Raw genomic sequence first — 72,089 nt, 5'->3', positions numbered from 1 at the left:
CCATCGAGTACTACGTCTAGTGGTATCCTTTTCACCTGCAAGTAAGAGGTCTTATGTTCGATTCTCACCAAAAGAAAATTTGAACCACATTATTGTTAGCTCATTGTGAGGCTAAACCCACCCCCTCCACCTTAGTGTAGATAATATCATTTGTTCAAAATATATATATATGAAAACTTCCACTTTCTTGTTCTTGTCTAAAAGGCTAAGATGCTCTCTATAAATAAAAATTGTACTGGAAAATCTTTTCTTTTTCAGAATTTATAAATGTGAAAGACAAAAAAAATTGAAAAAGAGAGAACATATTGTTATTTGTAAAACCTAGACAAACTACGCTACTCACGTCTACTTTCCTCACCGCCACTCCAACTAAACAAGCCCAATCCATACAATTTTTTTGTTCTCTCTGCAGATTGCGCCTAATTAAGTTGGATTTTCTTCTAAAATTTATGTTTTCCTTCATTACTGCAATTCAATTTCTTCAATTTGTATAACATCTGCGCCCTTCCCATCTTTGAACGACGACTCGAAAAACCAACCTAGAAATCAATTGACGACTCGAAAAACAAAAGACCAAACCCAAGCAAGAAGGACAAAAGGGAGATGGAGAGATAGAGGACACTGTTTCAAGAGGAAGAGTTTACGGAAAGTACGGCGAAGGGAAAAAGGAAGATAATCCAGAGTTTACGGAAAGTACGACGAAGGGAAAAAGGAAGATAATTCTAGCTAATACCGTGTTGTAGCTCCATATTAGATAGCAACTTTTAGCGATGCAGTTAGTCGAAACGAGTCCGACTTAGTCTCATTAATAGCAGTCCAGTTTAGTTCAGTGAAACCTAAGAGCATCCCTAAAGGAGATGTTAAAATTGCCACATAGGCATACAACAATAAAAAATGACAGCAAACTCTCTCCAAACGAGCCTTCAGTTTCTTAGGTGGTGCTAAGTCATTTGAAGACAAAGTCTTTCGCTGTCAAATTTGACAGCAGATGTCAAATTTATTAAATGATATTTTAATAATTAATATAATATATAATAAATGTTGTTATATTTTTGAAATATTTGATTGGTTGCTTTAATCATTGGACTCTACAAAAAGATAAAAAATTTATTAAATGACATTATTATTTGACATATCGGGTGGAGCAAAATATTATACAAAATGTCAAATTGCCATATAATTTATCAATTATCATTTTGATATTTAAAATTTGACATCTCCTTTAAAGATGTCAAGGATGACAAACAAATGAGACCTAAAAGTTTGGTGTTCCCGTGTCAGGCACGAGCCATTTAGCCTAAAAAACGACATTAGTCATTAAAAGTTTGGGGTCACCGTGTCAGGCACGAGCCAATTCCCCCCAAAAACGACATTATTCATTAGGGTTGGCATAAAGCCAAACACTCTCCAACATCCAACAAACTTCCACTCTGCAAACTTCGCGGTTTCAATGGCTGCCCTAACCCGCCTATCAAAACCCTCCTTCTCCTCCGTCTACCGCATAAGCCGGTGCCTGTACTCAGGCGCTGCCCCTGAGAGCCACCTCTCATGGCGCCTCGCCTTACAGCCGGCGCTTGGGGCCCACGCCCAATCTCGCCGTCAAGGATCCCAAGGACCGCAGCGTGCAGTGGGTCTTCCTGGGCTCGCCGGGCGTCGGAAAAGGCACGTACGCCAGCCGGCTCTCGAATCTCCTCGGCGTTCCTCACATCGCCACCGGAGATCTCGTCCGCGAAGAGCTCGCTTCCTCCGGCCCTCTCTCTCAAGAGGTTTTTGAATCTTCTGATTGCTTTTTTTTCTTTTTCTTTCTGTCAGATCTGCATTTTATTGGGTTTTGATTGTCTGCGATTGTTTTATGGTGTTGTAGTTATCAGAGATCGTGAACCAGGGGAAGTTGGTGTCTGATGAGATCATAATAAACTTGTTGTCGAAGAGATTGGAGGCTGGGGGAGCTAAAGGGGAACTGGGTTTTATTCTCGATGGTTTTCCTCGAACGATTAGACAAGCTGTAAGTGTTTTCGCTGGAATAATGTGATTCAAAGTAGTATGAAAGATCTTTGATTTAGAAATGTATGTGGGTTCTTTGTGATTTAAACGAATTTGATTGATGTAAATGAGTAATTGACTGATTGAAAGCTGATATCTTGGAATTATGAATGCTACGTTGTATTGAATTGGTGAAAATGTGCTTGAGGATTGATTGACTGTAACTATGTTATGTGTATTAGGAAATATTGGAAGGGGTGACGGAGGTTGACTTGGTGCTCAATCTGAAGCTCCGGGAAGATGTGCTGCTCGAGAAATGCCTTGGGAGGAGAACTTGTAGTCAGTGCGGTGGAAATTTTAATGTGGCATCCATTAATGTCACGGGCGCAAATGGTCATCCTGCAATTAGCATGGCTCCACTTCTTCCCCCTGCACATTGTATGTCAAAGCTTGTTACTCGAGAAGATGACACTGAAGAAGTGATTAAACATCGGATTCACTGTGTACAATGAGAAGGTATTGCTTTATTTTCCTATCATGTGATCAGGGGCATATTTGAATAACATGTTTAAATACAAAAGGTCGATGAGGGCAGAAGAGAGAAAATAGTTCTTTTCCATGTTATCTTCAATTATTCAACTTTGATAAATTTTATTCTCAATGTTCTCGCAGAGTCGGCCTGTAGAGGAGTTTTACCGTAGTAGGGGGAAACTGTTGGAGTTTGATTTGCCAGGAGGGATACAAGAGTCTTGGCCCAAGTTGCTTGAAGTTCTTAATCTCGATGATTACAAGGAGAAGCAGTCTGCTGCTGCATAATTTATTATATTGCACCTTGAAAAGGTGAACACGCCATTATCTTGACACGTAAGGTGCGAGCTAGGGTTTTGGATAATTTCAATTTTTTGGAAGGTTGTTTTTTCATGGAGAGAATTCAGTTATATTGCATCGGGAGCGAGTCTTTCCGTTACTATTGTTTAGTTGAGCGGATGATTTATTTACCTACAATTTTGGCAGCAATAAGCCCCGGTAAAGGAGGCTGAGCATACTGTATTCTTGTAACGTATAATTGATTAATATATAGCAAATTGCATCCTGTAGGGCTCAATAATTGGTTTTGATTCTCAACTGAAAACTGTTCCTATGATTTTTCGTTTTGTCCTCTGCGATGCGACTTGATATTTCGTTCTTATCTTCTTCTTTTTTTCCTTTGAAAAGTGACACACACAGTACTGTAGTATAGTATCAGATGAACGACTCATGCTAAGATATCCGATGTTATGATACATGCTCATTTTGTCCTCTGCGACTTGATATTTCGTTCAACATTGTTTGTTTCCATATTTTTCTTGCCCTGGCCGAGTTGATTGGCACTAGTTCTGCCAATCATCAAGTAATCAGTTGCAGACATTGAATCTCGGCACAATACCAGCTCTTGACTGCATAAGTTTAAGCGGTTTCAAGATAGAATGTGCCGTACATTTGAAGTGAAAAATCTTTTCACACTTGCTTTACAATTAGATCGTAGTTATAATCCCAGTGCTTAGACTTTATGGGGTTCTTATGCATTATGAATGATTGTGTTTCTGAACTATTAGTGGGTTATACTTTGTCTCTTTCAATTACAGCTGAAACTTTGAAGAGGAAGATCAGATTGTAGAGAAGATCCATGTTCGATTCTTGGTGGTTTTTTTGGTTACTGGCTAGCGGATGCGTTGATAGTTACGCTGCATGCACTTTGTTGTTGTTGAACGTTGCGAATCTGCCCGTGACAAAGATTGTACATGTCCTTGGAGTCACATCTTTAAACTTTGTACTAGATTAGGATATTAGGTTGTCTTTGTTCCTCTCATTCCAAATGTTTTCCAGGCTCGCTCTCTCGTATTCCAGTTTCTCTTTTCCTGGTTTCGTGCATGACGACGCCGTATGATATTAAAGCTTCAACAACGTTCTGGGTTTCTCCCTTAGGACTTGATTTATTTGTATACCCTATGGAAGTCTTGCTTTTTATAACTGCAGCTAAAATTCTGCAGACACCGTCCATTTCGGTGCCAAACCATTGCCTACCTCGGTGATCACTGATCAGACAGTTTCAGTTTAAATATTAGGGCTAACTATGATTATGTTTTCAGTAATCTTATGTGTTGCTTATCATCTCAAATCGATCCAATAACTCCAGTTCTGGTTTCCTTTACCCACCTCTACTCCGCCTTGCCGACAATCGCTGAGGTTGGTTTAGGGACGATGAAGACTGTGAAACGCCTCGACCATATAGAAACTCGAAGGTGGTGGTGTCGATCGAATTTAAACCATGTAAAACGGTATAACTCTAACCTAAAGTATAGACGCTCGACGTTTTTCGTTGAAGACCATTCTCTTTCACAAATTATGAATACTCCTCCTCGTCGATGCACTGCATTTTTGTGGTCTCTTTGGAGAAGGATTTTGTACATCCATGGAATCGCAACTACATACTTTAGTGCTAATAAGCATCTCCTCAGGAATATGAGCAAGCTCTTTGAAACCACATCCTTTTCTGCGTCCACATAATTTTGCATCTTCTTTTATCTATGTAGGGTTTCATTGTTGATGTCACTTTGTACTTCGGTTTAGTGATGTTTTGCTTTACTTATTTCTTGGTTCGATTCTCGCCAAAAGCGAATTTGAACTACATTATTGCTAACTCATTGTGAAGTTAAACTCATTCTCTCTTCCTTAAAATAGGTAATATCGGTTGTTATAAAATAAAAATAAAAATCTTCATTGTTGGATAAGATTGGGATTTGGGAGGCAGTAGCAGGGCCCTAAAATCTACCAAAAGAAGATATGTGAGGTTTGCAAAAAATGTGTTTCTATTAAAAGGTAAAGCACTATGGAGCATGTTGCTATCAAAGTGCACAAGGCAATGGGTAGGGTTTGTCATTTACCCAAAAGTATTCAATGATATATTTCATGAGGGGCCTACCCACCATTGTTAACAAGACAGTATCATTACAAATTTGAAAATTAACGAGGATAATATTTCAACCATGAACTTTTATTAGTAAATTAAGAATTTAAATTTTTTAAAATTGGCCAATTACCTCCTGCTGTCTAATTTCATTTATACATTTGTTAGAATTAAGTATAAAGTAGTATTTTCATCACTAATTTTAACATGTTGGCAACACTCACTAATAAAAACACGTCACGTGAAAATATCTACAATTCAGATAACTTTTTTCTTTGTAAAAATGAAATTTTTACAATAAAAATACATTATTTGTAAATAAAAAATAAATTCATTCCTAAAATAAAAGAATGTATTATTCATCATGCAATCCTTTCTAGTTGCAGACCCTAATTTAGGATATTTTCGGACATATTTACTCATATGACCTGCTAAAATTCAGACCCAAAAGAGGAAAAGAAAATTGACACAAAGCATGAAAGCACTTGGGGTGGGGGACATTTTTGTCAACTTACAAATAATGGACCCGACACCCAAAGGAGGCAGTCCCAGCGATAACGACGTTTCCCCTCCTCTGTACTCGCCATCCAGTACACACACGTGTCAGAGATCCGATCCCAGAGATCTTCATACCCGCCAAGCGAGTCCTTGCGCTCACTGCTTTAGATTTCGTCCACCGCAGCATCCCCTCGGCCCCAATTTCCGCCAAGCTGGAAATATCTTCCTTCCGACGTGGTATTCTCGAACGTTCTACTTCTACTGCATCTCCAGCCCTTGTTTTGTCCACGTCAGCAGTCCTTCAGCTCATCTCGGAGCTCATATGTTTTCCTCCTCTCTCTCCGCTCTCTCTCCTCTCTCCTCTTTCCCTGACGAAAGGATCTCTCTCTCTCTCTCTCTCTCTCTCTCTCTCTGTAACTGTTTGCACAGTCTTATGTTTCTTGGTCCGGTCAAGTTTGTCGGAAACACAAAATCTGAAAATATCCGAACTGAGACATTTTTGGAGATCCAAACTTAGATTTTCAGGATTATTCTCTGACGTTGTTATTAACTTTTAGTTACAATGATTTTCTTGGTAATTTCAGTTCGGATCTAGGTCACTTATGGCGATTAATGAAGCTTTGCAGGTGATTTCTGCCATGTTTTGCTTCTTTGATCTTATAATTCTCCGTTTGTTTATTTATTTATTGTTTTTTAGGTACTCTGTATTAGTTGACTGGAAGTTCTTCCAAGTTAATTTATTATTTTTAGTCATTGAAGAATTGTTAATTTAAATGTTTAGTAATCTAAAATCAGAATTTTCTATTGATTTTATGCATATTTGGAATATTTGTTGATTAATCTAATAAGTATATACAGTTGCAAGTTCTTGGAGTAGCAAATTTTCTCTTTATTGAGATTTTTTTTTTTTTTTTAAATTTCATACTGGTAATTGTCATTTCTAAAGAAGTGTATGTTTTCTTTAAGAACAAATGATGTTGGTAATGTTTTGTGGTGGATTTTTTGACTGATATGATGTTCTGGTCTTACAGGGTGAAAGCAATTTGTTGGGTTTCAAGCCGTTTTTAGGCAGCTAACAACGTTTGGCGTTTGTTTCGCATCCATTGTGTATATATTCGGTTATGGATTTGCTTTCGGCATCACTCTGTAATCGGTCAACGCACTTTGTGTTAGATTTACAAGGGTCTGTAATTGCGGATGTTTGTTTTTGAAATCAGCGCTGTCCGCTATTCTTTTTCCCGATTCAAGAAGATATTTTTTTCGTTCTGAACTTGGGCCGTGTTTACTGCTAGTGTTTTGTGTCACTAACAGGGAGTGTCCTGATGAATGTTAATAGTGACGAGGACAGACAACTGTTGGAACTAAACCACCGCTCATGGGAGGGGGAGGGGGAGAGGGGTAACAATGGAGTGGAGGATGAGGAAAGGAGGTTAGTCGAGGAAGATGAGTCGAAAAGTAATGGAAGAGCTGGAGATGTAAAAGGTCGGCTAGGAGGGGCTGTTCAAGCCCAGACTGTTACTCAACAGCCTCAAGGGTCGGCGGTTTGCTGGGAGAGGTTTCTACATGTAAGATCTCTTAAAGTTTTGCTGGTCGAATATGATGATTCTACTCGCCATGTTGTCACCGCACTGCTTCGCAATTGCAGCTATGAAGGTTAGTAACTTGACTTCCGAGAGCCCTAGTGCTTCATTATGCATGACAATGTCTAGGAACTGCTGTTTATGGAAAAATTGAACGGATGCATTATCAACTTTATGGGGTTGTTGATTTTCTTGTTAACTTGACTTCTCAGGGTTCGCATGTATGAGCCTTTGTTTTTTCTTCACAAATAATGCGGAGGCTATCATCGGATATGCTATTATATGTTTTTGGTTACTGAATAGCATAAATGTGTATGTTGGTGCATTTGAAATCAACGTTGTTAGTAGAATCATTTGTCATTGCAAATACATGATATATCGCTTCCAATTTCACACAAACTCGTACACTGTCATTATCAGCAGACAATACTACTTTGTGCATTAATCACTTCTTCTTTATATATGTATATTTTTTAGTCTGAGGATGTGATACTTAAATCTTCATAATTTCAGTGATTCCAGTAGCAAATGGAGTGCAAGCATGGAAGATTCTTGAAGATTTGACTAATCATGTTGATCTAGTCTTAACTGAGGTAGTCATGCCTTGCGTATCAGGCGTTAGCCTTTTAAGCAAGATTATGAGCCATAAGACACGGAAAAATGTTCCTGTGATCAGTAAGTTCTTTTCTCCATGACCATCTCATTAACAACTGTATTGAGCAGTGATCTCCGTTATGAGGTTTGATGCAGCTTAGAAAGCAGACATTTGATTATGCCTTTTGTTGATATGTGTGTGCAGTGATGTCATCGCATGATTCAATGGGCCTCGTCTTTAAGTGTTTGTCAAAGGGTGCTGTTGACTTTTTAGTGAAGCCTATTCGAAAGAATGAGCTTAAGAACCTCTGGCAACACATTTGGAGGAGATGCCATAGTGTGAGTCCTTAAAACTTTTTGTTCTGGTATTCGAATGTTTGCCCAAAAGTGTGTATAATTCTGTTCATTTCTTGATTTTTTTTTTCATCTTTTTTCCACCTCCCCTACCTGATACATAAATTTCTCCTGAAATTTAAAGAAAGTAATATTTTCTCTTCAGATTGGAATTGAGCAGCACTAATGTTGATGAGAAGAGCTTTATAATTATATGATGATATTTAATATGTTTGCTAAATGGTTATGGTTGTTTCACATTGCAGTTTATATTATGTCTCTTACTTTTTTTGTATGACTAGTATCTAAACTTTGTTTTTTCAGTCTAGTGGTAGTGGAACGGGAAGTGAAAGTGGCAATCAAACTCAAAGGTCTATAAGATCAAAAAGTGTTGAAAAGTCTGAGAACAATAGCGGAAGCAATGATGAGGAAGATACTGATTTGAATGTTGGAGATGGAAGTGACAATGGGAGTGGCACTCAGGTATGTTAGTTATTGGATACTAAATATCTTGATGGTACATACCTATTACAAGAGTGTTGCCGACATTAAGGACAATCCACAAATTTGCAGATATGCCTAAGGATATAACGCTTGGGATATGAGTTCTATTTTTGGGGGGTGTGTGTGGACAAGTTAAAGGGGCTACATTAATTCATTTTTTTGTTGCACAGTCTCAGTATCAATTTTATGATCATCTCCTTAAAGAAAGATTAAACTGTAAATTCAAAGAATGACCTGGACTCAGATATGTACGCTGCAGTCTCACTGTGTCAGTGCGTTTCATTTTGTAGAGTTCTTGGACAAAAAGAGCTGTAGAAGTTGACAGTCCGCAACATGCGTATTCATGGCCCCATCCCGATAGTACTTGTGCCCAAGTAGTTCACTCAAATGCCGAATCACTTGGTAATAAATTGGTTCCTGCAGCTGCAACAAGGGAGTGCCAGCAACAGAAGGAACAAAATGGTATTCCTGGAATTATTTAAAGCTGTGTGATTCCATGTGTGCTAAATTCAAATGTTATTATGCAATTTCGTTATATAGTGATGTGTGTGCGCACGGCCCACCTAATTGTATGTACGTGCATATGTACTTATTTTACTTTCTTTGTGATTAGGCTGTATTTTCTATTTTCAGACAACTTTGCAATGGGAAAAGATCTGGAGACAGGCCTGACCAATTTTGAAGAATTACAGCATGGGCAGCGTAATGATTTTTCAACAAAACTAGCAGGAGCAAGACAGAGTAATCTGCTTGAGATAGGTTCCAGTAAACTTGACAAGAAAATTGATAAGGGCAAGCTGAACTTGAATCGTGAGAGTCCTTCCAGCATGCTAAAGTATGATGGTGCTACAATGACAGGTGTTGTAACTAATCTCACTGATTCCCAAATGGACAACACACAATTTGAAGCTTCTAACAGACATTATAACGCCTTAGACGTTAACAATAAGGCGCATAGTAATGTTCATGAAATGTCATCCGTGGAGCTCAGTTTGAAAAGGCTTAGAGGAGTTAAAGGCACTGAGACAACAGTACAAGATGACCGCAATGTGTTGAGACGGTCAGACTCTTCAGCCTTTTCAAGGTATTAGGACCATGGAGGACCTAGAAGTTATTATTATCAGTGGAAGTTTGAATCTGCGTTCACTTGAACTTTCTATATTTTCCTTTACCATGTTACTTCCTGTGCAGGTATAACACAGCCTCAAATGCTAACAAGGGTCCTTCTGGGCATGTTGGAAGCAATTCTCCACATGATAATAGTGGAGAAGTTACAAAAAAGGAATTCTTTCGCGACATTCGATCTCATTCAAGAGATAACCCTCCCAATCAATGCTCAAAAGGAGGCAGCAATATCAATGATATGGGATCCACTACTAATAATGCCCTTCCGAAATCTCAAGTTGCAAACAAGTCAGCAGCAGCATCCACAGTCCAACTTTTGCATCCGTTATCTACTTTCCATCCTGTCAAGGACCTTAAGAGTGCTACCGAACATGTTATAGTAGATAATTCTAACAATGTGGAAACAACAGTACGGGTTCAATCAAGAGGACACTAAGAAGCAACTCCAAATCCAGAACCGCCATCATGATTATGATCAGCATCGGGTCCATCACCATGTTGTGCACAATATGCAAGAGCAACAGCTGCGTGATAATAATGATTTATCTTTGAAGAAATTGGCTGCAGCTGCCCCACATTGTGGATCATCGAATGCCCTGACCGGGCCTGTTGAAGGTAACCCTGAAATTATAGCATCAATGGGAGTGGTTCAGGTAGTAACCATGGGAGCAATGGGCAAACTGGAGGCAGCGGTGGACATAATGTTGGAGGTACAAAGCTAGAATGTGATTATGGAGTTGCTGGGAAAAGTGGAAGTGGTGATGGTAGCGGAAACCAGAGTGGAAATGGAGTAGATGAAAACAAGTTCAAGCAGAGAGAAGCTGCCTTGACCAAGTTCCGTCAGAAAAGAAAAGAGAGATGCTTCCGAAAAAAGGTAACTAACATTCAGTTTGCAACTTTACATCCTAATAATAGATCTAAATAAGTGCTTATGAAAAATTTGCTCGTTCCTCCTTCTGTACGTGCAACATTTATATTAAATGATTAAGTTCAATCTGTTAAATGTGCCCTTTCTTGCATTTGCATGTTTGATTTCCTTCAGAAGGTTGCCGAATTCTGAAAATAGGAGAAAATATAGACAGCTTGTTGAATCTGATTTTCGGTTGGTTTTTCAGGTTCGGTATCAAAACAGAAAGAAACTGGCAGATCAACGACCTCGAATTCGAGGACAGTTTGTGCGGCATACAATGAGCGAGAACAGGATAACAGATAGCTAACTCGGGCACTTCCGGTAACATAGGTTTGAAACTTGGTGATTACCTATGAGCTGTTATCAGTTAAATGCATATGTATATTTTCTTGCAACTCTTATGAGCAAGGTACTACGTAAATATTTGTGTAGACAGATTTGGAGGTGTAGGACGTGAGAATTCCAGACAAGACCACACCTTGAAGCTGCTGTCGATTAATGTGGATTTCAAATTGCTTCTTTAAATAGGAGGCCATCGGCTTTATGCCATCAGTGTCCCTTTATTTCGTGTTAAAGAATAAAATATCTTCAATGCCTTCTCTAGACTATTGGCTTCTCGGCATTAGGCCGAGAGCCGGCCAATATTTCACTTGAGGTTAGGTTGCTTTCACCGGAGAATAATGTGAGTTCTGGTCTCTCTCTCTACCGCAGGTGGGTTGGCCAAGGCAGTTTGCCCGCCATCTTGAATCTGAGTTCAAATTTCCCTCTTCGTAAATTAGAGTAGTTAAAAGTAAAGCGTTATTGCTTTACCAAGGTATATACATTAACAGATTGCATGAATCAATGGAAACCAGTATGTTAAAATTGGAATTGATTTAACGTGAGAAGGAGAATTATGAGATTACTTGCAAACCAGTGATTTTTGCACTCTTCTTTTCACCTCGTGCACGTGCTCCCTTTTATCCTTTTTATTTATTTTTTTTTTTATTCTTTTTTAATCAGCGGATTGAACAAATCAACAAAAAATCAACAGACAAAGTCAAGCGAAGAAGTGTATAAAAATGGAGTGAGTTTCTGCCACTTCCCTTTCTTAAAAATACAGGCAGTTGGCACATTTTGGATATGGAGGAGTAAAGATCTGGGTTGGGCCTAGTTTGTCTATGATTAGAATTTTTGTTTTTCGGCCCTTGGGCTCTAACTCTACCCAAAAGTGGGAAAGAAAGAAAAAAGGGAAAATAATAAACCTAATAATCTCCTTTATACGTAATTGAATTATCAACTTTGACATGATATCATTAAACTCTAAACCTGATCGGACCGCCATCGGTAAAGCCACCAGCTGGTCTTCTTTTTTAAAAAAAAAAAAAAAAAAATTATCATCGGAGCCAACAGTCCTGAAGAAGGGCAAAACGTTTGCCGTGAACATCTACATAGACGTTTGTATCATAAAGTTGTTAGTGATTTGAATAATTTCGAGTTAATTCAGGTGGTAAGAATGATGGAGAAAAAAGAATCAAAATTAAGATAAGTTAAGGGTTCGGTTCGTTCATCACACGAAAGATAAAGTTAATACCGCAATGTAATTAGTTCAGCTTACAGCATATATTTCAGATACAAATTCCTTGTACTTTTCTTGGTTGTCTTTGTATCTATTTATTTTCCATTTTTTGGGTACGCATTGTTAGTTCAGAACTCGTGAGCTTAATTTGTTTGACTAGGAGAAGTGTTAAAAACAACTGACAAACACGATATGCTTTTTCTCCAAACAAAGTACGATGTGCTTTGCTTTGTATTTTTCTTCCTTGTATGCGGGAATGTCTTAAAGTTTCTGTTGATTGGTCGGATTCAGTTGGAAAAAATCCAAAAGAAAAGGCCATTTTATAGTCCTCATCACTGTATTTGCTAGCAATTTTTTTTTTATTTTTATTTTTTTAAAACGAAACGATAGCTTTATTCAAGGAAGCTTACTTAGGATACAAATTTTGGTAGAGTACGTCTCTTATAATGTCAAGAGTTCTTCAAACTAAACCTTTGAATCAACTCTATGTAAACTTGACTTGACGGGGCGATAAGCCATACTATTTACAATTGTGCGAGGTAAACAAGTTTTTACAATCTTGGAACTCAAATGAAAGGCCCTAGACATCCAACGTTACAAAGTTGATCCTAGACACGTCCTCGGATGTCCTTGTGCAAGCAGCCACCGCCTAAAGAAAGTCAAACTGTCACATTGAGCTAAAAGTCCACATGTCCGTTTTATTTGATGTGGTTAATTTTTATCTCAATAAGTAGTTATTTTAATTAATAACATATGTTAGGTCTTCCAGTTAGATTATGACTATTTAAGATATCGAATTCATCAAAGAATTTTTATCCATTCTTCTATTCAACCATGCAACAAATTTTCGACCTACAAAAATTTGTATCTCAAGCAATTAAGAGTATATTTTTATGACCTTATGTGCGGAATATGTGTTTGATTTCTCCTTTTGTTTCCACCACAAGTTGGAGATAGTGTTCTCTATAAAGAATAGGACCTCTTGACATGTTCGAGCTTGACCTCCCTCTTTTTTTTTTTTTTTTTTTGATAAACTGGAATTTTCATTACCAAGGCAAAAGCCAAAGAAATTCACATGAGAGCCCACGAGAGGCAAGCAAGGAAAACATCAAAAATAACTAACAGATAAGATTGGAATAGGGGATACATGAGATGACGCCACAATAATTGCAAGCGTCACCCCACCTACTCCCTAAACAAAATTAGGCTAGAGGAGGACAAGGCAGACCGTCCTTGTTGAGGATATGTGCCAAGGAAGATGGGGCCCTATTGACCCAAGTGTAAACGCGCATCTCCAGGAATTTGATTAACCTCCTTCTTTGGGTATATGTTACTTACATGTATGAGGGTATTTATTGTTGAAATGTCTCACATTGACCAGTATCAATGAGAAAAAAAAAAGAGTTTAAATATCATAACCCAACTCTAACCAATACCGAGGTCTTTTGTGATAAAATCTCACACCTAACGGATTGTGCAGGTGGTAATTACCAGTACGAACCAAGTTGGGGACAATAGTGGTGTTGTTGGAAGTGGGTCTTCAGCCGTCTCTCTGATAATTCTAAATGGTATTAGAGTCAGGGAACGGACCTGTACTGTACTGCCACGTGATGGGTGGGTCGCCTTGGCCCTGCGTGTAGGGTGAGTCCCCTTAGCTCCATGTGGTTGTCGATGTGTGAATCTCCCACGTGTGACCCACTAATCGGGAATCGGGTCCCATGTGAGAGGGCGTGTTGAAATGTCCCACATCGACCGTATCAATGAGAAAAGAAGAGTTTAAATATCTTAACCACACTCTAACTAATATCGAGGCCTTGTGATAAAATCCCACACCTGACGGATTATGCAAGTGGTAATTACTAAGTTAAAGATAATATCAGTGTTGTTAGAAGTGGATCTTCAGTCCATCTCTCTGATAATTCTACATTTATAGCATTTATTTAATTGCGTTGAATTGATGAACTAGTGAAGATTAGTCTAATCAATATCTTATTTAATAACTATGCTCGAAACTATATAAATAAATCACTAACATGCACCCGGTGACCCGGACCTGGCTTCTCTGCCCTCCAAGAAAAAAATTAATATAAAATATTGACGTAACTTAACCTTGACCGCATAAAATAGGAGAAGATGAGAATGTATGGAAACTGGAATGGCAGAGAAACCGGGTCCCGCTATCCATTCCCAGGTTCTAATAAGTTTCACTGGTGCCATCATCCTGCAGCCTTGACAGTTTCATTGATGTGCGGAGCCCCGCACAATTCCCAGAGGATATATAATACAATCTGTGTGACAGGTTTGTTTGATCAGCATGATTTGGTTTATTTATTTGTTTGTTTAATTTCCTTTATTTTAATTGATTAAACCTTGTATCTCGTAGAAGAATTGGGGTAATGCTCATAATTAAACAATTCTCTCATGTATTAGTTAAACATATAGCCAATAGTTATTTACTTGTGCACTGAGTTTAACATTCTTACACATTGCTAACCTAGACAACAAAGGTGGCATGTGTCGGTATACGCGTGAAAAGTTTCATTGTGAAATGTCTCCTTTTGTCGCATTTGAGTGATTTTTCAGATAAGTTTATTTGAGGATCATTTGTAGGATCCATTTTACATTGTATGTGAATGATCTAACCATTATTTTTATATTCTTCCCTCAAATATTATCTGTACTTATCAAAAATTGTTGAAACACTTAACCGTTGGATTAAATGGTAGTCATATTAGTGATTTCTTGATAAACTGTATTCGTCTATTATCTTCAGTATAATTACATGCCTTAATGGTTTTTATTTGTGTAACAACCCGTTCCTAATTTTACGATTTTATTAATTTTAAAAGAGTGAATTGACGAAAATGTCCCTAGAGGCGAGGGTGTTGACTTTCGTTGACCAACGTATAGTGAGACGTATGAAACATTCTTTTAGCGTATCGTCATAGTACTCGTCGCTACGAACGCGTAGGCATACGCGCAATCGAATTTGGAGTTACAATAGACATTTTACGAACTTACGAAGTGAAGGGCGACTTGGTAATTTCATGTTTATAGATATTTTGTGGCTTGTCTTGTGAGCCATGTGGGCCCACACCTCACTCCTTCCCTCTCTCCCATATCTCCCAATCCCCTAGAAAACCCATTTTTTCAACTTTCTCCACTCATTTGCTACAACCTCATCTCTTCTTCCTCATTTCACTCTTTCTCACCTCTTAGCTCCCACTCGTCTCTCTCTTTCTCTACAAGTGCAGAAAAGCTACCTAAGGCACACACCACTGAGCCATCACCCCAGCCATGTACGACCATCGCCAATTCGGTGAGCCTCAGAACCTAGACCATCTTTCCCTCGACCCTACAAAGTTAAACCAAGCTTTAGGTTACTGAAAATCATGTACAGAAGCTCACACGGAGCTCTGTTTGAAATCTGAGTTTTTCGGCGTGGCTACCAGTATAGCGACCTTGTGGCAACACGTGCAGGGGCACGTGGAGGAACCCGATGTCCCTTCTTAGGTTTCTCAACATGTTGAACCCGAATCCACTGTCCGTTTTCTGAAATTCGACCATTTTAAAATAGTTCCTTTATTAGTCGTACTTTATATGAAAATGCATTTATACGTTACTACGTTAAATATTTACGTAAATGGTTTCGTTTCTAGGTGATGCGCCTCACAAGGATTCTCGATGCCCGCGAGGTGGGTTCGACTCAACAACATGATTTGTGAGTGGGTCTTTTCTTTGATATAGTATATATATTTGTTTAGTTTTTATATGTACATCTAATAACGAAATTTCTATGTGATGCCATAATTAAATTAACGTTTATAGGAAATGGCGTAACGATGAGAATTAGGAAATCATTATAAATCCTATGGGATGCCTTAATTAGATATACGGCTATGAATAATATTATGTTGACTAGAATTATCGAATCACTCTAGCATGACTATATTAATGTTATTTGCTCATCGTGTGCTGCATCGGTGTTAGTACTCGCCCGAGATCAGGGCCTATCTTTCACGTGTATGTTCACATCACACCGTACGCTCACTTTGGATCCATTGTAGATGCCAATCCTGTCCTAGATTGTTATAGGCAATTAAAACTCGTATGTGATGCACATAGTGCCAGTCTTCACGTGATTGTAGTACTAGAGCACAAATTATTATTACACCTAGTCTTTTTCATGTCCAAGTACCTCTGCATGAACTAATGTGTTAGCATGTGTCGATGAGCACTCGATATGATATGCTTGCTGTATGCGAGATTATGTGATTATGGATGTCATGTGTTTATTTATGAAAGTTTGTAACGTATTGCATTTTTGAGATACTGCTGGCTATGGTAAGTAATTTCAAACGATACGTAGTACGTTATTTGTGGAAACTATACTTGTTTTATGGCAAGGGGTTATTACATTTTTGAAAATATTTTTACAAAACGTTATTTTTAGGCCCACTCGCCCTTATTTTTTCGCCCCTCCAGGATTTAGTGGCAGTGTTCATGTTGATGAGGATCTCTGGCAAACACTGATATTGGAGACTACTTCCGATGGTATAGTTCTTATTCTAATTTTACTGTACTTTACTTATGCTCTGACATCAAGTGTGAAATGGGTCTGCCATCAAGTGTGAATTGGGTTCATTCCCACTCACAAGAGCACTCTTGCATTTAGGCAGTTAGGTTTAAATTTACTTACATTTTCCACATCACTACACTTTATGGCTTCGTCACCCTTCGGGTGTCGGCCAGCACAACTCGATTTAGAGTCCAGGTGGACATTCCGGGTCGGGGTGTGTCAATTTATTTAATTTTTTTTACAAGGATGATTTATGTATAATGTACTAATAATATAGACGGTTTGGGTCATAAAGAAAAAAACTACAGAATGAGCATCACAAGCATAGGTGGATGGAAGTTGGGATAAAGGTGATCCCAGGACCACTTGAAGTCCCAAAAAAATACATGTGAAAATCTTCCGAGGATCCTCCAAAGGTTTGGTACGGCCCCCTTTTGTGGCTAATAAATGTTTAGTGTAATGCATGCTAGGCATGTCTCGACAAGTTGTGTTGACAACACGTGACAAATTCTCTCTATATCACTCATCGGATTACTTATGCCTCTATCTATTGACATGTGTGCAACATAGTTTGGCAGACGATAACAAGTCTACCAATAGTTCAACAAAATGCCTCAGTGAATGAGCTGAATTTTTTTTTTAGGCGCACTTCAAGCTCTGTTCCTATCTAAAAAAGGGCTCCCTAGATTCAAATCTTGGATCCACCATTGGACAGAATGTATCCCTCAACAGAAATAGACTACATATATATATATATATATATATATATATATGTATATGCAAATTGCAATGACTTTGTTTTCAAGTCTAATTTGGTTCTTTGAGTTTTCTTTCTATTTTTTCTGTATTATAAATTGAAAGAAAACATATAAATTGTCAGCATTGGAGGCAGGCGATTCTTGAATTTAACCAACCGACTATGGCGCTGTAGAGTTGGAAGGTAAATTAAAACCAGAGCATATCATGTCTGGCCACTAACATGCATGTTTTTCAACGCAACAACAAAATATATCCCTCCATATATTGTCTTATGCAGACAAAAATAATAGAAGGGTCTACACCTTAACTTGTCATGATCCACATACATATAGCCAAATTTTGTATAGTAATTTACACTGAGAGACTTAAAGGTTAGAGATTTGGACTTATTCATATTAAATAAGTATCGAACTCACCATACACAAGAATTGAACATAAAATTTTCTGCGTATAAATGAGAGAAAAATTACTAAAATGTAGTATATGCTTTAGTGTGAATATAGAAATATGAGAATAATACGAAGTTAGCCAAAATGGTCTCTAATATTGACATAACTCCTCATTTTGGTCTCTGAGATTTGAAATCGATTTAAGTGGTTCCTGAGTTTGTCCATCATCAATCATTTTGGTCATTCCGTGAAAATTTGTTAAATAAGGACAAAATGAAAAAAATACCCTCAATTTAATAAAAAATGGACCCAAATGATTTGACAAAATTTGAGGGTATTTTTATCCTTTATCCTTATTTAATGGAGGTTTTTCACGAAAGAACCAAAATGATTGATGGTGGACAAACTCAGAGACCACTTCTATCGATTTCAAATCTCAGGGACCAAAGTGAGGAGTTATGCTAATCTCAGGTGCCATTTTGGCTACAAAGCCTAAAATGAAATACGACTTTGAGGTACGACTTGAGTTGTTTCCTTAAAGTGTTATTTGCCTCCACTAAAACAAAGTTGCTAAAAAGTTATTGGCAAACCATTTCCAAAATACAATAAAGTTTGGAATCTGCAAATTCAAAGTATCCCTTTGAAAATAATTATAAAAAAAAAAAAAAAAATTGTATGATTGTAATGTGAGAGGAGAGAGAGCAATCAAATTGTTCTTAAAAGTTTTTAAAATATTCAACTGATAGGAACCTTGGGTATTTGTAGCGATCCAATGGGTGCATTTGGCATCCATTCGTTTTATCTCAAAGTGGGCAATGGTTTGATCAAATGGTACATGTTGCTTTGGTTATATCTGATGCAAACCCCTTATGCAAAGGGTTATGCCCTAGTGGCTAAGAGATACAAGACTTCACCAAAAGTTATGTTTTCTTTTTAACAAACGATATTGTCTACATTAAGAGGAGGGGTGGGGTTAGCCTCACAATAGATTAGCAATAATATAGTTCAAATTTGTATTTGGCGATAATTGAATCTAAGACCTCTTAAGCGAAGAGGAATACACTAAATCGTATTGAACCTAAAATCTCTCACTTACAAGCTAAAAAGAAATACGACTAGACCATAGTACTGAGTGGCTCACCAAAATCCACGTTGGTTCACATATATTGTACGAATTAAAAGATACATTAGTTAGGAAAAAGACCCAACCCTACTTCTTGCCGAATCCCTATTATATTCCTACATATTAATCACATGCAGTCACTTGATCCATCTAGATTGTTGTGAATGTCAACTACTTAGACAAAGATTAGATATATATCCAGGTGTTACGGCTTATTTTATTTTGACAAGGGAGAAAGGGGGCACGGTAGAGAGAGAAAGTAGAGAGAGGTGTTTTTAGGGTTGTGTAGAGGATGTTGTTACTCCCCCCCTACGTAGTACCTTTACTTATAGTAATAAGGGAGGAAAGAATCCTTCTTCTCCAAGGAATACAAGTCCTAATAGGGAAGAATAACTAGTATCAAATGCAATCTAGATTTACACAATCACACTTAAATACAAAGTTTATAACACTCCCTCATGAGTGTGTAAATACTCAAGTAGATTCGGCATCATGTAGAGTTGAGGAAGTTAACTCGTCGACACTTGATTCTGGGAACACGCTAATCTCAAAGTCAAGAACGAACTTGCATATGGAACTAAGTCTCACAAAAAACCAAATAACTATGGTAAAACTCGAGTAGGGACAAAATTCATAGTCTAAGGAAAAAAGCATGAGTAGTACAAAGTCAAATAAAACGTCTACCAGACGTCATCAGGGATATAATCAACCCAAGGTAGGTGCTTCGCCAAAACCTCATTAGGTAGCAAAAACCTAGTGGGAAAAATGCTCATAATCATAGGGAAAAAAAGTACATTAAGATCAAGCAAGTATACTTCAGGATACTCCCCCTGAGTTCGACATAATTCCAAAGAGAACTAACAATGTTACAACTTAGAAAGTTTACGCATACCTATTCCTTGAACAAGCTTCTGAAACGTCGTCTTTGGTAGTGATTTGGTGAAAAGGTCGGCTAGATTGTCTTGTGAACGAATTTGCGTGACTTCAGTCTTCTGATGCTCTTACTATTAATATGAAAAGAAAAACTTCAGTGCAATGTGCTTGGTGTTGTCTCCTTTGATGTAACCCTCCTTGAGCTATTCGATGCATGCTGCGTTATCTTCATAGATCGTCGTCAGGACATCAACGACGGGTAAGTGGCAACTAAGGTCTGTTTAGTTGACCTCCAAGAGATTGCGGTGCCTTTAACGGTGAAGACATAACTTGTTTGAGAGTGCGCCTTGTGCGGATTAGATAAGTATCCTGCATCAACATAACCAACCAGGAGAGAATCGACTTGAGATAAGGGGGTGCGGCATCACTCGAGGATCTATAGGGATAAAATAAACCTAGATCTGTAGTACCTTTAAGGTAACGAAAGATGACTTTAACACCAATCCAGTGTCTGCGTATTGGTGTATTATTGTATCTTGCCAAAAGATTAACAACGAAGGAGGTGTCAGGTCTAGTGCATTGAGCTAAGTACAATAAAGCGTCTATCGCACTTACATAAGGAACTTTAGGCTCCAAAATCTCTTCATCATCTCCTTCAGACGGAATGAATCTCATTTTGCATCTAGCGATTGAACAACCATAAGAGTACTTGAAGGTTTCACTTTATCCTCGTTAAAGCGGCGGAACACCTTCTGGTGTAGTTCGATTGATGTACTAAGACTCTGTTAGAATCGTGCTTTATCTTGAGACCAAGACAATATCGAGTTTTTCCTTGATCTTTCATCTCAAGTTCTCACTTCAGGTGCGCGACAGTTCTTGCGAGCTCTTCAGGAGTTTCAATGAGGTTCATATCGTCGACATAAATTGCAACAATCGCAAAACTGGAATGTGACTTCTTAATGAACATGCAAGGGCATAGTTCGTTGTTCACATATCTCTAACTAGTCAAACACTCACTCAGACGGTTATACCATATTCGTCAGGATTGCTTTAAACCATAGAGTGAATGCCTCAACCAAATTAAGAGTGTGTTCCAGGGTTTGGAAATTTTGATCTAGTTAATGTAAGTCCTTCAGGGAACTTTCATATAAATTTTCGTATCAAGATCCCCATAGAGATACGCAGTTACTACGTCCATCAGCTGCATACTCAGTTTTTTGAAAACTACAAAACTAATAAGGTAGCAAAAAGTAATCACATCCATAACAGGTGAATAATTTTCGTTATAGCAAATCTCGGGACGTTGTGAAAAGCTTTGTGCAACAAGACGAACTTTGTAATGCACAATTTCATTATTCTCAATACGCTTCTGAACAAAAACCCACTTGTAGCTAACGAGCTTCACATGTGGAAGAGTAGGAGTTCCAGGTTTAAACACCTTATGTTTCGCAAGCGAATCGAGTTTGACTTGGATTGCTTGTTTCCAGTTTGACCAATCAGTTCTACGTCGACATTCATTAACAGTACGAGGTTCAATGTCATCGCTCAACATAATCTCAGTAGCTACTGCATATGCTAATGCATCGTTGATGATCATCTAATTTCTCCAAACATCATCCAAGCTAGCATAATAAACCGAAATCTCTCGATTCTCGAGAGGTAAATTTGTCTCCTCAAGGATGCTTCTGTAATCTAGAATTTCTTTATGAGTTGGACAAAATGAGTAGGCGACAGTCGGATTCACATTAGGCTTAGTAAGAGCTTGTGTCATGGGTTTCCTTTTCCAAGGGTGTGAATTCTTTGAACCAAGTGGTATGCCATGTTTTTGTGTAGAGGCAGAGTTGGCTAGCCGCTAATGTACGTGGATCAGCCAAAGTAGCAACTCGGGCTTCCAGGAGGGAAGTCTGCTGTACATTTGGTACATCCATCTTTGCAGGCACATTCGCAGTTAGAATATGTGATCTTGTCATTCGCGCTAGATCAATGAAAGCATCTGGTATGTTCTGAGCTACGCTCTGAAGATCTAATATGCGTTGCACTTCAATTCTAAACTGAGCGGTGTGGGGATCTAAATGAGACAAAATGGGAGTCGTCCACAATAATTTGCGTCATTCTTCAGGAATGGTGACGTTCTTATCTTCTCCTAATGACGGGAAGACTGTCTCATAGAAGTGACAATCTACAAAACGAGCGGTAAACATATTGCCTATCAAAGGTTCTAAGTAACAAATAATTGAAGGAGAAGCATATCCTTCACCCTATTTTTGTACGTAAGGGCGGCGAATCGGCACATAAACTGCACAACCAAAAACGTGCAAATACGATATGTTGGGTTCATATCTAGTAACCAACTGAAGAGTGTTATATGGTTGGGTCATAATAAGCCTCAGGCGGACCAACATAACTGCGTGCAATCTTGCATGGCCCTAAGCAACGGGTCGCAACAGGCCTCCGGCGGCCCAACATAGCTGCGTGCAATATTGCATAGCCCTATGCAGCGATCGGGAGCTTGGTACGTATGACCAACGATTGAGCAATCATTTGTAAGCGCTTAATGAATACCTCTGCCAGGGTGTTTTGGTGTGAACATGGGGTACATGATGTTCAACTTCAACCCCAACTGACATGCAATAGTCATCAAAAGTTTTAGATGTGAATTCTCCAGCATTATCTAATTGAATAGATTTGATTGGATAATCAAGATGGTGAGCCTTGAACTTGATAACCTAAGTCAACAGTTTGAAGAATGTAGCATTCCTTGTGGACAACAAGCACACATTTAACAAAAGTGTGGAAGCGTAAACCAAAATCATAAAATATCTAAATGGGCCACATGGAGGGTGAATCGGTCCACAAATGTCCCCTTAAATCCTTCGTAGAAAAATTGGAGGATTCGAACGAATCTTTTCATAAGAAGGTTTAATAATAAGCTTTCCCATAGAGTAGGTTTAACATGCGATTCCTTGAATCGAACCTAAACTTCGAGTTAGTGGATGCCCATGTGATGATTTGAGGATACAACGCATCGCTATTTGTCTAGGGCGTCCCAAACAATCATGCCAAAGTGTAATTTCGTGCACATTCCCAAAGGTAGAGCCGCCACATAGTGACTTTCTATAGGGTGTATGTTTGAAATATACAGATGATGTGATAAAAGATGGCACACAAATTAAACCCTGTTTTTGACAATTGTAGTAAAGATATAAGTAGGGATCGTTCTAGGCAGGGGATTAGGAGGGATTGCTAATCTAATGAAAACTGACTCAAAGATACAAAAATATGTTTAAAAACACTCAAACAAACTCAAAGACTCTTAACTAAACTTATATGACTCAAAACAAACTCAAAAGACTCAAAACAACACAAAACAATAAAAAAGACTCTAACTAGACTCTAGGACTCAATTTGGACGAAAATAGAATTGGTTTTGACTCAAAATACTCAAAAACACTAATTAGGACAGATTTGACACAACTAAATAAAGGGGATTGGGTTTTTGACGAATTTAAGAGAAAAACAAGTAACTAAAAGACTTAAGTAAACTTTGGACGAATTTGAGAAAAACTATGGATGATTAACTAGCTAGAGGATTCTTTTCCACACATGATACATTCAAATACAAATTGATTTCCAGTTGCTTTTCCGATAAACCATGAACCTCTACACCCCAGATTAACCGTGACATCACTAATTAACCCTCAGATTCTCCTTTAGTTATTGGATTGGATGACATCATACGACAACCCAAAGCATTCTTCAAAAGTTCCCTACATGACATCATAATAGAGATACAATCAAAGATCATTACGTTCTATGAAAATCATAAGTATTGACAAAGCATTTGTAACTATGACATCATGATACTTATGCTAGGAATTCACTTAACATGATTGTGAAAACAACCTTAACTACTTGTGAATATAAGTTTGTAACGATTATGTGAAACTCCCTTATATTCTAGCACCAAATTCAAGCATGCAAATTAAGTAGGCCTCCCTAATCAACATACAAGAATAAGTTATCCATCAAACGGTTAAGTAAATTGCATTCACAATTTATGAAATCACAACTGGAATTAATCAATTCATATCATAAACATAATCATGGTTTCAAAGTCTCCCCTTGCTAAAACGAGTTTAGCCTCTCATGTTCACAACAAAACAAAGGAAACTTGAATTAAACATTGAAAACAAAAGATAGATTACACCTAAAAACGTTCCAACACTCCAACTTGAATGCAAAACGTCCAAGGCTTCTTCTTCTCATCTTCTTCCTTGCAAAGCTACGGCATAAGAGTCTAGGGGTGATTTTGGATGGATTTCTAGGTTAAGGATGGATTTAGGTTGGTAAGGTGGTGCAGCAAAGGTTTAGGACTGGTGTATGAGTGTTTGGGTGAAGGTATGGAAGTATGGAAGTGGTGGGAGAGTGGTTGATGGCTGCGGCAAAGGCTTAAATGTTTTGTGAATGATGGCCGATTGTATGAATGAGTGATTAGGGTTGAATAAAGGCGCAGCCTTGGGTATTTATTTGAAGGAAGGAATCCTAACTTTTATTACATAGTTTAGGAAAGGATTCGACCCCAAATCCATAAGGAAAAGGAGATATAAAGTCAGAAATCAAAGGGAAAAATGAAGGAAACTTGCGGCCAAATAGAGTAAGAAAGGGAATGTGATTTAAGGCTGAAATAAGGCAAGGATTTTGAATAGAATAGGTATGTAAGGTGAGGCTTTGAATAGGGTGGAAGAGGAATGTGATCTTGTGACACAAAATAGGAAATATGCATTCCCCTTGCACAGTAAGGAAGGGGAAGTTTAAGCAATGCACGGCAAAGGACATAAGGATGCAAGGAAGGTTCAATTTGTGTCCTAAAATGTGTAAGAGTCCTTCCATGTTGCTAGAACATAGGGCTTTTAGGATTAGAAAAGGTCAAACCAAAATAGGAAACCTTGGCTTAACTTTCCTACTTTAAGTAGGAAACTTTCTTTGATTAGGAATCCTTCTTTGATTAGGAATCCTTCTTTAAGTAGGAATCCTAACATCTTTAGGTCTTCAATTTCGTCCATTCCTTTTTCTCCAAGCATATGTTATCCATTCCAAGTCCAATTTTGCTCCAAAATGCACCTTTTTGCTTCCTTAGCCATATGAACCTATAAACACACGAAAATAGCTTAAAATACTAAAATAACTATGAACTAACAACATAAATGTAAGAAAACAAGCTAACTAAGTCGCCTAAATATGCTCTTATCAACAAACCACCTAGGATACGCTCCATCTTCTCTAGAATACGCTTTTGGCCATATTCGTGAGAAGTGATGCACATAAATTCAACTCCATTTTCTACATAGGTTTCATCGTGGTAATTATTATCTGTAATGTCCTTGAAACTCAACAACGTTCTTCTGGAACGTGGAGAATAAAGTGCATCTTCAATAGTTAAGATTGTACCATTGGGCAACATTATACTTGTCTTACTGCATTCTTCGATCAAGTTGGATAGGCCTGAGAGGGTTGCCAGATGTGCATTCTTAGGTACGAAGTTAGTAAAATAGATGCGTTCATGCAAAATGGTGTGCGTGGTTGCACTATCTGCCAGAAAACTAACTTTCCCACTAGTCATACTTGGAAATAAAAATTAATTTGAATCGGTCACATGCATAAAAGTTCTAAAAACAAAGGAAAATTGTTCAAACTTAAAACCAAAAACAAGGGGGTTCGGCCACTAGGTGGAATTAGGCCCCATTATTTTAAAATGTAACTAAAAATAGTTCATGTCTAAGATTTTAATCTTCCATAGGGCTAATAGCCTCTTGAAAGTAAGAAACCTTTATCTTGGTACTCTCCGGTTCATCCATTTACATAAAGTTTGATTCAAACTTCATACGATAAGAATGATATTCAGCTACAAACTTTTGGGGAGCACGGCAAACACAGGACCAATGGTCCCTTGAACCACAGCGATAGCACAAGTCTACATCCATGGTTTCAGGTGCTTTGTCTTTATTCTTGAAGTTCGGGCCTTAGGAGCGAGGTTAGGGCGTTTCTGGGCGGTTTCCTACCTTAGATGGGGTTTGGCTCTGTTGACCTTGATATGGTGGCTTCTGGCCGCCCCTACCAGCCTATGTTGGCGTTTTGGGCATTGGTTTGTGCTATAATATGTAGCAGACACAACAATCACCCTGGTAAGTTGCGCTTGATGATTTTTCATCAACAACTGATTCTGCTTTTCAACGAGAAGTAAACAGAGATCAAATTCGAAAACTTAGTGAACTTTTGAGCCCTATATTGTTGCTGCAGGATAATATTGGTAGTAGAGAAGGTCGAATAGGTCTTCTCCAGGAGATCCTCTTCGGTCAAGTTCTCGTTACAGAACTTGAGAAGTGATCAGATTCGACAAACATCATAATTATATTCATTCATAGACTTAAAGTCTTGAAAGCGTAGATGATGCCAGTCATGTCTTGCTTTAAGCAAGAAGATGTTCTTTTGGTGATCAAACCGATTAGCCAAACTGACCCACAGTGCTCGTGGATTTTCGTCAGCAAGGTACTCGGTTTACAGTGCATCATGAATATGTCCTTGGATGAAGATCGTGGCAGTGGCTTTCTCAGCTTCGCCAACTAGATTGTCCGTCTCATCTTCAATAGCGGGACGTAAATTATTTACGATGAGGTGGAGCTTCATATCTTGGACCCACTTGAGGTAGTTTCTTCCAGAGACCTCTAAAGCGGTGAAGTCGAGTTTGTTCAAATTCAACATGTGGTTAGTGTAATGGAGAAAAATAAATCCATTCACATAGGAGTAGAACATTCAGGTCCTTATAGACATGTATTGGTTTAAATTTACATGAAAAACTTCAGGTTTTCATGCGTAATGTCTTTAAGGAAAACATTAGGTTTTCAAACAAGGCATGTTTCTAGAAACTTCAGGTTTCGAAAGAATTATGAACTTCTGGTTCATATGTTCCTATAGACAAACACAAACATATATATATATATATATATATTTATATATAGAAATATGCAATAAGAAAATATGCAAATAAATCTTTACGGTTTATTATAATAATTGAATTAAGGGTAAATTACACAGAATTACCTCAACTATTGAGTCATTAACAGGTTTTCATGCGTAATGTCTTTAAGGAAACCATTAGGTTTTCAAACAAGGCATGTTTCTAGAAACTTCAGGTTTCGAAAGCATTATGAACTTCTGGTTCATATGTTCCTATAGACAAACACAAACATATATATATATATATATATATATATATATATATATTTATTTATATATAGAAATATGCAATAAGAAAATATGCAAATAAATCTTTACGGTTTATTATAATAATTGAATTAAGGGTAAATTACACAGAACTACCTCAACTATTGAGTCATTAACAGTTTCATACCTTGTCTCTAAAAAGTTTCAATGTCATACCTTATCTTTGAATTTGTTACAATGTTATAACTTCTGTCAGTTGTCTGTCAATTCCTCTGTTAAATGCTGATGTGGCTTAAGGCGGAGCCCACTTTCTATTAAAAAAATAAAAATAAATAAAAAAATTAATTAAATATAAAATAAAATAAAAAACACCAAACCAAACCCATATTCCCTCCCCCCTCCCCACCCACCCCCCCCACCCCCCCCACCCCCCCGAAACCCCCTTCCTATCTTCCCCATCGGTCCCCCCCCCCACCTCCCCTACAACCCCCTTACCCTCCCGAGCCTCCCAACCACCTTCTTCCCCTCCACTCTCTTCACCTTCCCTCCCATTCAAAACTTAAAAAATTAAAAATAAAAAATAAAAATTCAAAGGGTCCCCATTACCTTTGTCAATAAGTTAGTCAACGAGGTAGGATCCGACAAACCCAGCTCCGCTGGTGACCACGATTAGCAACCTCTGTTGGCTGAGCGCAACAGGGACGTGACCCACCTTGGCATGGGTGGGCTTGGAGACGAGGTCGTGGGCGGTAGAGAATGTTCTGGACATGGAGTTGGTGGCGGAGTTGGGATCAGAAGAGCTGAGGCGGGAGAAGGTGGGCTGGAGGATGAAGAAGGTGGAGCCGATGAGAATGCCGACAAGGATGAAGAAGAGGCGCTGCTCCTTGAAAAGGTAGTTGATGGATCTGGGTGGCGAATTTGATGGATCTGGGTCGATGGGGAAGATGAGAAGGGGATGCGAAGTTTCGGCCCTTAGGTTTGGGTTTGGAATTTTTTTGTTTTTTGGTTTTTTTTTTAATTTTTTAATATTTAATTATTGTTTTAATATGCTGACATGGCTTGGGTCACGCCTTAAGCCACGTCAGCATTTAACTGAGGAATTGACAGACAACTAACAGAATGTATGAAATTGTAACAAATTCGTAGATGAGGTATGACTTTTGAACGACGACGTATGAAACTGTTAATGACCCAATAGTTGACGTATTTCTATGTAATTTACCCTTGAATTAATTATTTGGACTTCGGGCCAAAATTAAAATGTGGGTGAAAAATTATAAAATCCAAATTGTCTAAAAAAATAAACAATTAAACTCGAGGCCTAAAAACATAGACCAAAGCCCACGAGGGGAGGAGGGCTGAGAAAATTAGGACCGTGTGGTCTAGGCCCAAAAATTGAGTTGGGTTGAGCTTAGGCCTAATATGCAGGCAGGCCCAGCATCATAAAATAATTGGGTTGCAGGCGCAAGCCCAAAAACAGAGGCCCATAAAGGGCTCTAATCTGGTGCGATGCATGCACGGATACAACAGTGTCTAGGCTGGGATCCGGTGCAAGCGTGAAGCATAAGAACCGGGATAGCCATGCTGGGCTGGGCCCCTATGGTGCGAAACACGAGAACACCGTGGCCAAAAATGGCCGATGTTGGGTTGAGGGAGCTCCAAAGCCCAAAGGGTTAGCACTTCACTAAGAACAGGCTAAGCCCAAGTGGGTTTGGGTTCATGATCCAGACACCCCAGCGCGAGCTAGATGAACATCGCTGAGAAGAAGATTGGCGCCACTGCTTCAGGCGATTGTGTCGTGGCACACAAATCACAGCAAAAGAACCGTGGGTTTATCAGCGACCCATAAAGGTGAACGAAGAGTAAAAGCTCTCAACATTTTAGAAACTTTAAAAAAATTGGATTGGAATTTCGAAGAATCCGATGAGATTCAAAGGAATCTTAGTCAATCAACGTCAGTGGACGAGTTTTAGACTGTCAGGATGGTGACCCAAGGTCGAGGTTGGGCTGCAGGCCCACCTATGAAGGTGAAGACGCCATTAAAGGTGTTGGGTTTTTTTTTTTTTTTTTTTCAAACCAGGAGCCCATGGCTCCGACTTTGTGTTCTCGCGGCTCGGCTTAACCACACAGGTTACAGGCCTGGTGCTGGTGGCTCGATGCGGCAGAACTTGGAAGCCAGCGGCTCACGGGATGAGTTTGGTGATAAACTCTAATTTTAATTTTTTTTTTCTTAATTCCTGATTTAATTCAATGCATATTCAACATATACTTTAATGCATGAGAAGATATATGATGCAATTCATGGCAATATCAATTCACATAATTCAACAATTATGGATATAATGCAAACACAATTTATGTAGAATCTAAAATTCGAAAAATCATAAAATTTGGTCATGCATTATGGTGAATGTTCATGTTATCAGGGCTGCAAAAATATCGAGATAAAAACCGTTGTTTTGAAAGAACTTGATTGCGTGATGATATTGATGAACTGGTTTGATGCAGAAAATTCCATGTCAGATTCCTAAGCGCAGCGGTAAGAGCATGCAGATAACGTGTTGTGGCTTATTTTAATATGACAGGGGAGAGAGGGGGCACAACAGAGAGAGAGAGTAGAGAAAGATGTGTTTGTAGGGTTGTGTAGAGGATATTGTTATTCCCCCTAGGCAGTGCCTTTGTTTATAATAATAAGGGAGGGAAGAATCCTTCTCCTCCAAGGAATACAAGTCATAATAGGAAAGAATAACTAGTATCAAATCTAATCTAGGATTTACACATTCACACTAAAATACAAAGTTTATAACACCATAACAAATTTGAAGAATTTTGTGGTCCCTATAAATATATTGCATATTTATTATGAAAAGTAATTTTCAAGTATTAAGACATTTATAGAGCAATGCATGAACCGGTCATGAATATCTCAAAACCATTCATGCGTGCATGACTTATATTGGTTACTTATTTCAATAGGATACAAATATTTAAATTTGATAGCTTTAGATATTTTTTCAAACTTGTTGATACTAAGTAGCAGTAAAAATTTATTACCAAATAAAGATGAATATTATATAATAATGGTAAGCATTTCTTTGATGTTGAATCGAGGTATTCAAGAAGAACATCATGTTTCAGCTCGATACAGTCAAGAATTATTGAATGAGAACAAATTCATCTTTGAAGTATTTTGGTCCAATTCAGCATACGTGTCTGTTGTCCATGGCAAAACCCTAACCTTGTAACATTCGATTGGTAGCTGTATCTTTAAAATGATAGATGGATTGGCACGTGCGTTGTGCAAACACAGCTACCAGTCAGGGCCGTAGAATTTTAGTTTAGTGTGACTGGGAAGCCGAAGAGTGGGCACTCCTCCACGTGTCCCCTGTGCCTCTTCCCAACTAACTTTCCAAAGGCAAGAAATCTTCAAACCATAAGCGAAAAAGTGGAACAAGACAAACACTCTGGAAACAGTTACGTATTCCAAAGGCAAAGGAGTGAGTTTTTGACAAGTCTACCGAATACTTTTTTTTTTGGTAAATAAATTAAACTTCTGGGTATATTTCTTGGATTACAAGTAAATAAATCGAAGGAGCCACTATAAGTTTGTTGAAACTAACATGTCTCATTAATCAATAAGTCACCAGCTAGTTTCATTTTAATATTAACCAGCAGAACCAACCAAATTATTAAATTATTATTATATTTGTACTTTCATTTTTTTTTTTTTTTAGGTGGTAGGGTTGTGACACATTGCTTCTCGGTCTAATTCTCATATGCATTTTCTTAAAAAAAGTATTAAACGGAGAGTAAAACTATTAAATGAAGAAATGTTAAACGGAGTAAAAACATTAACAACTAGCTAGTTTCATTTTAGGGTGACTTTTGATTCTTCCTATTTATCAATGTTCTTTGACTAAAACTTGTTGGTTTTTAGTTTTTATTGAAGTTCCTGAAATTAATGCAATAATGCTTTTGTATATAGGTTATTAGAATTTGTAAATTAAAATTTGAAATTTGTTGTTACAATAAATTAATGAGATTCTAAATAAAATCCATGATTTGTGGGATTAAAAATATTAAAAGATAAATTATACTCTCCAATATATTATACATATCATACATACATACACACACACACACACACACACACACACACACATATATATATATATAAACATGGGTATATTCATCAAAATTAACCAAAACATGGGTACATTCGTCAAAACCACACACACAAAAATTAGTAGATACTAGGCTTAATAACTTTAGTAAAAGTGTCACATCCCGGCTCGGGGTGGATCACTTCTCGGGCCCGCTCCACCACCAGTAGCACAATATTGTCCGCTTTGGGCTTCGACCACACCCTCACGGTTTTGTTTCTGGGAACTCACACAAGAACTTCACGATAGGTCACCCATCCTGGGAATGCTCTCGCACACTACTCGCGTAACTTCGGAGTTCCCATGGAACCCGAAGCTAATGAGCTTCCAAAAGGCTTTGTGCTAGGTAGGGATGGGAATATACATTTAAGGATCACTCCCCTAGGCAATGTGGGATCTTACAATTCACCCCCCTTAGGGGTCCGACGTCCTCGTCGACACACACGCAGCTAGGGTTAGGCTCTGATACCAAATTGTCACATCCTGGCCCGGGGTGGATCACTTCCCGGGCCCGCTCCACCACCAGTAGCACGATATTGTCCGCTTTGGGCTCCGACCACACCCTCACGGTTTTGTTTCTAGGAACTCACACGAGAACTTCCCGATGGGTCACCCATCCTGGGAATGCTCTCGCGCGCTACTCGCTTAACTTCGGAGTTCCCATGGAACTCGAAGCCAGAGAGCTTCCAAAATGCCTTGTGCTAGGTAGGGATGGGAATATACATTTAAGGATCACTCCCCTGGATGATGTGAGATCTTACAAAAAGTCTTTGATTAATTTGACATCCCAAATCAACGAAAAAGTTTTGTATCCATATAAGTTTAAAAAATGGATTAGAAAAAAATGAATGAATTTTATATAAAAAAAATGGCATATTTTATATTAAAAAATGGTACATTGTACATATAACAAATTGGTATATTTCAAAATGGGTAATTTAAGATTAAAAAATTATATGAATGGGTACATTTAAGTTAAAAAATTAAAAATCTTTTTATAAAAAATTAATGAGTCCAAACTTATTTTTATTTTATTTTATTTTTGAATGTTCTAAATTGAAGTTAATTAGGAGTTTAATCAAGGTGTGAGTAATAGAACCCTAAATCAATTACCAAGTTTTTTTTAAAAAGGTATGTAACTAGGGGTGGAATTTTTTCCAGAAAATCCCGAACCATCCCGAAATTTGACCGAAAAATGCCCGAACTGAATTTCCCAAAAAATTCGGTACCCGAAACTGAACCCATCTCGAAAGTTTTGGTTTGGGATTCGGCCACAGCTTATATATATTTATTTATTTTTAATTTTTAATTAGAAATTACTTGAACTGTTGGATTTGTTAAGATCTAATCCAACTGTCCATTGAGTTAGGTCATTTGTTAGGTTTCTCTGACTCTCTCAGTCGCTCACTCTCTTAGTCTCTCTCACAGACTCACACTCTCACTCACAGTCCCGCCGCCCCGCTCCTCCATCGAATCCACGCTGCTCCTCGTCCTCCATCGACTCACACTGCTCCTCCATCGACTCACGCAAATGCAGGAAGGAAGACTCGAATCCGACACCAATCGAGTCCCAAAATCCAGGTAAGGGTTTTTAATTTTCACTAGGGTTTTGTTCTTTAGTGTTTAGGTTCAAATTTCATGTTAACTAACTTGATTTTTGAGTATTTTGTCGAATGTGTGAGGGTTTGACCGTTTGAGGACTGTGGGTTTCGAATTAGGATAGGTAAGTGCAAGACCTGCATGCAGGATATCTAAGGGAACCCCTGGGCTTTGCCATAAAAACTGCATCATAGATTCATCATTCATATATTGTTTTAACTTTTATGTACTCACTGTTATCAAGTTGTTTTGCTTAGTGGTGAGTTAGTGATTGTAGTGCTTCTCTTGTTTGAAAAAAAAAAAAAAAGTTTGCTTTTTGGGTTTCTACTAGGTTTGCTGTTTCTTCTTTGATTGCATAAGCTTGATGAATTGCTTCTTGTATGTTGCTTGTGTGATTAGATTTTTGGTATCCGTTGAACATCAATTCGAAACAAGTTTTTCTAACCCGTGTAAAATTGGAACATTTTCGTTATGAAGCAGCAGTTTTTAACAAGGTTCTGCTAGTTTGAAAGCTTTTATATTTCATATTCTTTTGAGTTAAACGGCGAATGTCGAAGTGAATCTTAGTTTGATATGTTTTTTTGGAGCTAGGAAGCAGAAGATACATCAATTTTCTCTTCATTTCTTCCACTTAATAGGAAACAAGACATGGTTGGTAATGATTATCATTTCTTTGTTAAATCTCATCACTTGATTTTAGGAGTCTTTTTTTCGTATTAATCTCCGTGTTGGGTGGTGCTCAAAAGTCGCATGCTTTTATTATACGCATAGTGGAAAACATCATAAGTATATTTGTACATGTAATGTTGAAACTTAACCTTGCTGTAACTGTAGGAGGATGTTTAATAATTCGTTTGTCTTTTGGGGCATGTTATGGATCAAAGATAAATATGTGTTTGACTTTGATATATATTATATGTGTTTATGGATCAGTTTATGGTTGTGATATATATGTGTTTGATCAGTATATGAGATGAGATATATGAATATTATATATATGTTAAACTGTGTTGTGATATATTATTGTGCATTGTTAGGATGGACGGGTCTGGTAGTGGTAGTGGTAGCCAATCACAATCTACTAGTACACATAGGACCCTGGATTTGAAAACCATTGTTGTCACAAAAGGTGATGGGGGGGGGGGGGTCAAGTTTTCGCTCACACTTTCAATCAAAAAAGACTTGATATGAAATGTGTGAAGTGGATAATAAAAGTGGAGATGCCTTTTAGGGTGGTTGATCAAGAGGACTTTAGAGATTGGATCCATGACTTGAATCCAAAGACGAGCTTCCAAATAGGCACAAGGTGGCGGCGACGGTTTTAGAATTGTATTTTACAGAGAAGGGAAAAATCAAGGGTGTGGTTGATTCATCAACACGGGGAAGGGGCCAAAGGGGCAAAAGGGAATGAACTTACTTGAGTTTCATTTTGGTTGCATGCACTTTCTTGCTTATAAACTATGTTTGCTTTTGGTTTGTAACTTAATCTAAATTCATTCGGAAGTTTGGTTTGTAAAACTTAACTTATTTCATTTTGGTTGCATGCACTTTTAATTAACTAGTTTGGTAGACAATTGTGAACTTGAGCTTAACTCGTTAGTTGTTGCTTCCTTGGTATGAAAATTGAAACATGTGGTATTGTGAAACTGAAATTGTGAAATTGTGAAACTTTATGTGATATTGTGAAATTGAAACAGGTTGGCTGCAAAGGTAGTGGGCTGCAAGCCTGCAATTGTTAACCTTTTTTTTTTCCTGAAAAATGGGTGGGTTTACTTGTTAAAGAGCTTAAAATTGTAAAAAGTTTTAAAACCCAACATTTTGGGCTTCAAGACCCAATCCCAAAGTGACCTGAAAATCCCGAAACACTTTCGGGAATCCTGAATTTTGGGAAATTAATAGTTTCAGTTCGGTTTCGGGATATAAAATCCCATCCTGAAATATTTTGGTTTGGGATTTGGGTTAGGGGTGTTGGTTTGGGATCCCGACCCGAACCAGCCCTATATGTAACTGACATATAAATTCATTAATATTTTAATGCTAGGGACTTCGATTAAAATCTGAAAACAAATAACGTCTCAGTCAATAAATATTTGTAACTAAGGACCGGATACTTTTTCCTTCATTTTACTTATTACTGTAAATTGAGTTGCTAATTTGGATAAATGTATCTAAAGTGGAAAAGATTAATTACACATTTAAATAAAACTGAACTAGTAATCTAATCACCTCAGATAATTAGATTAGGTTTAATGATGTATCATATTAAACTACTGGGCTACGTACACTTCACCTTATATCTAGGTTTGGCATCGGTTTTAAATGGACCATTATATTCTAATTTTTTTCCACACTACACTCTGATAGTTTTGAAGTTCAATCATTTTACACATTCTCTTAAATTGTAGCCGTCATACAAAAGAGAAACCACAAAAGGGCATGCCATCGCCATAAGTATCTACAATATTGGACAAATTTCAAACGTCTAGGTGTAATATGAGAAAATTGAAATCTGGTGACCCACTTGAAAACCTACCACAAACTTCTGTATTGTGAAACGTTTAATTTAAACCTAAACTATTTGGTGGCTAACATTTTTCTGCATAAGTTATCTTTGAGTTGTCTACTAAAATGTACATACTTTAACTATATCATCTCGCATCACTGTGCACATAAAATGGCTATTTTGTTATTTCCATTTAAATTTAAACAGAAAGTAAAAACATTTATGTTGTAATTTACATTTTTACACCTAATTCCATATGCTAATTAAGCCACTTGCATGCATATCATTGTCAAGCCTATGATTAGTCTCTATGAAATTATGGTTTGTACGATCGAAACTTTTTGTCCTTCAAAGTGGTTTTCTATTAGGCTGCTTCGTATGGTCACTAGTGGAGATAGAAAATCATATATAAGTGCCTCCTCCTATCCACAAAATAAAAGTATATATGATCATTAAGTGCCGCCGGATCGAATTACCGAGTATTCATCTCATTAGATATAGATCTGAGATCGGTGAAAAAGGAAGTTAAGTAAATTAGACCCAAGTTCCTCAATATCTAAAACTATTGATCTTAACATTAATAATTGACCTTGAGATTGGAAACTAAAACTAACCTTAATATAATTCATCAGAAAACACTAGAATAATAAGCATCCTATACTTTCATCATCCAAAAGTGCATTAAACATTAACACCGCTGCCATTATAGTTTAGTTGGTTTAGAGAATTTTTATTTATGTGCCAAAGTGTTCGATTCTCCGTTTCTTGCTATAGCTTATATCAAAAAGAGAAATTAGCACTCCCATTGTTACTAATTATTCCAAACTAAACAAAGTGGAAAATAACAAAGAAGAAGAGAATAAACAAAATGCAGATGGGTAGGGTTTAAAGGGAAGAGTACGTTGGCAACTTCCTATTCTATCCATTCTCTAAGAATCTGAAATTCTTTGTCAACTTCCTGTACTGCATGCTACACATTGAGGATTACTGCAGAAGGTTTTAAAAAATTTTGCTGTCTATAATTTAAGTCAATGGCATTCATCTTTTTGTACATTCTCTCGTTGTATTTTTATATACTGGTACCTTCTTTCCACCGATCGATCAATTCTTGAGGTTGACAATGTGTTTTTCTTCTTTTCTTGTGATTTACTTTAGGTTGACACTGTGATTTCATCTTTTTGTAATAAATGCTGATGTTCTATTTCTGTATCACCTTCATAATTTGATGCTCGAGGAAGTCCCACAGACGTTGGTGAGGAATTAATTAAGTTGGAATATGGAAGAGGTTTTTTCATCTATAAACATGGGATGGACTTTTTAATTTTTAAATTAGTTTTTTCCTTATTTCCTTTAGTATTAGAAAAGCTTATTAAATTGCTTTAAGTTTTAGGTTTAGGGTTTAGCGATTTCTTTATGGAAAAATTAGTATGCGATCTCTAGTTATTAATGTTTATTGACTGAAAACTTATCGGTTTTCATATTTTGACCCAAGTCCCTAGCATTAACATAATAATAAATTTACAAGTTAGTTACATAATTTTTTAAAATAAAAATTAGTAATTGGTTTAAAATTTTAATACTCACACCTTTATTAAACTCCTAACTAATTTTGAATTCAAAACATTTCCAAAATAAATAAAAAATTAGAATAAGTTTGTACCCATTAGCTTTTTTACATAATTTTTTAAAATAAAAATTAGTAATTGATTTAAAATTTTAATACTCACACCTTTATTAAACTCCTAACTAATTTTGAATTCAAAACATTTCCAAAATAAATAAAAAATTAGAATAAGTTTGTACCCATTAGCTTTTTTAAAGAATGTTTTAAATTTTTTAATCTTATATGTACCCATTCATGTAATTTTTTCAAATTTTTAATCTTAAAATGTATTCATTCTTAAATATACCAATTTGTTATATGTAAAATGTACCCTTTGTTTTTTTTTTAATAAAATCTATTCAATTTTTTTCTAATCCATTTTTAAACTTATATGGGTATATTCTTTTTTCTTTGATTTGAGAATGTATCCATATCAAGTTTAATCGAAGAAATTTACTAATGTTACTAAACCTAATATATATATATATATATATATATGTATATGTATATGTATATTTATTGTGATTTTGAAGAATGTACCCATATTTTGGTACAATATTTTTTTTGTAATTTTGAAGAATGTACCCATGTTTACACACACACACAAAATAGTACAATTTATATTTTAATATTTCCCACAAATTATGGTTCTTTTTATATTTAAAATCTCATTAATATAAACAACTATAAATTTCAATTTTTAATTTAAAAAATATAGTAAATAAATAGAAATAAATTATCACATTAATTTCAGGGACTTCGATAAAAAATTGAAAACCAACAAGGTTTCAGTCAAAAAATATTTATAGTTAGGAACTGCATCCAAAGTCTCTATTTCTTTATTTATAAGTGAGAACTTTCAAGTTGACTCTTTGAATTGCAAGTTCGATACTAAATTATAGTTGATTCACTGTATGACTTAGCCCAAATTTTCATCCCTCGCTATCATTATGTCACATATATAGACAATTTATAAACAACAAAAAAAAAAATTGCTTTAATATGTTAGATGAACATAGTTGAAAGTTTTGAAGAAATGGGTAACAATCTCATCTCTCAACAAATAGTTTGGATAAATTATATATACTTGTTCATAGTTTTGCGTATTTCCAATCTACTTTCTATATTTCTTAAGAGTGCTTGAAGGCTTTTTTCAAGTGAATTTTTTTTAACTCAATTAGAAGTCAAAACCATGATCACTTATTTTTAAGAGCTTATGATATTATCAAGAGGATGTTTACATTTATATATGATATGGTCATATGAAAGAATGAAAGATTAGAAGGAAGGAACGTGATGGAGGCCTTTCGAGCTTATGACATCTCAATAAACCCCCTATGTTAATGCAAGAGATGTCTTCATTTTTCAAGTATCTCACTTCTTGTATTCATGATTTCTCAGTTGCAAGGGCTTAGGGAGATGTTTTTGAGATCAGTGTCTTTTGACCTACTTTCTAGAAAATCTCTACTTGACACACCCATCTATGCCTCACCTAACTCCCCATGCCTTACGATTTTTCTACCCAAACCTAACCACCTCCTATTTCCCATATATATGTTTTGAGTCGATTAAACTTAATATGTAGGCAAAATATGGAACATGGTAACCAATCCATGACATGCACAACATTTTTAATCATACAACAGGGATAATATTCTTAGGTGGCATTTGGTACCAGTTGATACCCAAACAATATCCTTTCACCCTACCATTTTCCCTCATCCACATTCAACATCCATGGCTAATCAAGTATTTTTCCCTCACTAATCAGTATCACTAGAATAGACTCCAAACTTTACTAGGAACCCAGCAAATCCAACACTGCCACGTGTACTATTAGGATAACAGTTTCCTACAGCATTATATTATCCCATTGGGCTCCAAGTATAGTGGGCTCAAAAACCGAAAATTGAAACAAACTGAATCGAAAGAAAAAAGAACCGAATTAGAAAAACAAACCGAACCAAAATATGTTGGTTTGGTTTTAGTTCTCGTGGTTCAAAAATCGAACCGAAGAATCCTTAAAACAACGTCGTTTTACTTACACCCATATAAACGTTGTCGTTTTACTTTTATCATGTGACCTAAATGCTACTCCTCATGCCTCACTCAGTTACTCTCCTCTGCAGCACCTCCACCTCCAGTCCTTTGCACTCTCTCACTCTATGCTCCTCCTCAGTCCTTACCATCCCTCACGGCCTCACCTCTGTCTGCATCTTCGTGTTCTATAGATAAAAGCACAATAAAAAATATATAGGTAGGCGGTCAAGTTCAAGTAAATTTTGACGTGACTCAATCATAACTGTTTAAATAGGAGGTGAGGAAAGGAGAGAGAGAATAGAAGGGGAGCAAATCTTACTCCTTTTTGTTTATAGGGGAAGGTACTTGAAATGACTTTTGTTCTAACTTGAAAAGATGTAGTTACTAATGAACTTGTGATGCTGTTAGAAGTAGAATCAAATTTGATTAGGTCAATCCATTTCAAGTCGAAGTGTTGTATGATACGATGACAGCTGAAGCATTCAGTTTTCATATTTCTTTTAAAAAAACAAACCAAAACAAATGAGCTTAAAATGAACCGAACCAAAAAAACTCAAAGAAAATTGAACCGAACCAAACCGAATAGTAGTTCAATTTAGTTTTCAATTTTGACAAAAAATGGATCCGGGTAAAACCAAACTCACCAATAACTCTAGGGCATTACACCATACTAGTATATGCCCACACACAAAGTGTGTGAAATTTTTTACTTTAGTTGTTAAATTGAGAGAGAGAGTGAGACAGAACGTGAGAGTGAGAGAGTACATGTAGGTGGAGTTTTTAAAAAAAAAAAAAAAAAAACAAAATTCTGTTTTGTAAAATTACGCTACTATTCTTAACTTTTTTGTTGTTATAGAAGACAAAGAAGTCTTTTCACTCTCTTTTGGTTGACAAAGAAGGTTTCGTTAATGTAGTTTTAGATAATTTGTCAAATTGCGGGGCTGCGCTTGTTGTTTGTAGAGAACTTCCAGCGTGCTCTTTAGCCCGGTGGACAGGGACATTTGCAACCCAATCCCCTCCCAAACTAGCTCCATCCAATTTGGGCAATTGGGCTAAGGGGGAGCTCGTGGGAAAAGGCAGGCGGGAGTCCAAGGCCTGAGTACCTGAGGGAAAGTGATGTAAGGCTGACGCCAGCCACGTTATAAAATTTTTTGCGTCAACCGCATAAGCAACACGCGCACGTGGGGGAGCGTCTCGGGTAGATTTTCAGACGATGGGGCCCCTGTGTCAGTCCCACTCAGTCACTTTGAATTTGGACCGTTTGATTTCCAGATCAACGGTCCAGTTTTTTCGGCTTTAAAATTTTTTTAGAAAAAAATATCAAAAATGTTTGGGTGGGCCATGTGTCTCATTCTGGACTGATGGATTTCAATTTTTTTGTAATCCGACGGTCCAGATTAAATAAGTTAATAATTTTTTTAAACTAATTAAAAATCCAAAAAAATTTAAAAAAAATTATATTTTTTTTATAATAACTTACCATTTTCTCCCACCTTACACCACATTTCAATATTTTCAACGATTCTAAATAGGTAAGAACATGTCACGCGACGGAATTGGTTAAAAATCTTATCAAAATTTATTCACAAAAATTGTACTTTTAGATAATAACACATGTCATGACGAGATCGGTCAAAAATCTTATTCGAAATTTAAATTTAAATTATTTTTTATTATTTTATAAAATAAAAATACTAATATTTTATTACCTACTGCCATGATTTTTAAGTTTAGTGATGAAGATGTAAAATATAATTACTGTTTATTAAAGATAAGTACTATTCATTAGAAGGAATTCAATTGCCAATTGCTATGAGAAGTCTTCTACACTGGAAGTGCTCAAATAGAGTCAAAGGAGGGACGGTTAGTTGGACTTGCCACTCCCTCTAGGGATCCTTGCTCAACCCAACAACACCACTCTGCTCCCTCACTATTTTTTTGAGACCCACAAAAATAAAAACACGTAAATTAGAAAATAAAAACCCAATTTTCTGTTTCCATTTTTGTCCACTTTATAGCCCATAAAAGCCGAAGACTCAACTTTATTACGGAAATATTAAAATATAGATGAAATAATTATTGGGGTTTCCTCATTTTCCATTTTCCTGTGCAAAGTGTTGAAATTTTGTTGCAGAACTCTCTCTCTCTCTCTCTCTCTCTCTCTCCCCCCCCCCCTTCCATTACACTGTTAAAAAAAACTCTTGGGAAGTCCAGGACCAGTGAAAACGCTGCGTTTTGGTACATGTGCTGCAGCAGTACGTACTTGGTTTGAAAAGGCAAACCCGATACTCCTGTAGGATTAATCCTTGTTTTTGTTTTCATAAGCAGTTTCTGCTTTCTCTCTCCTTCTCTCTCTCTCTCTCTCTCTCTCTCTCTCTCTCTCTCTCTCTCTCTCCATTCTCCAAGATAAAAGCTCTGGTTTTTATGTCACGTTTTTTATAAATAATTTTTAAACTTTTCTATCTTTAGAGCTGAAATTTTTATTTGTTTTGTTTTGTTTTCTTATGAATTTGGGGGTGGTGCAATGCAGGCTAAGCCAAGTGTTATAAACTTGGCTTATTAAGATTAGCGGACCCAACAGATTTCTGGGTTTATGAGTTGAAGCCATTCAGGTCAGTTGCTACTTCCTTTTTACTTCTGCAAAGTGTTTTAGTTCTTAGAGTTTCTGGAATTTGTTGACTATTTTTTTATTTTATTTTACTTTTACCATACCTCTAATCTGCATCTAATATTATTTTCTTCAAAATCTGTGACTTCAACTTTTTATTTTGGGATTTAGTTTCTTGTTCTTTTATGTTTGTTGGAAGAAAGTATGTTGGTTTTCGGTTCTGTGTTTCAGCACTTTCATCGATAATTTGGAGAATTTGATTTGTATATTTATTAGATTTATTTTGTTTTAATGTTTTTAGTTGATTCAACTTTCTTTTGGAAAGAAGGGAAGAAAATATTTCTAATGTGTGTAAAGTTATATGATTGGGGAAGTAAGATTACAATCTTGTCCACATATGGTTGCTCTTGTCACCAGTGGGGTACTGAACATGTCATGGTTTGATATGTGTGGTTCAACTTCATAATATGATCTTTGAATAGAGAGGGTTGAAATTGTTTCAAATTTTAACGTCGAGTTCAGGAGATTTTGTAAAAAACAATTAAGTGGTTAGTTGAGACATTATTGATTTTGTTATTTTGGAGAAGAAATGAGCATCATTATCCCTGCTTGGAGATGTGAACTTGGGTTATATGCTTATCTTTTGATAAACAGTTTCATGGATAGTGCAAAAAAAGTTTCAAACAGACGTTTTTGCGAAATCAAATCCCTTATGCATTCAACCATGGCCATAGAAAACTTGAAATTGACATGTCAGAGACCTAGATGAGTATTCAGGAGCTGTATCTAATTGGTATTGCCAATTCTATTCAGTGTTCCGCCTTCGCTGTTTGATTTTTTTCTATGATGTGAATGCTTTCGCGTTCTAGCTTGTTTTGTTAGCGCATAATCTGTTTTTCATAATTTATGAGTGGACTAAATTGTACAAATGTTCCTCGATTTAAAGGTGCAACCTTCGGCATCATTACTTCGATGGAAAGAGTTCCTCCTCCGGGAAGTTAGTGAACACGTGTGTTAGGAAAATGGAAATCTGTATGCTTGCCTTTCCTACTTAAATCACGCATTGCTTTGAAATGGCAATGAGAATACGAGAGTAGAGGGATTCTTCAGAGATTATCTCAATGCCCCAAATCCAAATCCCAAATGCTTTGTCTTGATTGAAAATAAATGCATTAAGCCAAAGTTGTACCTTTCAACGTCTGTGATTTTTGTAGAATGCTATACTCCTAAAGACTCCTTTGACTCTTCGTCTTGTTACTTTATTATTTATCTTAGTATTTCTATATAATCCCGGTCTCATGCAGGTTTCAAGTAGATGAACTTTGCACATCTTGAGCCAACATTGGCAGTAGCAGCTCCTCAAGTATCAGTTAGTTACTATTCCATATCAAGCAACTTCTCCTGACAACTTTGTAACTTCTATTGCTTTGGGGAGAAAGATATACAGAGTATTCCAGGCATAAGATGGTGGGACTGCTATGTTTTCCTTTATCTCATGCTACTACAACACACATCAAAAATAACTAATTGGAACATAACATAAGCGTTGGAAAAAATGGATATTAAGGAAGCAGAGCGTGTAGTTATAGCTAAACCAGTTGCTTCAAGGCCAACTTGTTCCACCTTTAGGTCCTTCACAGAGCTTCTTGCAGGAGCTATTGATGCCTCTCCTTCGAATGTATCTTCTGAAACTGCTGTTCCTGCCATCAGACCAAAGACCGTGAGGTTCAAGCCAATGGTGAATCATGCTGTCGCTGGATTGGTTTCTTCCCAGGTGATCTTAATTCTACCAAAAGTGCTTGTTCCTTTTGAGAAGTTTTACCTCTGACTATTAGTGCGAAAAATTTTCAGGCACATATCTCTGGTGCAGCACATAGTCATTCATCGGAGCAGGTTTCGAAATCAGATAGCAGATCAACTGTGATATATAAACCATTGGCAAAAGTTGTTTCAAGGGCAACCGTTTCTGTCTTGGCAAATATGGTCAGTAGCTACTGAATAATTGTGTAAAGACATGGGACTTTGAAAATGTGGTGAAACTTTTGAACCTCGAATTTTGAAACAGAATTCTTTTTGTTCATTCTTACCAGGGAAACTTCAATACCAGCCACCAATCTACACAATTATCAGTTAATGTGGGTGTTCTACATCCAAATCAAGATAAATGCTTTAGATCCCAAAGCTCAAATCTGCGCCATAATAATCCATCACGTGCCGAGACAAATCAGACAACAGAGCCTTTGAAAATAGCCTCACAAAACATGGAAGAGGATCTGAAACTTATACCATCCACAGCCAATACTGATAGGCCTTCTTATGATGGGTATAATTGGAGAAAATATGGACAGAAGCAAGTCAAAGGAAGTGAGTACCCCCGAAGTTACTATAAGTGCACTCATCCAAATTGTCCTGTGAAAAAGAAGGTTGAACGATCTCTGGATGGCCAGATTGCTGAGATTGTGTACAAGGGGGAACACAACCACTCAAAGCCTCAGCCTCCAAAGCGGAGCTCATCAGGGACACAAGGCTTAGGCATACCATTTGACGGAACTGGTCAAGATACCAACAACCGGCTATTGAATAGTCATCTTAATGAAAGAAATGAAGGTTCCGAAGGTAGAGTAGAAGATCAAAATGAAGTTGGACTACCTGTGCAGTCTTACCAAACCAAAGCCCCACTACCTTATGATCCCCATGCGACTGGAGGAATAACTGCTGGTGGTGCAACTCCTGATAATTCTTGTGGTCGTAGTGCCGAATGCGAGGAAGCAAGTAAGGGGCTTGAAGTAGAGGATTATGAACCTAGAAGTAAAAGAAGGTTAGACGAAATCAGAGGCCTTGGATTAGCTATGCATGCTTTAGTTTTGAAAGCTGGTGCACCTTACTATTTGAAACAATACGATAGTCACTTATCATCTTTTGTTCTATGCTGGTTTGTATCCATTTTCTTGTCTATTCCCTTCTCCGTGATTGACCCCTGAATGTTTGGATTAAAAATGCGTTTGAAATATCTTGATTCTTGATGAGCATTTCTATCATAATACCTTGTTCACGGTTAATGTCATTGACTATGTTTAACTATGATTTTCCTTCAGAAAAAGTGAGAATCATTCCATTGAAGCAGGGATATCAGGGGAAGGTGTCCAAGATCCTCGTGTTATGGTGCAAAATTCTGTTGAATCTGATATGACGGGTGATGGCTTCCGCTGGAGGAAGTACGGGCAGAAAGTTGTCAAGGGAAATCCATATCCCAGGTTAGAAAGAGTGAAAACTCTTTTTTATTTTTTTAGGAAATGTATCCACACCTCTTAGAGCAATTGGCTAATTTTCCTCTTGCATGTGTGCTCACCTGTCTCATACGTACAATGTACCTCTAGCTCTTAGTCTACTAATATTTTTCGTGTTGTTGATGAGGTCTCAAATCTGCCCCCGTTTTTGTTGATACCGAAGTATTTTGGTTATCCGAACTCAAGACATAACTCTTCAGAATGAGATCGTAATCCAATATATAACCAACCTCTATGGATTATGTTAAGACTCAGTTTCTTAAGTTGTTCATCAAGTGCTGTTTGTGCATTCATGACATCTGCAGTGGGACAAAAGATTCTTTGTGACTAGCTAGTGCTTACTCCATAGCTTTTTTGATCTTGCAGAAGTTATTACAGATGTACCAGTCTCAAATGCAGCGTGCGCAAGCATGTCGAAAGAGTCTCGGATGATCCCAAAGCTTTCATCACCACGTACGAGGGAAAGCACAACCACGACATGCCACTGAGGAACACGAACGCAGGAGCATCTGAGAAGGATACAACAACTAAAGAAAAGCCATGAGTGAGTGACAACATCACATTCAAACTTTGGCATCAAACTGTTTCAACCCCATATTTGTCTGACAGAAATGTCAGATGGGCTCAGAGGAAAAAACAGACACCAAAAGTAACTGCTGCAGTGATTCTGATTCCCGCCTTGGATGCTCTCCTCTGCTATGCAATGCCAATAATTTCACTTGGGAATCTCTTTCATGGCTGCTTGATGGATTGGAGACATAAAATGGTGTAAATATTTTGGCTTAATTTCCCCCGTCGTTGCTGCTGCCTTGGCTTTTTAGTCAAAATGATTTTTGAGATTGCCCACCGTCAATTATTTTGATCATTTTGTGAAAAATCTTCGTTAAAGTGAGGGTATTTTTGTCAAATAACCCCTTCACTTGAACTCAATTTAATGGAGATTTTTCACAAAATGACTAAAATGGTTGACGGTGGACAATCTCAGAGATCAATGTGAGAAGTTATATCAATCTCAAAAATCATTTTGGCTAAAAAACTGTTGACTTCAATTAGCTCATCAGAGTATTACATTTTTACTTTCTTTGTATTAAATGCTATGCCAATAATTTCACGTGGGCAACTTCACATAACAAAACTTTCTTACAAAATGTTAATGGCAGTAATTAGGTTGATGACTTGATAATACAAGGATTAGAGAGTAAAGTTAAGGATTATTCATTTCCTAGTGGGTAATACTTGTGTTGTTTTGTTTTGTTTTGAGAGAAGTACGATAATTCATTGCAAGCATATTCAGAATACTTGTGTTGTTTTTGTTATTAGAAAAAGTTGTACACTATAATTATAGTACGTTTAAGATTTTGGTTATTACATCCTATCAGCTTTGAAATTTTGAATACCTATTGCTTTTTGTTTTGCAAGGAATATAAGGGGACAATGGCTTAATAAAAAAAATTACGAGTAGAGGTGAATGCTCTTAACTACATGAGTTACAAACTCAGTTCTTATTACATTCATGCATTTGCAGTTTCGCTTCTTTATGTGAGTTGTTTTAAATCTCTAGTTTCATTTCTATATTCAACATTCAAGCACCTAAGCTCTATATCTTGTAGACTACATTTCTACTAGGGATTATACTCGTTTGAACTACAGATTTGTTACTAGTAATTTTACAATTTTTTTTTTTTCAATTTGTGTTCTCTATTTTTGTGCTTTGATGATTTTTTTAATCTAACGATATACGTTATACTAAGAGAGAGGGGAATAAATTAGTATTAAACTCATCAATTACCATATTCGAATATAGGACATCTCATTTACACGAGAAAATAAGCTGTAATTTATAATTGAATGTATAAAATGAGAATGAAAACATAACATTACGGGAAGGAGTGCAAACTAAGATTGATTTTTCAACGTAACCAAAAGAAACGTGACACTTCAAGTCTTGAAGCTTGCTGATTGGTCTAAATAAGCTCAGATATTAGCCCATCCCCAATCTTGGATTTTGTAACGGTTGAATTCGAACCCACATTTGACCACCAATTTCTTTTCATGTGTCATCTCTTTCCACTCCATAATTTTAATCACCCTTTGGAAGTTTTCTGTTGTCCTAACCCTAACTCACGCATCCCTTGCCGTTGCTATTATGTTAAGGTTTCATATCATATTGTCAATTCATTCTTTCTCTATTTTGCTTCAAAAATTCTACAGTGTTTTGAAGTATGAGATATTCCGAGTGTTATAACTGTTAAATCTTTATTTTTGTATTTTAAGTAAAAATCTAACGTCTAAAACATTATGAGTATCCCATAATCCGGAATACCATTGAAAATCTTATTTTTCTTTGGACATTGATCCACTTCTTATTATGAAAGAGTCATTTTTTGTTCTTGTAAATCACAGCTTGACACGCATGGAGAGATAACTCAAAAAGAAATTCTTTTTTACATGCATATCAAACTGTGATTAGCACGAATGTAGAAACGGCTACTTCCATGAAAATGAGACAAATATTATCATTTTTTTTATTTGTTGGAAAGAATGCACCAACTTTTTATACCATTTTATTTCGCAGGCTTGACTTGTTAATATGATTCTGTGAACCTGAGCTCAGAGGTGCACTTTGTGTTTCTATGGAGAAGTTATGAGAAGCGGCTGCCGAGGCATAATTTGTGGGAGGAGTCCGGACGGGAACCGACCAAGGTCAAAGTTGTATGAATTTGTGGCGTAAATAACTTCATTGAGAAGATCAATATTTGCATTGGCACTACACTCCATATGCTATATGGAACTTCTTTGCGCTACTTGGTCGATAAAGTCAATAGTCCATAAGAACTAACGGATATAATCTAATGTATAAGGACCATATTCTAAGATGATTGGTTGGTAATTTTATTTCCTTCTTGCATGGTTTTGTAGTTGTAGGGATCATTGAAGTATTTAATTAACATTAAGAATTAAAGAGGAGTAGGAGGATTCGAGATTATTATATTAATTTAGAAATTATTCAAGTATTTGCTATATGATATATATGTTATGTTTTTCTACGTTCCGTGATTTTCTAATATGATATCAAAGTCTTGATGTCTTTTGAGTTCAATGGTTATTTGGTATGACATCAAAGTTCCTGTTTTTAGAGGTCTTCGGTTTTTCATTACATACATGGGAGAAAGGATATTAGTAAAGAAAGTTGGAGTTTCTACCATAAAATTAATTGGCAATTTAGGGCTTATTTGAATGTGTTTTTAAAATGATTGAAAGCGCTTTTAAAAAAAATGTTTTTTGATTCCAAAAGCACTTAAAGTGCTTTCTGCAAGAAGCACTAATAATGTTCTTCTTCCATGAAGTACTTGAAGTGTTTTTTCAGGATTTACTCTCATTTTTACTAAGGATTGGTTCTAAACATATTTTCACTAAATGAGCTTTCAGTCATTTTAAAAGCACATCCAAAAGAACTCTTAGAGGGTAGTCCAACTACTTATAAACACATGCAATGCAATGTTCCTCCTTTTTCCTATGCGGTATTGATACTCTTAACAGTTAGCTTCATATACCTTATTGACCTATTCTAAAAGTTTAAGTTTTTCGAACTTGGTTATCTAACTATACACACTAGTACAAAGTTTTTTTTTTTTTTTACTAAGCTTGAGACTTTTAGCTGAGTTTTTGATAAAGCAAAATTCTAAATTAAATTTATCTAAATTACGGAACAGAAGATTCGAACTTTAATGTAAAAACTACTTTAGTCAAAATTAACTAAAACGATTGTTCTATCCAACTTGACTAAATCCAAACCAACCTCTGTAGTATGATTCAATTATTTACTATTTCTCTCCTTAAGAAAGTTATTCTTTGTCAAAGCTTTCTTTTTAAAGAAGGTATTTTTATATAATTTGTTGGAAATACCTTTTCTCTATATAAAACCGTTACGTGAGGATTTTTTGGTTTACAAGAAGATAAATATAAATTAAATTTCAATGCTTTATTAAATTTATTTTATAAGTTGAGGAAAGGATCACACAATTCAAAGTCCAACTTCACAACACCAAATATATCACAAATCAAATGACACCAATATATACACACTCTGTGTCCTTTCTCTTATAAAAACAATATAGTCGGTCAAATATTTTACCTAAATTTGGTGTCCGATTCTCAAATATATCTCATGACACCAATTAAAAAAATAAAAAAAAATAAAAAAATTCAGAGTTGGTGGAATCGAAAATTTGCATTTTTATAATATATGAGAACGTGACCAACACCATCAAATCAAAGTCAAATAACAAAAATACAATTCTATTGATTTTTTTCTGTTGAACATAAACAGTGTGCACCAAATGGAGGGTCCAAAACAAGCCATTTGTGACCAGCTGTGACTTTGTCACTTTCACTAAAATTGAAAGGATAAGTAAAAAAACATAACACTCTTGTAAGTTGTAAAGAAGGTATATCATTGGATAGTTGAGTCCTATAGTTGAAACCTGGGAAAGAACTTGCACACACCTCTCAGATAATATATGTGTTTTTTTTTATTACAAGCGATTTGCACTGATTTATATTAAGAGCAAAAGGAGGGAATATAGTTTGGACATGAAACTCAATGAATGAAAGAAGAAGACTTTAGCTACCAGAACAATCCACCATTAGTTAGTTTATGTTAACAATCGACATCGTTGCACAAGCGAGCAATACAATAAAAGATAAATATATCATACGCAAGGGTGAAACTTACTTCTATTAGAAACTATATCGTATTAATTTCATATGTTTGAATAACATTATTACCGTATTATTAATTCAAAAGTGTGGCTGATGCACGTAGTCTTTCTTCTAAAAATCATAGAAAGGTTCAATCTTCTCCATCCATTTAGTACGATTTTTCTGATTGAAAATAATATCTGGTAAGAGAAATTTTTTGGTGTATCAAGAACACGAACTCATCCATCAAATATCATAATACAATTAGTTAAAACTTTTGTTTTTAATTTTTGAACCAATTATATTATTATATTTATACTGAACTGTGTTGCTGAATACTGAAAATTTCTTATGTGGCAAATGACAATAAAAATAATTGTAAAACATTACATAAACAGGGAGAGTGTTCTAAAGTTTACAGCTTTTCGATATACAAATTATAAGCTCTCGTTATCCGGGTGAGTAGCTCGTGTGGGGTTTTTGCTTTTGGGGAAGTTGGGGAAAGTTTGAAGAGTCTCTGTGGAGACTGCTTTTTCTAACTGCTGCTTTTTTCTCTTTTTGAGTCTTTGGCTTCTCAAACAGCAATATAAAATCATGGGTTGGATGATGATTCCCTGTTCTGGTAATTCTAACTGTAAAGCAAAAACCAAGAAGAAAAGGAAGAACAAGATTGAGTTGCAGGATAAGCCACTTGATCAGATCAAACCCACTTCAGGTACTTACTGGTTTATCTAAATTTACCTCAAACTGTGCTGCTGGTGATTAACAGATGAATTTACTGGCTTGGTAATTGTTTTTATCCATCTGGGTTTCTTTTAAATATTGCAGAAGATTAGATATTTCATGTGAAGTATTATTTTGTTCAGTTTTTAGTATGCAGATTAGTGCCTTTGAGTAGAATTTTTCAAATTTTGAGATAACTTTGGATTGAATTTGATAGGGTATGAACTGTTGTTGTAGTTAAATATGAATTATGATGGCACATCATACAATGCACTGGTAAGGAAGGAATCTTTGTAGCATTATTGTTGCTGTTTTCTTGTCAGAAATGCAGTTTATACTCCTGATATTGCATATAGCCATGAACAATACTTAGCTCCTCAAAGATGAGTAGGAACTCCTACTCATAACTCTTAGTGTTTTAATCATAGAGCTTTATGCTTATGATCAGAACTGTTCATACTATGAATCACACTCTAAAGATTATCTCTGCAAAAAATAAATTAAAACTAAGGTCGTTTAGTCAATCTATTATAGCAAATACGTAGACGGTTCGTAATGCTTTTACCAATACTGTTCATTTGTTTTTAAATAGTTTGATGACTAAACAACCTTAGTTTTAATTGATTTTTTGCAGAGATAATCTTTACAGAGTGATTTATAATATGAACGGTTTTGATTATAGACACGAAGTTCTATAAATTGACAACAAACAATTTAGGAAATTTTGAGTATGAGTTCCTACTCATCTTTGAGTAGCCAAGTATTGTTCTATAACCATGTAGGATTGTTTTCAGTTAGCTTGGCATCATCCGTAAAATCGTGCTCAGTCTTTATTACAATTTAGTTGCTTTATTTATGAGAAGTTTATAGGTTGGTTATTTTCTCCATTGTGAATGAAATCACTCATACTTTTTATCTAATAAAAGTTCTCACTTCTTTTCCATGTTTGATTTTAGGTTTTTCAAAGACTAGTTCCATTTTGAGTGTCAAGGAGGATCCAAAAGATGGAGGGTCTGACCAGATTGCAGCACAGACCTTTGTATTCCGTGAATTGGCAGCTGCAACTAGAAATTTCAGGTCAGAATGTCTTTTGGGTGAAGGTGGATTTGGTCGAGTATACAAAGGACGTTTGGAAAGTACAAATCAGGTTATTCATGGTTGTCTTTTTATTTCATTGAACATGAAACAATTAAGCAGCCCGAAGAGGTTTTACGAGTGCTTTACACATATACGTGTGTGTAGATATTTTCAAGGCTGTTTTTTTTTTTCCTTTTTCGGGTTGGGGTGGATTGGAGGATGATTATTTTGAAATTTTCTTCATAAGAGACTACAGATTGCAAAGTATGGGATGAAGATTCTAGCTTACTAGGAGATTTACCTTCTAATATGCGATCGATGTAGTTGGTCATGGAATTTGAAACTTATCGTTGTGTTTGGTGTAGGTAGTAGCTATCAAACAACTTGATCGTGATGGATTACAAGGGAACAGGGAATTCCTTGTTGAAGTGTTGATGTTGAGTCTTCTTCACCACCCCAATCTTGTTAATCTTATTGGTTATTGTGCGGATGGAGATCAAAGGCTTCTTGTTTATGAATATATGCCCCTAGGGTCCTTGGACGACCATTTACATGGTATCTATAACCTTTTGCATTAACTTTCAAATTTCAAATGCTTCTTAACCTTTAATGATTCATTATTTAGCTTTTTGGCGGAACTGGTTTCATAAGCTTCTTTTGCAGATGTGTTACCTGGTAAGAGACGACTTGATTGGAATACGCGAATGAAAATAGCCGCTGGGGCAGCGAAGGGATTGGAGTATCTACATGACAAAGCAAGTCCTCCTGTTATATACAGAGATTTGAAATGCTCCAACATATTGCTTGGTGAAGGGTATCATCCAAAGCTGTCTGATTTTGGTTTAGCCAAACTTGGGCCTGTTGGGGATAACACCCATGTATCTACAAGGGTAATGGGAACATATGGATATTGTGCTCCAGAGTATGCAATGACAGGGCAATTGACTCTTAAATCAGACGTTTATAGCTTTGGCGTAGTTCTTTTGGAAATTATAACAGGCAGGACAGCGATTGACAATACCAGAGGTGCAGGAGAACAGAATTTGGTTGCGTGGGTAAGAAATTCCGTTCGGTTCACATGTTTCATAATCTTTTAAGTAATGAAGCCTTTTGAGCTCCTTCATATTCCCATTTTTTTCAGCTCTTTCATATTCTTAATAATTTGAGTGACCATCAATAAAGAATTCTGCAAATCAGACCTTATTCTGATGCTTAACTCACATGTTACTACTTTGTTTTTTCAGGCAAGACCCTTGTTTAATGACCGAAAGAAACTTTCACAAATGGCAGACCCAACGCTCCAGGGTCAGTATCCCCAAAGGGGCTTGTACCAAGCTCTTGCAGTTGCAGCAATGTGTGTTCAGGAGCAGCCTAATATGCGGCCAGTTATAGCTGATGTCGTCACAGCTTTGACTTACCTTGCTTCACAGAAGTATGACCATGAAACAGAGCCAGTCCAAAGCTCCCGTCTTGCCCCTTGTACTCCCCCTAGAACCAAGAGGGATAGTGAAAGGAAGGCTCAATTGCGGTAGTGGACACGCCAACCATCGCAATGTTATGATAATACCAGATACATGCTCATACAGTATGGAGTCTGAACTGATATTTATCGCGGATGATAACATGCCTTCAGACCCTAATTCTGAAAGTTTCTTCCCATCTCCATTTCGTGTCTCATCAGTCATCATCAGAAAATAGTGTTTCTCTTCATTGTTTTTTCTTCTTGAATATATACAGAGCCGGAATGCTGTACTATATCCTTGTGTGCCTTCGTGCAGTGATTTTTCATTGGTATTTTTACATCTTTTTTCTTCGATTATCTCTAGATCCCGTAGGTTTCGCTTCATACTACCTTCTCTTTTCAAGTTTTCGGGGGTATAGTTCTGCTGTGTTGTGTAAAATGTAATTTCCAAACCCAGTCAAGATTGCTTTGTATTGCTTTTTCTTTTGTTTGTATATTTGAATGGATGGATGAACTTGGCTTAGAGCGCAAGGCAAGCTTATAACATATAAACAAGATTTACGCTTCGTTTTATAACATGTCACGTCCGATTATGCTTATCATTTGGAACCCGAAAACTCGAGTAAGAGTTTTCAATCTGAATCGGTTTCAAAGGTAGGAAAAATACTTTACCATGAGAAATAAACTATTTATTTTACTTCCTAATTTTACTGTATCTAGCACTAGCTGTTTTCTGGAGTATGGATTTAGCTGCAGTTTCGTCGTTCCGAGGCTCCTGAAAATGTGTAACCAAGTTGACGAAAATTATATGGTGCTCTAGGGTTCCCTGTACTTTTGGATTTTTGGCATTTGGATCATGGTCTTTGACCAAGAATCTAACGGCAAAAACTCTGAAGTATACTAAAAAATCTCCAAATCTTGTTAGAAAAACATAAAAAGATAAGACTAATTATTAAGAGTTCTATTAAGGATAATGCCTAAGAATTCTGATACAGAAATTAAGAATTCTGACACAGAAAAAAATACAAGTGCCAAACAAAAACAATTTTCCAAGTGAATATTGATTTTTGTTTCATTTTTTGGTAGCAAGATAATAATGTTTTCATGGTAAAACATGTAATCCATTTCCATTCCTCCCAAACCAAAATCTAAGAGCTAAGCAAAATAGTGAGGCAGCACCAACACCATCAACTGGGTGCACCGGAAACCTACCGAGTTTCATACTCTTCGCGGCAAAAAGCCGATGGTTTTCCGTTCTTGCTTCGTTTATGGTGATGTCTGATTCAGGTACAATTTATCTGTTTGGAACCTATTCCAAAGAGCTCAAACCCACCTTTGGCTATGACCAAGAAACCCTCAACCTGCTGGGGTTCTTCAAGGACCTTGGGGCCAACATCAGCATTTTCGCAGGCTTAATAGCCGAGGTAACACCGACGTGGTTTGTGCTCCTCATTGGTGCGGCCACGAACTTCTTCGGCTACTTCATGATGTGGTTAGGCGTCACGGGAAAGATCGGGAAGCCGGAAATCTGGCACATGTGTGTCTACATGTACATTACAACAAATTCTCTGAGCTTTGTGAACAGGCATTATGGTTACTTGCGTCAAAAACTTCCCACAAAGCCGTGGCATCATGATCGGCCTCCTCAAAGGGTACATCGGCCCCAGTGGGGCGATCATCACCCAAATATATCAAGCATTGTATGGATTTCAAGACAGGAGAGCTCTGATTCTTCTCATCGGTTGGCTCCCAGCTGCAATCTCAGTTGTGTTTCTGTGCACGATTCGTCTGATAAAAATCACAGCAGCTGCTGAAAATCAACAACAAAAACGACAACTCAAAAGTGTTTTATCGCTTTCTGTACTTGTTGATTGTTATCGCTTTCTGTACTTGTTGATTGTTCTTGCCTTGTTTCTCATGGCACTGACTCTGACTCAGAAATCGGTTGTCTTCCCCCGGGCAGCCCAAGCTACGACTGCCGCGGTGGTTTGCTTCCTGCTTTTGATTCCTCTCTTGATTATCATCAGAGAGGAGTTAGTCAGCTGGACACTGACGAAACAAGAACCTAGTCGAATAGCCTTAGAAGAAACACAAGAACAAGGACAACGAAATCAAGGACCACAAGAACTGGAGTTGGATCGAGAGATCAAGCCAAAAGGTACGTCGTTCTTCTCAAACATTTTCAAGAAACCACCAAGAGCAGAAGACTACACCATTTTACAAGCAATCTTGAGCATTGACATGCTACTCATATTCATTGCAACATTCTTTGGACTTGGATCGAGCTTCACTGCTACCGACAACCTCAGCCAAATCGACGAAGCTTTGGGTTACAAACCTCAGACCATAAACGCATTTGTGTCACTCATCAGCATATGGAACTTCCTGTGCAGTCTTAATGAAAGACGTGAAGGTTCCGAAGGTAGAGTAGAAGATCAAAGTGAACTTGGACTACGTGTGCAGTCTTGTCAAACCAAAGCTCCACCACCTTATGATCCCCAAGCAACTGGAGGAATAACTGCTGGTGGTGCAACTCCTGATAATTCTTGTGGTCTCAGTGGCGAATGCGAGGAAGCAAGCAAGGGGCTTGAAGCAGAGAATTATGAACCCAGAAGTAAAATAAGGTCAGAGTAAATCAGAGGCCTTAGATTGGCTATGCATGCTTTAGTCACTTATCATGTTTGGTTCTATGCAGGTTTGTATCCATTTCCTTGTCTATTCCCTTCTCCGTGATTGACCCCTGAATGTTTGGATTAAAAATGCATTTGAAATATCTTGATTCTTGATGAGCATTTCTATCATAATACCTTGTTCAAGGTTAATGTCATTGACTATGTTTAACTATGACTTTCCTTCAGAAAAAGTGAGAATCATTCCATTGAAGCAGGGATATCAGGGGAAGGTGTCCAAGATCCTCGTGTTGTGGTGCAAAATTCTGTTGAATCTGATATGACGGGTGATGGCTTCCGCTGGAGGAAGTACGGGCAGAAAGTTGTTCAGGGAAATCCATATCGCAGGTTAGAAAGAGTGAAAACTCTTTTTTATTTCTTTAGGAAATGTATCCACACCTCTTAGAGCAATTGGCTAATTTTCCTCTTGCATGTGCGCTCACCTGTCTCATAAGTACAATGTACATCTAGCTCTTAGTCTACTAATATTTTCGTGTTGTTGATGAGGTCTCAAATCTGCCCCCATTTTTGTTGATAACAAAGTATTTTGGTAATCCAAACTCGAGACATTACTTTTCAGAATGAGATCCTAATCCAATATATAACCAACGTCTATGGATTATGTTAAGACTCAGTTGCTTAAGTTGTTCATCAAGTGCTGTTTGTGCATTCATGACATCTGCAATGGGACACAAGATTCTCTGTGGCTAGCTAGTGCTTACTCCGTAGTTTTTATGATCTTGCAGAAGTTACTACAGATGTACCAGTCTCAAATGCAGCGTACGCAAGCATGTCGAAAGAGTCTCGGATGATCCCAAAGCTTTCATCACCACGTACGAGGGAAAGCACAACCACGACATGCCACTGAGGAACAAAACGCAGGAGCATCTGAGAAGGATACAACTAAAGAAAAGCCATGAGTGAGTGACAACATCACATTCAAACTTTGGCATCAAACTGTTTCAACCCCATGTTTGTCTGACAGAAATGTCAGATGGGCTCAGAGGAAAAAACAGACACCAAAAGTAACTGCTGCAGTGATTCTGATTCCCGCCTTGGATGCTCTGCTCTGCTATGCGATGCCAATCGTTTCACTTGGGAATCTCTTTGATGGCTGCTTTGATGGCTTGGAGACAAAAAATGGTGTAAATATTTTGCCTTAATTTCCCCTGTCGTTGCTGCTTCCTTGGTTTTTTAGTCAAAATGATTTTTGAGATTGTCCACCGTCAATCATTTTGTGAAAAATCTCTGTTAAATTGAGAGTATTTTTGTCAAATTAACTCCTCGTTTCATCAATTTAGAGGAGATTTTTCACAAAATGACTAAATTGGTTGATGGTGGATAATCTCAAGCACCAATGTGAAGATTTAATCAAACTCAAAAACTATTTTGGTTTAAAAAAAACCCTGTTGACTTCAATTAGCTCATTAGAGTATTACATTTTCACTTTCTTTGTATTAAACTAGATAATAAGCCCGCACGTTGCGACAGAAACCAACTGTTTCAGGCATAACTGCATGAATAAGACACATTTAACTTGAATAAATTCAACACAATTATGAACGAACAGAGGGACATATGAGCGAATGAGGTCGATAAGATAAGTAGCTTGGTTTTTATATACATTCAACTGAGCATGGCTTATTCAAGGGTTAAAGGGGCAGTCAGAAGATGGGATTTTGTGATGAGTGGGTGAATGTCGTGATGCAATGCGTGTCCTCAGTTCAATTTTCAGTGCTTATAAATGGGTAGCCCAGGAGGATCTTTAAACCTTCGAGGGGGTTGCATCCCCTTTCACCTTACCTTTTCCTGATTGTTAGTGAAGTTCTCTCTCGGCTAATCAATAGGGTTGCTGATCTTGGGTTCCTGGATGGTATTCAATTGAGCATGAACGGGCCTAAGCTTACACACCTGTTGTTTGCCGGTAGCACACTCGTGTTCCTAAAAGTTACTCTAGGTAACTGTCAGAATATTTCGAACCTTCTAAGGGCGTACTGCCATGCTTCTAGGCAACAAGTTAGCTTATAGAAATCTACTGTTTATTTCAGTGCCAACACCCCTCTTGGGCTTTCTCATGATTTATGTGATATTCTCGATATGCCTCGGGTTGTTGATCTGGGGGTGTATTTGGGCATTCCCACAATTTGGGGACGATCAAAGCGCGATGCTCTAGCGTACATAAAGGAGAGGGTGTTAGCAAAAGTAATGGGATGGAAGCAACAATTTCTTTCTCAGGCTGGTCGCAAGGTGCTTATCAAAGCGGTTGCTCAGGCGGTTCCTACATATCCGATGAATGTTTTTCGACTACCAGCACGTCTTTGTAGAGAGATTGACGGTGTCCTTGCTAAGTTTTGGTGGGGCAACATAAATAAAGAGGGGTTTTCACTCGGTTAATTGGGAAGAAATGAGCGTTGCGAAAGGTAATGGTGGGATGGGCTTTCGAAACTTGAAGGATTTTAATACGGCGCTTCTCGCTAAACAGTGCTGGCGATTAATCCATGAACCAGATTCCTTATTGGCTAGAATGCTGAAAGACTGGTACTTCCCACATGTCTCTTTCCTTGATGCCAAGTGGGCTAGGGGGGAGGGGGGAGGAGAGGGCGTCTTGGGCTTGGTCAAGCTTGCTGGAAGGGAGATACCTCATTATTCGGGGCGCTAGATGGCAGGTCATGAGTGGTAATTCCATCAGGCTCTGGAAGGATAACTGGATCCCAAGTGTGTTGAATGAGGCACCCAAACCCCACAAGGGAGGCGGAGGTGGACAGATCGCAGGTGGTGACGGGGATTATTGATCTTGTTTCAAGGTTTTGGAGGCTAGATGATATCTCTGATGTCATCTTTGAGGCGAAGGGGAATGCCATTGCCATGATTCAGGTGGGGGACTCACAAGCCCCGGATCGTCTTATTTGGCCCGCAACAAAAAATGGAATGTACTCAGTTAAATCTGGTTACATATGGGTTCATAAACAATCCCTTCGGGGAAGGCCTAGTCGCCCAACCTATTCTCGTTCTATTGAGAATGTGGTTTGGAATGGGATATGAAGTTTAATGATTCCCCCCAAAATTAAGAATTTTATTTGGAAATGTGCAAAAGGGGCTATTGCTACAAAAGCTCATTTGTTTAAAAGGAGATGCGCTGTTTCCCCTCTCTGCCCTATTTGTCACCTTCAGGATGAAACTGTCAAACATCTTCTTCTGTGCCCGTGGGTGTAGCTTATTTGGTTTGGAGGGCCTCTCGATCTTCGAATAGACCGACAATTTGTCACTTCTTTGGATGCATGGTTGTCTTCCCTCTTTAAATTGAACTTGGGTTCGACGGAGTCTAAACCCGATTCCTATCATTAGTCACTTTCTCCTATTGGTTTATTTGGAAGACTAGATGTGATGTTGTGTTTAAATGCAGGGATCTCGCCCCTTCTCAAACCACCATTCATGCTTTAAACTGTGCCTGGGAAGCTTTTACTGCTGCAAATTTCTGTGGTTGCATCGGGCAGCACCAGGAGTCCATCCACTTCTGATCAGATGACCCTGTGGTCTCCTCCTCCCAACCCTGTGACAAAGACCAACGTAGATGTGAGCTGGAAAAGTGGTGCATCTGTGGCTTGGGTGGGTTTGGTGGTGCGGGAATTTGATTCTAGATGTATAGCAGTTAAAAGGGTTTAGGTTTTGGCTTCTAGTGCTGTTGTGGCTGAATCCTTGGAATTATTGGAGGGGTGCTGCTTGGCAAATGAGTTGAATCTTGCTCGGGTGGTGATTGAGTAGGATTCGAAGAGTATTATTTCCTATTTGGATGATTGCTCGTTGAGCTGTGATTGGGAAATCTTCCCAATCCTTAGCCGTATTCATGTGGTGGGGAAGACTTTCCAATCCTTCTCCTGGTCTTGGGTTCCAAGATTAGCAAATGCTGCGGTGGACTTCGTTGCTACAAACTTCACACCGGAGATGCATGACTTAGTTTGGGTCGAAAGACCCCCATCTTCTTTTGTGAGAATTCTGAACAAGGATGGGCTTCCTTGTCCCCCGTCTAAGTAGTTTTTGCTTTGTGGGATGACGTTTATGCCATTTGTGGCTGCGTCTTTGTGTAATCCCGTCTTACTATTGCTTATTCTGTCTCTTTGTTAGCCTTCATTGGCTTTTGTTGTTCTTGCTGGCTGTTGTGCCCTGGTTAATCCCAGTTACATTAAAAAAAAAAAAAAAAAAAAAACTGATTGAATTAAAAACAATCACAACACATGACATTATTATATGGACCACTACGTTATCTATAAGTTAAGTTGTGGCCCCATAAAACAGAAACACTTTCCAATGCATAACAAAATAGATTTTGATTCAAGTATACCTTGTATGACAGTGAATAAGTTTCTGCTAATTTTCTCCATCCATCTGGCCTGTAAGAATCAGATGTACAAACTTGAACTCTAGATCTTCGTTCACCAGAATAACTTCCCATTCCTAAAACCTCTTAGATTTCACTTTCACCTAATCATAGGCATCCACTCATCCGTATCAAATGGAGAAATAAGCAGAAATCACCTTGAGACAACACAGAGTCCACTGTTGCTGCCTCGGCAGCATCATGAACGGGAAGAATACCAATTAAGTGAGGATCTCAAGTAAATTCGCATAAATGGGATATCAAGTGAGGACCTCAAGTAAATTCGCAACAACACAAAACCTAGCCAACATCAATTTGTTCATGACATCTTAAAACACCAAATTTCGTCCCGAAAACAGGACATTTAATGCAGAAAGCTTAAAACTTTGCCACCCAAAACTAACATATGAGAGAGCATTGCACTTCTTATCTTTAAAAGCATGAAAGGTGAACTAAATAAAAGAATAAGAATCTACAATGAACTAAATAAAAACACATTTTTTACAAACATTATTTGCACAAAAATTAAAACTGTATTGAGAAACTCACCATCCCACTTCTCATGAAATGATGTATGATCAACCTATCAAAAAAAATGAAATCCAATTCAAATAAAAAAAAAAAAAAAAAAAAGAAAAAAAAAAAGAAAGCTTGAATATAGCAACCCTACTCCCCTTCTTATGGTCTACTATGGAAGGAAGTCATAATACAATCATGTTAAATTCACCCTTTTAAACGCCACAATTTTTGTAATAAAAAGTGAAATTGAAAGGAAAAAAAATAAAAGCCTAGATCGGAAAGTAGTGATCGAAAACTCCCTCTACTGTCATTATTTGTCCAAACTCTGAATTTATCGGAAACAAAGGAAAACAAAGAACTTGATTAATTGAGTGATTAAGAAAACATGAAGTTGGTTAACTTGATATATGAAGACTGAATTCATTGACAGATGCTTCACATACATCACGCATTCAAATATTAGATATTCTTTCCAAGCCATGACATCCACTGTTTATTTCCAAAAAAAGGATACACCATCTGGATAACAGCACCTGGTAATGAATTGATACTCAAAAAATCCCACAAAACCATTCACAGATACATATTTCACTATAAAGTATGAAAAAAGAAAGATTAGGGCTCAAAGGTACCTTTTGGGTGAAGTACAGCGAATTTGAATGATGCCGCTTAGTAAAAGGACCTTGTTTCGGAAAGGAAGGATGCCGAGGCTAGTGGGAATCTCCACCGATTCCGCCATATTTGCAATTTGTAGTGAGAGGAAGAAGAAACAGAGAGGAGAGTCAGAGGAGGAGGTAGAGAACAGAGGCATTACCATATAAGTGCCTAACCCAAAAACAAAACAACTTAACACAGAATTATGGATGTCGTTGTAGACCATTGTAAATGAAACGAACCTGACGAACTTCTCTTGCTGAAAATTCATGACTACAACTTATTTTCTAGAATCTCCAAACGGAAAGTTAACCTCCTTACATTTGAATAACCCCAAGAACTTCCTCATGCACCACCAATTTCCCAAAAGCAGTCCCTTGACAACGATTCAAAGTGAAACAAAGTAAATTCAACATAGAAACTTCTATAATTAATTGTAACATCAAAAAACAGTTTCATCCACCATTAAAGATATTCAGGTACACCAAGAATCGCCACTATATTTGAAATGAATTTGGTGGATTAGAAACACAATAATCTCACGCAACTAAGATCATTTAATACTTTCAACACCATTTGCAACTCAACTTCAATTCCTATTATTGATTTAGAATTAATTCCTAACCCATTACTCAAAAACCTAAATTTCATAAGAAAATTAAGAGAAAAAAAAAATTGAGCAAAATTATTGGTAAAACTCAATAATTGTTTCTTAATATAATTTCTCAGAATTTCAGCACTGCTCTGATGATCTATAAAGAAGGCAGCTTTGGAGAGTTCGGAATCGAAGTAAGGCATCAATTTTGGCCGCGGCCAACTCGTCCCGGAACTTCAGAAACCCAGATAAAAAAAAATGATGAATAAGTAGAGCAGCGAAAGGTTACACATGTATAATAATATATATATATAGAGATAAACACACAAACACAAATTAATGTTTCAATTTCTATCTTATCAAAAGCATAAACCTCCAACTAATCATGCTCTCCCAGAGGTCATAAAAAATGTGATTTGATGAGTCCACATTATACCATATATTTTACCCTATTTTTAGTTATAGTTTCTTGGTTATTTTGGTAGAATTTTGATAATTTGTTATATATTTTCAATATAAGACATTCGACTTCTTCTAGAGCAAAAAGTAATCAAACGGATGAATTTTGAAGTTATTTCAATTGGAGGATGTTTGTGTGTCTTTCAAGATGATTATGTTAAAATTCCAAATTTTTCTACTAAGCCGTTTGACCGTGGCGATGAAAATAAGACCCAGCTTTCTCAAAATGACGTTTCTGGACGTTTTGGGCATTTTGGAGGTCAAGATGACATATTTTGAGGAAGATTACTTCTGAGGATTTGTTAGGGACGTCTCAAGCTTTAAAAAAGGCTTTTTGGGACCAAATCGGAGTTGATTGGTTGGTCAAAAGTCTGATTTTCTAAGAAGTTCGAATTTCAATTCAAATAGGAAACCTTTTAATCTCTGTTTACTACCCTAAAGTTTCGTGGTTTTCAACATTTGGTACATGAAGTTTTTTTCGTCCCAGAGTCATACCTAAAGTGCTAATTTTGAGACAGTCTCATACATCCGTTAGTCTGGCTGTTAAGTCGTTCGTTTTCTTTCATCTCGAAAGAGACCCCAATTTTTCTGGGTTCGCAAGAGAAGCCCAATATTAGTTGATTTGAATTTTTTTTTTCTTTTAACTTTATAGTTTTCTAGAAAATTGGGAGGATTTGGGTCTCCTCCACTTGGGTTCACAAAGAGAAGATCCATACTTTAAAATACCAAATTCTTGAACCGATTCCGACCAAAACCCTTTTGGATCAAAACCTAGTAGATTTTTAGCTTTAGAATTTGAAAAATATAACCCCAAATTGTTGAACCTACTCTCCAAATCGCTCGAATAATCAAGGAGGAGTACCTGTAATTGCAAAGGTTAGAAGCAACGGCTTGGATTCTTCTCACTTCAGCTTTTTTGAACCTTTGGCTGTGCGAGGAAGAGAACGAAAAATAAAATAAAAAAAGAAAAACAAGAATTAGAAGAATCAAGGGGGAACCCTCCAATTTGTCCATCCATCCGTCCCTTGCTTCCTCATTTCTTCTCCCTCCCTTCTCTCCTCTGCACGAACCCACCAAATCCTGAGTTCCTTCCAAACCCTCACGGCCAAGTCCCTTCCCCTCACTCGACTTGCCTACTTCGCGGCCACCATCTTTGCCACGATGACCAGCTTTTTTCCTAACCTTATGGTTAAATGCTCCAACATGCACACCCATGGTTAATGGCTTCAAAAGATGGTATTGGATACAATGGTGAGGAGATCAGTCAACAATGGTGGATCGGAGTTGAGAGTTGAATTGAACGAGTCCGGCGGTTGCAGAATCTGGGTTCTGTGGGGGTTTGGTGGGTATATCCACACCTTGCAGGAGTTGAATCGGTGCTAAGAGTTTGGTGGGTTGGTGGAGAGAATGGATGGATAGGGGAGGAAGGGAACGTCGGGGAGGAAGAAGAAGACCAAAAAAAAAAAAAAAATTAATTTTAATTTCCACATGGACGCTTTAATGACACACGGCGCCCAATCATTGTCCATATAGGCGCCACGTCATCAGTTAACAGGAGATTTAATAGCCAGACTAACAGATGTATGAAACTGTCTCAAAATTAAATACTTTAGGTATGACTCTGGGATGAAAAAAACTTCATGTACCAAATGTTGAAAACCATGAAACTTTAAGATAGTAAACAGAGATTAACCCTTTATTTTATTATGTTTCCTAGTTTTTAGAAGACTTTTCTAGGTAGGATTTTATTTTGTAGTAGTATAAAAAATGCTATTAAGCCATTAGGTTAAAAAAAAGGAGGAGAGAACGTAGGCATTCCTTTGGAGAACCTAGTTAGGCTTTGACAATTTGTATTTCAAGGTGTTTTCTATCCTTTTTCTATTTCAATAAAATTCCTTTTGTTTTATGGTTGTTCGTAACTAATTTCCATTTGCTAGGGCAATGCCTTGAGCCTTAGCATGAATATATAGTCTTTATTTAATTGCTTATGATATTATACATGCATACTTTGAATTATTAATCACTGTGTTTAAACTATCTCTATATCTTAATGCTTAGCTATCATTAGGATGTTTAGATAAGTAATCGAATGCAATTCAGTCGGATTGCCACCGGAGGATTGAGTATTGCTTCTTGTAATTGATAGTTGTAAGTTCACCTAGGATGAATGCCACGTCTTAGAGATTGCACGGTTTTTCAAAGGATTTTCACAAAGCTTAATAAGTCATGCATGTTTATATTTGATCTGAATACTACATACGGATTGCATGTTTGATATACGTTCTAGCTTGAATGCCACAAGTAGAATATGTATAAGGAAAGCCTAACCTTCAAAGTTGTATGTATAATTTATAAGTAATTGGTAAAACTACATAAGATTATTAAGAGGACCACGGAATCCTAGTGTCCTTTTATCATTAATTTCTAAGATTGTTTCCTTTCAAATTGGTTTCTTTAATTGTTTTAATTTAAAATTTGCTTTTAATATTGTAGGTTCCCAAACTTTGTTTTCAAATAATTAATTAAGAATTAGTTTAAATACAAATTATTCAAACAATCCCTGCGGAAAACGATCTTACCTAAGCAATTTATACTACAAATATCTTATTCTCTTACAAGTATTTTTTAGTATTTTTATTCCTACTTTTACAGAAGGTAAAAATTCATATCATGATTCTTCTGAGAATCGACGTTTAAGGAGAGGATCTGTTGGTCCCTGGAAAACCACAAATACAATCAAATAAGCCGCCAAAAGAAGATTAGTAAATGAAAAGTACAAAACAAAGAAATAATGAGAAACCAAAATATGCATCAGATTAATAAATGTGTAGATAATAAATCAGCTTTGTGAAAGTGGTTTGAGATCAGAATATTATGCTCAAGCAGATCAAATGCATTCTTCAAAGCGATAAATGACTAAAAAAAAATCAGTATCTTATGTAAAAGAAGAGAAAGTCTAGCCAAAACATCTTAAAAGTAGTAGTCGAAAGTAAGAAATGAAACTGAAGAAGTAGGAAAAACAAAATGGTTAAATAGGAAACAGGCAACCTTGAAATATCCAACTTTATACGTGTGGTTTATCTTTGACAACACCATAGCATCTTTAATCGGTATGGCCTGTGCAAAATGAAATTGTCAATCCTGATTCACAGAGAAGAAAATGCCAACTCCCATATAAATTAAGATGCTATCCAACATCCCTAGTCCTTAGCCCCAATCCTAATCGAAAATCCGGACAGCACAAAAATTATTAGTCCTAACAATGTATAAATCTATACCCATATTTATATATACGGACAACATTGAGTTCAATCAAAATCACAAACCTAGAAGGTCCTCTTGCACTCATCAACCAAGACTTTGAGCTGATTGAGCAGCTGCAGGACCATCTCTCGCCGATTCAAGAGCAAGCACACCATTAAAAATATCAAAACAAACCGGAGCTGCTTGTTGGCCAAGCACAGGTCCTCAAAATAACCTCGAGGAATTGCCTCATGTGCATAAGGAAGAAACTGCAACTCAATGAGACAGACTACCGTAAAGTAACTCATGGTTCACACTCCAAATTATAGAAAACAAATGCTAATCAACACACCAAAATGAATAAAAGACAATGAAATCATTGTATTTGAATAAAATCACTCACCTCTTGATCACTCCGAATGTAAGCCATTCCCTTCCTCTCTACACACACACACACACAAAATAAGAGAAGCAGACTTGCAGAGACATAAAAGGGTAAAAAATGAAGAGGCAACAAATGGTAGGAAGAGTATAAGGTATGTTGAAAACCTTCTTAAAATTAAGCACATTTGGATTTGATCAATTACAAAATAGTTGTCTTTTGCTTCACATGGTCCCTTAGAAAATGGAACCTGGTATCAATGTGCTTGCTCCTTCCATGTTGGACTGGATTCCTAGCAAGCTTGATAGCTGAGATGTTATCCATATGAATCACAGTCGATTCCATTTGTGGATGACACATTGACTTCAACAGATTTCTTAACCAAATTGCCTCACACACGGTTGAGGCTACAACAACATACTCGGCTTCACATGATGACAAAGAACCAATTGATTGCTTCTTTGAAGTCCATGAGAAAGCTGTTGATCCTAGAAAAAACACATAGCCAGTTGTGCTTTTCCTTTCATCTTGGTCACCTCCCCAATCACTATCTGAATAACCAAATAATTTTGCATCTTCACCAAAATTATAAAACAGACCATAGTTTAGAGTACCTCTTATGTACCTCAAAATTCTCTTGGCGGCCAGCCAATGAGACTCCCTTGGTGTTTCCATGTATCGACTCACGAGTCCAACACCATAAACTATATCAGGTCTTGTGATTGTAAGGTACCTTAGGCTTTCAACTAAGCTTTTGTACACGGTTGAGTTTACAAACTCACCTTCTCCTTCCTTAGACAGCTTCAATCCAGTTGCAACTGGAGTGTTGACAATATTGCACTTGTCCATATTGAATTTCTCCAATATATCTCTCATGTACTTTTGTTGAGAAATGTAGATACCATCACTTCCTTGCTTCACTTCTATGCCAAGAAAGTATGACATTAATCCATTGTCAGTCATCTCGAATTCACTGAACATGGATTGCTTGAACTCACAGAACATTGCTTCATTGTTTCCTGTAAACAACAAGTCATCTACATAGAGACAAATAATTAAGAACTCCCCTTTTGCACCATTCTTCATGTAAACTGAATGCTCGTATGGACATTTCTGAAATCCATTTTGGTGAAGGTAGTTGTCAATCCTTGAGTTCCAAGCTCGTGGTGCTTGCTTGAGGCCATACAAAGCCTTCTTCAAACGATACACCTTATCTTTTTTTCCCTGTACTTGGAAGCCTTTTGGTTGTTCCACGTACACTTCTTCCTCAAGAACTCCATTAAGGAAGGCTGACTTGACATCTAATTGATAAATTTTCCATTTATGCTGAGCGGCAAGAGAGATTAGTAATCTTACCGTGTCAAGTCTTGCAACTGGAGCATAGACTTCATCATAGTCCACTCCATACTTCTGTTTGTAGCCCTTTGCTACAAGCCTTGATTTGTATCGATCCACACTCCCATCTGCAGTGCGTTTGATCTTGTAAACCCACTTGACACCAATAGCTTTCTGATTTGGTGGGAGCTTTGTCAACTCCCAAGTGTTATTCTTCTCAATGGCATGGATCTCTTCTTCCATGGCTTTTTTCCAACAATTTTCTTCCACAGCTTCATTGAATGAGAGAGGCTCATAGTCTGCATAGAAGCAGAAAAAATTGGTTTCTTCTTCTTCTTGTCCATAAATCTCTGTGAGACTCCTTAACCTCACTGGAGTTGAGGAGCTGCTTTCCTCACTAGATGTAGGACCACTCCTTGCAATTCTGTGCACTGGAGTTGTTGTGATTGTTTGAGCAGGTTGTTGCTCAACAGGTGGTACAACTTCTGGTTCTTCAAAATCAGTGGAGACGATCTTCTCTTTACTGACTTCTTTGTTGGTCCACATCCATGCCTCTTCCTCACTGAAGATGACATCTCTACTAACCACTAGTTTGCCAGTTAGTGGGTTGTAGAGCTTGTACGCCTTGGACTCTTCACTATAGCCCACAAACACACACTTCTCACCTCTATCATCAAGTTTCCTCCTCTTGGCTTCTGGAACTTGAGCATATGCAACACACCCAAAAATTCTTAGGTGTGTAACATTCGGCTTGTATCCACTCCAAGCCTCTTGTGGTGTCATCCTCTTGACACTCTTTGTTGGACATCAATTCAACAAATAAATCGAACAAGCTACAGCTTCTGCCCATAACTCTTTTGGCAAATTCTTCTCCTTAAGCATGGACCTTGTCATGTCAAGGATGGTTCGATTCTTTCTTTCGGCTATCCCATTTTGCTGTGGGGTATAGGCAGCAGTAAGTTGATGCCTAATTCCTTGCTCCTTGCAGTATGCTTGGAAAGCATTGGAGGTGTACTCTCCACCTCTATCTGATCTCACAGCCACAAGCTTGTGGTTGCTTTCAGCCTCTGTGAGTGCCTTGAACTCCTTGAAGATTCTTAGGGCAGCCGACTTCTCCTTGAGAAAGTAAACCCAAGTCTTCCTACTAAAATCATCAATGAAAGTAATAAAATATCTATTACCTCCATAAGACATGGGATCCAATGGACCACATATATCTGTGTGCACTAACTGCAGTGGTGCCCTTGCTCTCCATGTATCACCAACAGGGAATGATAGTCGTGCTTGCTTGCCAAGCACACAACCTTCACATACTTGGCGTGTGGCTTCAATCTGGGGTAGACCACGAACCATTCCTTCATTTGACAGCAACTTTAGGCCATTGAAATGAAGATGGCCATACCGAAGATGCCATTTCCATGACCCATCTTCCATTACACCGATGTTGCAACTCCCAATCTTTGTGTTCAACTTCAACGGGAACATTCGGTTTTTTGACATTTGAACACGTGCAATAAGCTTTCTTCTTGCATTCCTGAGAGTGAGAAACATATCCTCCATATGTATAACATACCCTTTCTGGAGCAGTTGACCAATGCTCAAAATGTTGCTCTTCATACCTGGTATGTAGTAGGTATCGGAGATGTATTCTTCTTTACCATCCTTCTGGATGATTTTGATCTTTCCTTTTCCTTCAACTGGCAACTTTGAGGAGTCACCAAGACTCATAGATCTATAAGGCCCATCTTTGAGTTCGGCAAAAAACTCTTTCTTTCCACACATGTGGTTGCTTGCACCAGAGTCTAAATACCAGACATCTTGTTGGCTACTGATATCATGGTGTGCTAGTAAGACTGTAAGTTCTTCACCAGCATTTCCACTTGATTATGCCATGTTGACATGCTCACCATTTTTATATGAACATTCATTTGCATAATGTCCATACTGCTTGCAACTGTGACACTGGATATGCGCCTTTCCTCGAGTAGATCTCCACTCCTGAGACTGACCTAGATTTTGTGCATAGCCTCGACCTCTTCCTCGGGCTCGTCCTCGGCTACGGTTGGATGAACTCCCACGACGTGAGTTCCACTGCCCACGACCTTTATTTGGTTTGTCAATATTCAACTTTGACTCCAAAGCTTGCTCTAGCGTTGTGGGGCTTGCATTCTTCTGAATGCGTTGCTCGTGAACTATGAGGGATCCTAGTAGCTCCTCTGCGCTCATCGCCTCCAAATCCTTGGATTCCTCAATGGCAGTCACCACATGCTCAAACTTAGATGTGAGTGACCGGAGTATCTTCTCCACAACTCGTACTTCATCGAGTCTCTCGCCATTTCTCTTCATTTGATTTACTATCACAATGAGCCTTGAATGATAGTCGGAGATGCTCTCTCCTTCATTCATGTGAGCAGTTTCAAAATCTGCTCGAAGTGACTGTAATCTCACTTTCTTGACCCGATCTACTCCTTTGTAGATTGTACTGAGTGTGTCCCATACTTGCTTGCTCGTTGTTGCTTATGCAACCTTCTCGAACGTTGAATCTTCTAATCCTTGATAAAGAAGATACAACGCCTTCTGGTCCTTCTTTCGTAAATCCTTGAGAGTGTTCCTTTGATCTGCTGTATATGTGGCTTCTTGCTTGGTAGTGGGTACAACATACCCATTACTGACAACTTCCCATAGCTCTTGTGATCCAAACAATGCTTTGAATTGGATGCACCATCTTTCATAATTTTCTTTCTTCAATGTGGGAACTTGGAGCTGCACTAAGTTGGATGCCATAACTGTTGCACCTGCCAGAATGGTATTCTGGCTCTGATACCAATTGTTGGTATTCACAAGAGTTTGCTAACTCAATACCAAAATAGATGTGGGTGATAAGTTTACAAACTCTATCATACCTCTCACTTCACTCTCAATAAAATTGGACAAGGAAAGAAATAGAGAAATAGAGAAATAGAGAAAGGAGGGAAGCAACAAGCTTTGGTAAAACACTTGCACTTAGATATATGAAAAGAGAGTTTACAAACTCAATAGCTTACAAGCTGAAATTAAATGAATGGGAAATGGGATTCGGATGGGATGATCTAAAGCTTAGCAAGATGGCCTATTTATACAAAACAGAAATTAATAAACAATGCAACAACACATGCAATGAATGGGGTGTTTAACATCTTTACACCCTTTAAAACACATGCAGGAACTTTGGACAGTCTAGCACTCATATGCAGCTATCTTTCCAGCTTGCAATCAACACTCTTTCGGCTAATACATCACATGGCAGCACACTGCTGTCTTGTAATCAGCTTTCGGCTAACAGATGGAGGGAGTAATGATCTTTGTAGTTGCTGGAAACAACCTGGAAAGAAACTAACAGCTTGCTTTAACCATTAACAACCTGTTTTGATTTGATTTTCCAACATATTCATCATTGCTCTATCACTCTTGTTAATTTTCATTTTTGTTTCGTTTTGTTTCGGCTTTTCTTTAACAGCGTAGGCACACAAAACCAATCAAATTCATTCACCTACTTACGCCACAAAAGCATGAATATTTTGTTTCAAATTTCAATCCCAAAAAACAGAACCAATCAAATTAATTCACCAATTGATGCACAAAGCACACAACTTTGAAACTCAATCCCTATTATTGCACACAAATTCTTGACTTCTAACACAAAACCCATGTCCAATTCCACATAGCAAAAGCTGGGCAATCAATAATTTCAATCTTAACTAAAACTTTAACACAATTATAACTGTAACAACTCTAATCACTTTACAGAAAAGAAAAAAAAAAAGATACATAGAAAGTGGATGTACCTGTAATACGGAACCGTCTGAAGTGAAGAACACAAAGATGTGTGCTTTGCTGCTCAAATTTGTAGAGTGACAGAGACAAATACCCAGAAACAAAATAGATAAAACCAAAAACTTCAAGATGAAAAAATTACAGAAATAAATCTGAAATTTTAGAGAGACAAAGTGAGGAGAGAGAAATAGCCGGAAGACATTGGGCGAGGAGGCCATTGACGGCTTTGTTGGGGTAGGACCTCAGTGTAGTTTTTCACAATCTCCTTTGAGGTTTGGCCCAAAAATTAAAAGCAACATATCATGACTGAAGAACGAAGCAGTTGAAGAGCACGCCACAGTTCCATCACGTAGCACGAACAGTACAGCAAAGCAAGAGGGAAATATGGAGTCCTCACCTCATGCTCATTAACACCACTTTATGAATCTGTGCTTAAATGACTACAAATATTACAAAAGGCGTTTCTCTTTGTCAATAAAATGAACAAAGATAAAAAAATCAGTACGCAAGAAAGACCAAAATAATCGTTGAGGGGGAAGAAATTGATGAAACATCGAACCTTGAGAACTTGATCTTCTGGGCAGCGAGTCGAAGAGCTGAAGTGGCCTTGAAGGAAGTGAGTTCGACTGGAGTCTAGGGTTTGAGAGCAATGGAAAACATTTTACTCAAATTTAAAAATTTTAAATTAAAGATAACTAAATGCACATATTTGGAAAAAAATGGAATGTTTCCATATGTAAATCTCACCCTCAACAGTTTTAAAACACCGTCATCCGAGCGCAAATAGGGGGTGGAAAATGTTGTCCCAGCAAAAACACAACCTGCAAAGCAAACAAACCAACACACACACAAAAATAAATAAAAAAAACCCCAAATGATCAACGATAAAATTTAGAAATCCTACCACACAAAATCGCAAGAACAACATAAAAAATTACCAATAAAAGTTAGAAAAAAACACACACGGTCTGACAATAAACGCCTTAACGCCAATGATGGCCTCAAACCCAAACAAAATCCCAAATCAGTTCAAAAAATAGTGAAAATGAACTGAACCCATTCCTCTATCATATTCTTTTCCTCAGTTTCCCTAACCCTAATCCCAAATCTTTCTTCCATGCTTTCTCCGCCATACATTAATGCCTACGAATAGACTCGTTATACACCTATACAATGAGAGTGCAGCTTCTCTAAGTGAATCCACAATGTAAAACATCTTAACAGTTCAAATTAAATAGAAAAAAAATAAAAATTTGAAGAAATCAAACCATATAGAACCACAAACACAAAAGCACATAAGAAA

The 72,089-nt window shown here is 37.3% G+C and overlaps 4 protein-coding genes, 2 long non-coding RNA genes and 1 pseudogene across 7 annotated transcripts; 6 read left to right on the top strand and 1 right to left on the bottom strand.

The window, feature by feature from the left end:
• Positions 1–1,435: 1,435 nt before the first annotated feature.
• LOC103926535 (adenylate kinase 1, chloroplastic-like) lies at positions 1,436–3,088 on the top strand. The gene is given in 6 exon segments (XM_009335336.3): positions 1,436–1,540; positions 1,542–1,766; positions 1,865–2,005; positions 2,226–2,483; positions 2,485–2,499; positions 2,656–3,088. Coding segments are annotated over 6 exon segments (873 nt in total). The 5' UTR covers positions 1,436–1,450; the 3' UTR covers positions 2,800–3,088.
• Positions 3,089–5,765: 2,677 nt separating this feature from the next.
• Positions 5,766–11,070, top strand: LOC103926536 (two-component response regulator-like APRR7). Its single transcript, XM_048576953.1, is given in 11 exon segments — positions 5,766–6,054; positions 6,460–7,081; positions 7,522–7,683; positions 7,808–7,941; positions 8,260–8,418; positions 8,730–8,901; positions 9,073–9,523; positions 9,631–9,991; positions 9,993–10,185; positions 10,188–10,438; positions 10,680–11,070. Coding segments are annotated over 10 exon segments (2,316 nt in total). The 5' UTR covers positions 5,766–6,054; positions 6,460–6,750; the 3' UTR covers positions 10,782–11,070.
• A 21,417-nt stretch (positions 11,071–32,487) lies between these two features.
• LOC125473729 lies at positions 32,488–34,324 on the top strand. Its single transcript, XR_007255526.1, has 2 exons — positions 32,488–32,720; positions 33,776–34,324. It is a non-coding gene; the product is annotated as an uncharacterized LOC125473729 (long non-coding RNA).
• Positions 34,325–41,109: 6,785 nt separating this feature from the next.
• On the top strand, positions 41,110–45,997 carry LOC103930881 (WRKY transcription factor 44-like). 2 transcript variants are annotated; one of them, XM_048576943.1, is made up of 7 exons: positions 41,110–41,177; positions 41,415–41,496; positions 42,797–43,266; positions 43,344–43,475; positions 43,583–44,310; positions 44,588–44,746; positions 45,146–45,997. In XM_048576943.1, the coding sequence occupies exons 3-7, from the start codon at positions 43,048–43,050 to the stop codon at positions 45,321–45,323; spliced, it is 1,416 nt and encodes a 471-aa protein (XP_048432900.1). In that variant the 5' UTR covers positions 41,110–41,177; positions 41,415–41,496; positions 42,797–43,047; the 3' UTR covers positions 45,324–45,997. The 2 variants fall into 2 exon arrangements, with proteins under 2 accessions (XP_048432900.1, XP_048432899.1); XM_048576942.1 differs by lacking the exon at positions 41,110–41,177 and having other exon boundaries at positions 41,201–41,496.
• Positions 45,998–49,903: 3,906 nt separating this feature from the next.
• Positions 49,904–53,265, top strand: LOC103926540 (probable serine/threonine-protein kinase PBL7). Its single transcript, XM_048576944.1, has 5 exons — positions 49,904–50,195; positions 51,160–51,350; positions 51,646–51,835; positions 51,944–52,335; positions 52,525–53,265. The coding sequence occupies exons 1-5, from the start codon at positions 50,075–50,077 to the stop codon at positions 52,810–52,812; spliced, it is 1,182 nt and encodes a 393-aa protein (XP_048432901.1). The 5' UTR covers positions 49,904–50,074; the 3' UTR covers positions 52,813–53,265.
• A 592-nt stretch (positions 53,266–53,857) lies between these two features.
• On the top strand, positions 53,858–57,073 carry LOC103926551 (annotated as a pseudogene).
• A 13,365-nt stretch (positions 57,074–70,438) lies between these two features.
• Positions 70,439–71,551, bottom strand: LOC125473725. The gene is made up of 3 exons (XR_007255524.1): positions 71,534–71,551; positions 71,346–71,419; positions 70,439–71,212 (listed from the first exon to the last, which is right to left on the bottom strand). It is a non-coding gene; the product is annotated as an uncharacterized LOC125473725 (long non-coding RNA).
• Between the last annotated feature and the right edge of the window lie 538 nt (positions 71,552–72,089).

The sequence above is a fragment of a genome, unplaced genomic scaffold (genome assembly GCF_019419815.1).
Source record: "Pyrus x bretschneideri cultivar Hongxiangsu unplaced genomic scaffold, Pyrus_bretschneideri_v1 Contig94, whole genome shotgun sequence".
Classification (NCBI taxonomy): Eukaryota; Viridiplantae; Streptophyta; class Magnoliopsida; order Rosales; family Rosaceae; genus Pyrus; species Pyrus x bretschneideri.
The sequence above is the reverse complement of the archived record's forward strand: the minus strand, read 5'-3'. Positions and strand labels throughout refer to the sequence as shown.

Excerpts from the sequence above, each read along its gene's own strand:
- LOC103926540 (XM_048576944.1), top strand. The coding sequence starts at position 50,075 with ATGGGTTGGATGATGATTCCCTGTTCTGGTAATTCTAACTGTAAAGCA. Across the intron at positions 50,196-51,159 it reads TCAGATCAAACCCACTTCAG|GTTTTTCAAAGACTAGTTCC; the intron begins GTACTTACTGGT and ends GTTTGATTTTAG. Across the intron at positions 51,351-51,645 it reads GTTTGGAAAGTACAAATCAG|GTAGTAGCTATCAAACAACT; the intron begins GTTATTCATGGT and ends TGTTTGGTGTAG.
- LOC103930881 (XM_048576943.1), top strand. The coding sequence starts at position 43,048 with ATGGATATTAAGGAAGCAGAGCGTGTAGTTATAGCTAAACCAGTTGCT. Across the intron at positions 44,311-44,587 it reads GAACCTAGAAGTAAAAGAAG|AAAAAGTGAGAATCATTCCA; the intron begins GTTAGACGAAAT and ends ATTTTCCTTCAG. Across the intron at positions 44,747-45,145 it reads AAGGGAAATCCATATCCCAG|AAGTTATTACAGATGTACCA; the intron begins GTTAGAAAGAGT and ends TTGATCTTGCAG.